General features: G+C 42.3%; 4 protein-coding genes and 1 pseudogene across 7 annotated transcripts; 2 read left to right on the top strand and 3 right to left on the bottom strand.

The window, feature by feature from the left end:
- Nucleotides 1-2,399: 2,399 nt before the first annotated feature.
- Nucleotides 2,400-3,362, bottom strand: LOC311142030 (GS homeobox 1-like; the record flags this gene model as incomplete). Its single annotated transcript, XM_084177576.1, has 2 exons — nt 2,852-3,362; nt 2,400-2,752 (listed from the first exon to the last, which is right to left on the bottom strand). The coding sequence occupies exons 1-2, from the start codon at nt 3,225-3,227 to the stop codon at nt 2,400-2,402; spliced, it is 729 nt and encodes a 242-aa protein (XP_084033702.1). The 5' UTR covers nt 3,228-3,362.
- A 16,961-nt stretch (nt 3,363-20,323) lies between these two features.
- LOC311142689 (translation initiation factor IF-3, mitochondrial-like) lies at nt 20,324-23,480 on the top strand. 3 transcript variants are annotated; one of them, XM_084178341.1, is made up of 4 exons: nt 20,324-20,471; nt 20,725-21,188; nt 21,490-21,641; nt 23,222-23,480. In XM_084178341.1, exons 2-4 carry the CDS (start codon nt 20,726-20,728, stop codon nt 23,453-23,455), a joined length of 849 nt encoding a protein of 282 aa, XP_084034467.1. In that variant the 5' UTR covers nt 20,324-20,471; nt 20,725; the 3' UTR covers nt 23,456-23,480. The 3 variants fall into 3 exon arrangements, with proteins under 3 accessions (XP_084034467.1, XP_084034469.1, XP_084034468.1); XM_084178343.1 differs by having other exon boundaries at nt 20,326-20,383; XM_084178342.1 differs by having other exon boundaries at nt 20,341-20,489.
- A 100-nt stretch (nt 23,481-23,580) lies between these two features.
- On the bottom strand, nt 23,581-33,977 carry LOC311143155 (annotated as a pseudogene). Its single transcript has 6 exons — nt 33,954-33,977; nt 29,550-29,649; nt 29,444-29,450; nt 27,481-27,601; nt 27,241-27,290; nt 23,581-23,855 (listed from the first exon to the last, which is right to left on the bottom strand). The product of its transcript is annotated as an uncharacterized misc_RNA (transcript).
- A 9,623-nt stretch (nt 33,978-43,600) lies between these two features.
- On the bottom strand, nt 43,601-47,602 carry LOC311142300 (actin-binding protein WASF3-like; the record flags this gene model as incomplete). Its single annotated transcript, XM_084177920.1, has 8 exons — nt 43,601-43,758; nt 43,891-44,192; nt 44,324-44,563; nt 44,684-44,859; nt 45,009-45,126; nt 45,212-45,365; nt 45,555-45,689; nt 47,470-47,602. The coding sequence occupies 8 exons, from the start codon at nt 47,600-47,602 to the stop codon at nt 43,601-43,603; spliced, it is 1,416 nt and encodes a 471-aa protein (XP_084034046.1).
- Nucleotides 47,603-52,298: 4,696 nt separating this feature from the next.
- LOC311142272 (V-type proton ATPase catalytic subunit A-like) lies at nt 52,299-61,160 on the top strand. Its single transcript, XM_084177894.1, has 15 exons — nt 52,299-52,383; nt 52,980-53,072; nt 55,597-55,725; nt 55,897-56,111; nt 56,229-56,366; nt 56,485-56,636; nt 56,774-56,936; nt 57,087-57,195; nt 58,699-58,821; nt 58,931-59,045; nt 59,252-59,315; nt 59,456-59,659; nt 59,779-59,873; nt 59,979-60,150; nt 60,315-61,160. The coding sequence occupies exons 2-15, from the start codon at nt 52,991-52,993 to the stop codon at nt 60,405-60,407; spliced, it is 1,854 nt and encodes a 617-aa protein (XP_084034020.1). The 5' UTR covers nt 52,299-52,383; nt 52,980-52,990; the 3' UTR covers nt 60,408-61,160.
- The last annotated feature ends 1,216 nt before the right edge of the window (nt 61,161-62,376 follow it).

The raw sequence follows: 62,376 nt of genomic DNA, 5'->3' as shown, positions 1-62,376 counted from the left end.
TCGGGTAGCCCTCTCAGCAGCCCCGTCAAGGTCACGTCAACAATTCGCTTTTCTTCTCTAAAAAAGACACTGTAGCCTTTTTTGCTTCAATGAATTGATCGGCTCAAAATTAAGAATAAATAAATAGAGCATTTGGAGCACCGGGTTTATAAGCTCGTCCAGGGCGCATACCCCCCGGCTATTGAATGGATAAAGGGCGCTTGGACGCAGTGAGCAAAATGGGGCTCTATGGTGCAATTAACAAAATTGCCTAATCTTAACAAATGCTAATATTGGAGTTTTGTTAAAATGTTTAAGTGAACAATTAAAATAAATTTTACAAGTGCAACTTCTCGCCCAAAGGCACAATAACGTGAATATGTTAGTGAATGTGCAGTCCTAGAAGTGTCTTTGTTGTCACCGAGGGCTGATGATACGTTTTCGGAGAAGTAAATAGCGTTTAAATCCTATTTCAATAAATGTAATGTAGTTTTGAGAAGCCAGTAATGAACAAGGAAAACAGCATGTGGCGCGAGTATGGAAGGCTTATTTACGGTCTTGGTCCCGTTGTCACCCCATAGTCTCAAAAACCACGCGCCTTTCAGAAATATTGTTATATGCAGTCACTTGATATGCATTCTCTCTATATTAAGTAATTTTTCCATCATGATTGCTTTTTGACAGATATTGTGTAATAGAATAGCCTATCCAAAAGAACTTCGATGATTTGGGTTGTCTGTCCCTAAATTTCCGGAATGACATGTAGCCTAACACATAGGCATAATTATACCCTAGTTGTCTTGAGAATTCGGTTATCAGAAATAAAAACAACCTTGGAGACCAACGACCTTACCAACATAATTACAGATCAACAGGAATGATATGGATAGCATATGAGCCTTTATCTTTGCATATTTATTTAAATGAAGCATACACAGTGATGAATGTATTCATTTGCTCACTTTCATTCACTCGTTAATACACCCCGTAGTGGTTGTTAACTCCCTCGCACGAGACGGATCAGGAAATTGGGATGAAGCGGATTTCTGATATGACAAGAGCGAGAGCCGATGTGTGGAGATCCGCTGGCCCCTGCATGTTAACTCGGGCATTGAGCGCTCTCCCCAGGGAAAGCATGAGAGGACCCACATGAACGTCTGTCTGTTAAGACTTCTTGACGTACCCATAGCACTTGTTTTGAGAGGGAAACCAGGAAATATTTTGGAACACTTTCACTCTTTACGCGCAGGCATCTGCACAATAGCTGGATTCAAACGGGCATCTAAAATGTAGAGCTGCACCATTTTAATTTGGCAAGGGGAAGCATGCATTACCAAGTGTATTTGTGCGTAATACTCAGTATTGCCTACGAAAATGGCTCTAAAAAGTACATAGACTTTTTCCCTGGACAGAAAAACGTCTTAGCAGTGAGCTCTTTCTCTTTTATCCACTCTTTAAAGTAAACAGACCATGCGCGTAAATGATGCACATGTGCTATCTGATATAAACCAACATCTCATTTGGATTAATAAATTCATGTATAGAATAATGTATAGACTTAATGAATATGGTATGTGAACATGCACACACAAATACATGTGAAATGGACAATGTTGCAACAAACAAAACACGCATTCTTAGGATGGCACAGTTTTACCAATAAACTGACCCAAATGCCATGCCATGCCAACTATACAGTAGTTGGTATTGTCGTTTTTTTTGTTTGTCCTTTTCATTATGTCTCAAGCTAATTTCCTGATAAAGTTTCCCCACCTTGTTGTAGACTACCGTTGATAATACGCATGAACTCAGTGCGCACCGCCTCTGTGTGTGCGCTCCCAGTGGTGCGCCAGTGTAACCCATTTGACACAGAGCCATGCGTATAACACTAAGAAATATTCTTTATTTAAGTATGTACATTTTTAAATAAATACATATTTTCAAATACACTGAAGATATAGTAACAATTTGATCTCAGTGACATTGTGAGGAAAAAAAATGTTCTGTCCCGCACACATTCCAGATCTCCGTCACATTTCCATCCAAATAGATGTGCTTAAGCCAGTGTTCACCATTATACAAAATACAGCTATTGTTTCCCAAAAATAATACTAACAAATGTTGCTATTCATTTGAGTAGGCCTATATCATAATACAAATATCCAACTGTCTGGTTGTAATAGCATCCATTTGGATTGGCAACAGCAAATAGACCGTTTTTAGAAGAAAAAAAATACATACAAAACGTACAACATGTATACAATTATACAACATTCCAGGGGAATTCCCTTTTAATATATTTTGTTCTCTTCCTATATACAGGTGACTGAACACGATAAGAACAGTCGACTTTTTGGTTGCATTCAGAATTCTACAGGTGCTATGAGGACCAATTGTCTCTGTTGAGGATCAGAGGAAGTTCAGGGGGAGACCGACAGCTCTCCATCATCCTCTTTCCCTGATGAGGAGGGAGACATGGGCATATCGTCTTCCTCCTCCGAGCACCGTGCAGATGACATGGACGAGCACTTGCAACTGTGGGAGCCGGTTCTGTGCGCGCCGCTCTTCCCCTCCTTCTTGTGTTTGACTCTGCGGTTCTGGAACCAGATCTTGACCTGCTTCTCTGACAGGTTTAGATACGTGGCGATCTCAATGCGCCGAAGTCTGGAGAGGTACATGTTGGAAGTGAACTCTCTCTCCAACTCCAAAAGTTGTGTGCTGGTGAAAGCTGTGCGCATGCGCTTGCTGCTCTGAAGTTGGCTGTTGTTGTTTTCTGTAAAAACACAAAATAATACACATTTAGGTAAGTTATCCAAACACCAGCTCATTCTGTGCAAAGGTATCAGTTGCGCATTCAATACGTTTTACTCACCAATGGAGATGCAGTGGAACTGACGTGGGTCTGGAACCGAATAGGTTGCTTGATATATCCCCGGACCGTGGTTGAGGTTGACACCAGTGGAGGACGTGTGTTGCCTCGATAGTGCGGAATGGCAGTACTGGGAGCCGAAGGTAGGGAAGGATGCCTTGAGGAGTGGCAAAGTCGGTGGAGACGGGTGTAGCTGGGATACGCATAGTGGACAGAAGCACAGCAAGCCAGCCTTCCGTGAGTGGCAAGAGCCCGCGGACAACCCATGGAGTGGGTGGGACGGGTGCATAGCATAAGGAAATAAAGGTGGATTGTTTTCACTCCCTTTATCATTTGCCTCCCTCAAAATCAAGGAATCCACAAGAAAGGACCTCGGCATCTTTGCAAACGTGCTGCTCAGTACTTCTTGGTAAACTTTTTCAGTCAGCGCCTCGTCTCGTTCTGAACTGCTTGCTTGGCGGATGGACAGCGGAGTGGTGCTGAAAGGACACGGTTGCTCTTTAAATAGTTGTAGTCCCGGTATGGGCCATGTGACGGTTACGGCGTGAGCATCTAAGAGCTCTCAATAGGGGTTTGTGCCTTTTCTCTTGGCATTCACACTGCACGCTTCCCCATTATTTCACTTGTTAACTAAATGAACTGCATAATGTAGTATATTCTTGTCAGCCCCACCCACGCCGCAAGAGGCGGCATAACTCCTTCTCCCTTTTAGCTTCGCTCTTATTTATTATATGATGTTTTAATATAGGCCTATATAATTTGAGAAATAAACGTTTTGGCAATATACTGGGTTAGTCCATTCTATAGTTTTTTCTGTTTTCCGAAAATCTACACATTTTTACCCTTTATTTTGACAGGGAGTCATGCTGAGACCAAGGTCTCTTTTTTAGAAGAGACCTGTATTTATGGAACATCAGAACTTATCCTACACTTTCCTCATAAATTAACAACTAAGAATGTTTAACTCGATCAATCCATGAGTGAAAGTTGGGGAGTGGAGTGGTATTTTCTCTGCAATGTTAACTTTGAATAGGCTATACATGTTTGTATTTCCTGGAATCCAAGAATATGCATATTTGCATGCCACATAAAAGATGCAGGAGACGCAATAGCCTATAGTCTCGTAATACGAGAAAAAAAGGTTGCATTTCAGTCTGATTTATGCTGGAGAGGACCTTCCTTAATTGGCATCGATAAGGCTTCAATGTTGAACTTGCAAGTATGTCGTAATGTTTGTCAACACATCATATATATAGGCCTATAGGACATATCATTTTTTAGTACATAGGCATAGTAAAAATAGCGTATATATTTATAATGATTGCTTCTAAAGTCAGGACTATAAAATTAGGACTAGCCTATATGCAAAAAACTAGAAGTGTTTAATTTAAAACGTGTGAATGTTATTGTTCATTTTGAGGCCAGGGTAAGTCACAACCTGAAGGCAATGCGGTTAAAAAACAGTGATTAATTCCTGTGCGCGGCCCCAGCCGAGTTCGGGAAAGAATATATAAAAATAACCAGGTTTTCACTCGTCGGCCCTTATTGAATGTCATTGTGGAGAGTTTTCAATGCAAGAGAAAGAGACTCGAATTAAAGTGTGTGACAGCGGCGGATAGACGCACACAAAGGCGACTCTGTCACAGAGAGGCTGAATGCGTGGCGCGTGAAAGCCCCCGCCTCGCTCTGATTGAATTAAGTAATAGGAAAACATTTTCTTTCACTTTAGGTCTTCTAAACAAGACCTTCAAAGGGATGGGAACCAATAATGTGTGAGTAAACAGTGGAATGTGGTTTCTATTCCTCCCAACCGAATTGTTTATTTTATTTTTGTTTTGAATGGTCCCTAAAAAGCTTCCCTATTTTATTGACATTAGCCTATCTACTTTTTTTTTCTCAGGAAACGGAGATAATGCAAATTAAAATATTATTCAAAAAATTCAAACGGAGAGCAAAATATGGATAATTGACCACTGGGCACAGACGTCAATTCTACATCTATTCCATGTTGGTTCAACGTAATTTCATCGAAATGACATGGAAACAACATCGATTCAACCAGTGTGTGCCCAGTGGGTGGTTATAATGATTGTAAATATATATATCATATAGCCACTTGATAAAATCATAATATGAACTAGGCCTATAAGCTTTTGTCACCAGTTTGGGCTATATGACTAGGGCTTCTTCCTTTTTCATATGTTAAATGTTATATTTTACATGCATACAGGCTGCTGTAGACAGTGTGCTTTCTGCGCTATATGGAAGTACGTCCAGAACTCTTTCATTGCCATTGCATGGAATTGCTTTCCCACGAATGACAATACCAACTTGTAGGCTAATGAAATATGATGCAATGGGCTGTGTATAAATGAAATCGTATTATTAGTCTGTTCATTTTGGAAATGGCAAAACAATCTATAACATGCTGTGTGCATGACCACATAGGAAACTGGACACTTCTTAGGACTACTGGCTGCGGCGTTACAGAGTAAAAATCGATGTTGGTGTCACTGGTGGTCCTTGACAAGCGTGACAATTACCTGTCTGCTCACCGCTCATGCTTTTCAGTTCAGAACCGAGCCGCTCGCAATGGCTCTTCAGTCTAGAACCGAGCCCGCCCATATAATGGGCCAAAAACCTATTTGTTTTATCTCCTGTAAAATGACCATGGACTCTGCTCCGCGAAAAATACCACTCGACTCGCATAAAGGGTATAATTTGGTCGCAACTTTGCCGCGCCATAATAGCAGGTCTTTAACGCACAAATTAGGAGCAATTAAACCCTTAAACAAGCTGTAGGTACAGAGTCATGCGGACAAGAGCCTGTTATCTGCGACAGAGTGGGATTAGGCCTTTCATTCTCTTGGACGCCGCATGCCAGGCGTCCTCCATTAACAAATGGGCCAATCTCGCTCCAGTCCCCTGACCCGCCACATCCCCTCTCAATTCCATGCTGTAGGCTATTCTAAACCTTAATTACAAAATGGTCTAATAATGTTGTGTTAATGCAACAAATAATTAATTGAATGCATTTCCTTATTTTTACAACAGAATTTTAAATAATTAGAGGCTCAGAGTTTGTTGGGGTATGATCTCACAAGGCAGTGGCACAATAGACTACAATTGGTCTGGAATTGGAGCTGTTTCAACATGCGGAGGAGGGTTCAATTTAATTATTTCGTCAATATTATAACAGTGACACATGCTTGGCTGGTTGGTGTTTAGAGTAGGCTATACTCCATTGCTTCAAGATATTATCAAAGAGAATCGTTTTCACAATTACGGTCATAGCTGTCACCCCGTGGGTAGGAATATAGGGGTGCTGGGGGTCGCTATTTAGGGAGGCTCATCCTCATTTGTAACCCCAACTGGAGACCGACAAATAGCTTTGACCTCCGAAAACATGGCCCTCTGGAGGCGCAGGCCAGAAGTGCAAGGGATCTCCTTCAGCATAATGACTTTGTCACTGAAACAAATCAAACAGCTATGCAAAACAGCATACTTATAGATGAACCCATCACTGTTATGAAGTCTTCATTTCATAAAGTAGGCTACAGCCTAACATTCATATATGACAAAGCAATTACACCTATTGTGAAGCTATAAACAAAAGTGAACTGCTACAATAAGAACAAGAACAAATACATTACTCACTCAAGTCCAACCACAAACACAATAACAATATGATAAACCTTTAATCTAACCCACTAATAAGTATCCAATAGTGTTATGACACAAACTATACAACCCCCCCCCCCCCCCACCCCACCCCCACTGAAATACAGCAAATCATTAATAAAATATTCCAATAAACAATAGTCATGATTCCAGTAAAATATATTTTATGCATGATGATGACGATGATATTGGGCAGCACCCGCTGTGTCACCATAAAAGGGTATTTTCATGGGTTTGTGTTTGAGTCTTAAGATCTTAAGATCTCCCATTTGATACAATAAAGAGGGCACTCTGTTCATGGGGATGTAGTCAATATCTCCTTTTCTTCTAGTATGAATTATTCATAGTTTTGAGACACTCCGCCCCCACACTTAATATGTACACACATTTTACACCCACACATCTCTAATAGGAGGGATGGTCTTAGCTGACAGTGTAACAGGATTTAGGGTCCCAGTGGGGTTTGGCCGAGCCGGACGGGCGCTGTGACTGTCGATGTGACACAGAGGGCCGTCTGCCCCCTCCTATTCTCCCCCTGAGGCGACTGCACAGACTGCAGGTCCTGCTTCACCACTATGGGTAGGCACACAAAGGCCTGATTATCATTCATATGCTCAGCAGAGCCACCAGTCCAACAGATGACACTGCTAACCCAACTACCAGCTGAGTAGTGCAATATGTGCAGCACACTATGGGGACTAATGAATCCTTAAGTGTGTGTGTGTGTGTGTGTGTGTGTGTGTGTGTGTGTGTGTGTGTGTGTGTGTGTGTGTGTGTGTGTGTGTGTGTGTGTGTGTGTGTGTGTGTGTGTTTGTATCCCGATTCATTTGGTAGCAATCAGCGTTATCAAGATGAACTTGAACATATGGACAAATTTGCTTGCATTTAGCGGATGCTCTCATCCAGAGCGATTTACAAGTTGTCTATCTAGGGGAAGTGTTGAGGGGGTGCAACTCTACTGTCCTAATGAGTCACCTGAATACTTCCAAAATCATGTGATATTATTATGACTAATCATTACAGTATTATACCAGTTCATAATGCCCGATGAATGAATGCATTAACAGCTATAAGTGCATTCATAAGCCAATATAAGAGAATAACAGTATTCAACAATAGTCAACAATGCTCAATTCAATCGCACCCGCCTTGCAGTATTTACGGAGTTGCTGTTTTTCTCATGGTCGAACAGTACAGAATGATTTCGGGTATTGTAGAAACCTTTTACTACCTGGAAGACTCCCCTCACAAGTAGATGTTTAAGTAGTATTTGGGGACAGTAGTTGAAAGACAAAGATACTGTGTAAACGTTGCTGTGGCTTGTTCGATTTAACTCAAGTGTTAATTCAGCGTCTCGCCCTTTCTGCTGAAGTGAGACCTTTTTTATACAGTCAGTGAGACTATATGTGCAGTCATGATGCTTTGCTACAACAACTAGGTCTACAATCTGTGTAGTCTACACTGAAAACTCATGTTCACCTAAGGCGTTTTGACAAAATGCCCATCAAACTATACTGAAGCATAGAGCTAATGGACGTTTGATAACGACACTCTGCATACATAATAATATGGGTTGATTTTAAATACCCTTTTGATGTGAATCCATTTGTTATGGTATAGATATGTTTAAAATGTCCCCTTTTGCTTTCATTCTCATATGAAAGCCTTGACATGCTGCTCAAAGGGGTTTGTTTCTCTATGGAGGTCATCGGGCCATTTGGATGGCTGACTCAGATTTGTCCAATTCAGTCGACTTTTTGGCTTTAAAAATAACAGGTCAAACCAATGAATTTAATGAACTCTCCCAGACACAATGCATGCGTCTTGCCATTTGAACTCCAATAAAGGGTGATTGGCTGGTCAGCAAGCTCTTTCAAGGGGTTTGTACACAAATGTGACAGAATGCTTAGAATGCGGCCACTTCAGCATCTCCATTGACAAGTTGTTCGAAGGGTTGGGGACGTCAGTGATAGTACCCTCAGCCAAGGTTTTCTCTCTCTGCTTCTGTCCTTCTTTCACACCCAAACGCTCCCTAACAACAATAAGTGAAAGAATGCAAACCACTTTCTCCACCACTTTCCTTCCCGCTCAGACAAAGTCATAAGAAACCCACAGACACTAGTGATGTGCACTGAGTTATGGCCCAAATGAGTGCTACCTGTCTCTTTCTACTCCTCCTTTCTTTTCATCATTTTACTTTTCTGTTCCTCCATCCTTCCCTCCTTTCATTTATCTTCTGTCTCTCTTTGAGCTGGCTGCAATGGCTCATGGAGATAAAAGCAGACATTTTAAAGCACTTTTCTAAAATTGCCATGCTATCCGAAATCAATTTCCAATTATACTAATATATATATTTGTATTTTTACCAAATATAGAGAATTGTCCTGTGATGAAAGGTGGAAGTTGAGGATACAGGTTGAAATTCACTAAATATTTTTGAAAAACGTGTTCTCAGTGAACAAACTAACTAGTTTCAGATTTACTGGAATGAGTAAACCAAAGGCTATTTGATAGAGTCCCACAGTACTTGTGTATTCACTTAATTGAATTAATTGGATCCCCCCTGGGAATGACAGCTGAGCCATGGGAGGGAGGGGGAGAAAAGAGGAGGGGGTGGGGGGCTGCCTACAAACAGTTTATGTCAACATTACTATCAACTATTGTGTTTGTAATTACTTGTTTATTTCCATTTCTGACTCCAACTACAGTATTTTAATTACAATAATGGGATGGTATAATTAAGCTCTCAGGATCGGGCTTTAGTAGGCATTGCTTATATCCTTTTCATTTCCGACCCTCTGTTTTCAGTATTTCCTTCCCATCAGTCTCCTTTTAAGTCACTATAATGTTCTATTTGTTTATTGTGGTGAAGAAAATGTAATATTAATGTAAGCATTGTTTTATATTCAGTCTTTTTGAAGCAGTGTTTTAGAATAGATGAGAAGCTATGTTTAGTGAATTCCGGCATTGTTACTTTGCAGTATAATTGGTAAAACAGTATTATATTAAAGGCAGTAGCCTATTTTTTGTATGCAATTTTATTTCTGAAGTGGTGCTATAGCAGAAAAGATAAGGTGTCGAAATGCTGTTGTGAAGGTTGAGTTGCTCAATTCAGTGTATACATTCTGATGGAAATGTAAAACTGTACCCAGTCCTGAAATGAGTGAGCCGTTGCCAATGCGAGAGTGACACTTTCAGGGTAATGAATGAGAAATTTGGGGAAATTTGCATGAGTAAGAATAGCCCCCTGAATCATTTTCATAACCCAATATCCCCTTTTCTTCCCAAATCTCTATGGCAGGCATTGTGTTTTAGAGCCAGCTTTTGTTGAAGATTTTGTTAGATTTTTTCTCTCTCATTCATTCCTGCATCTGACTTCTCCCCCCGTCCTAATGACCGGGGCGACCACTCCTCTCCCCCCACTCCTCTCTCTCCCTCTCTCTGCATTTGACAGTGCAGGGCTCTGTCCCAGCTTTTTGTCTCTGAGTTATGACGTAAGCGTTGAGAAAAAGCCAGTTCTGGGGTATAACATTTGTAATTTTTTTGTGGCTGCTGGGGACGGGTCACTGCCCATTTCAGAGGGTCCCCAGTTTTCTGCAGATGCGCTCTATTGAGGAGGCGACACGCGGCAGGACGCTGCTGGGTGGGGGTTACCACTCTCCATTACCATAGAAACCAATACACTGACTTTCAGCTGGCCCGGGCCAGGGGTCCACTGACACCGACCCTCGAACTGCTCTGAGTCCTGACAGAACCCAAATGGACCTCCGCAAACTTAATAATACCCATTTGTAGCCAGTTTGTCAAACATAACAAGAGCTGCCTGCATCGCTATGACAGCCTGTCTGCATAGATTACTTTTATAAATGAGACCTAGTCTTTGGGCTGCCACTCCCATGATGGACCACAGGCAAATAAGATGAATTGGAAAAGATCCAAACAGATCCACTCCAAAATGACACAGACCAGTACAGACCCAAACCCCACATCATGGAGCAGAACCCTCAGATATGGGACTTCTCAGCACTACATTCAGAACTATACATAGCCACGAGACAGGTCATCTGTACAGAAAATAACCAAACGTCACAACACAGAACTAAAAGTAATCGACAAAACAGTGCTAGACAACAAACAAAAGCTGAACAAGTCCTAATTCCTAAACACCAAATACAATGCTGAAAATATTTCAATTTTCAAACATTTCAAATGGGAAATAGTCAATCAGTAAGCATGCTGAGCTGTGTGTGAAGTGTGTATGCTTGTGAATACACAATATGTGCTTGTTTCAATGATAGGGTCTCAACATGTGTGTGTAACAGTGTGCATTTGTATACGTACATTAGCTGTATATGGCCATCAAGTGAGCAGGCCCGGAGGGTACAAGGTCAGAGTTCACACCCGCCGCCCTCACCCCTGGCAGGTGCAGCCCCTGGGGGCGTGAGGAGGAGGCCCCTCATCTCTCCCACCTCTTCACGCTGCTCAGACAGAGAAAGAGAGGGGTGTGAAAGGGTGCACTCCAGAAAGCCATCACCTGCTCCCTCCGCCCTCCAATCCCCACTAACCCCCCACCCCGAACCATCCTACCACCCCCTGCTCCTCACTGCCTACTCTTACTGACTGTGGTGGGGAGAAAGAGAGAGTGTGTATGAGAGAGAAAGAGACAGAGCGAGCGAGAGAGAGAGACAGAGACCGACGGACAGAGAGGGAGAAAGAAAGGGGGAGAGAGAGTCCTCCAAAATAATGAAACCAACACAGGAACAGACTGAGTAGCAGAGTCAACAAAATGCAAAACCTGAAGAAGACATGAGTGACACTGAAACCAACAACCTAAAGTCTAAACCATGAGCTATCTGTGCAGGTGGAGATGTGTGTGATTTTGTTTTTGGTACATTGTAGTGGGTATGAATGCTTTTGGCATCAGAAATGTACATTTGTCATGTCCATAGAGGGCAGTGAATTGGACTGGGAGCCCGAATTAAGACTGTGTGGACAGAGAGTCCATGGGTGAGGTTGTGTATTGATGGACGCCCCTCCCAGCCTCCCCCTCCATTGTGGCTTTGAGTGAGTGTATCCTCCTGCTCTGAGCGTTGGAATGCGTCTCCTCCACGCCCGTGATGGATGGGGCCTTGTTCTGCACTCTTTTGCCCCTCCCTCGGAATCCCTTTTTCTCTCTTTTAGGATTTGACTCTTTCATCACATCCTTTTATTCTACCCCAATAAAAGTCACTGATTCTTCATTGGCTGTTGTGTGGAGCTGAGAGGCTCTGAGACTTTTAATCTGGAGTGTGTCACACATCAGCACACAAAGTAACCCACATGCACAAATACACACACATGCATATAAACCGCAAGCACAGAAATGTATAGAAACACCACATTCACTCAAATAAACGAAGACAAAACACAACAAAAACACACAAAAAACACGAAATGTTTCGATAGCTTTACTCCATTACCAGCTCCATTGTGTGGTGTTGTGCTGTTTCCGTGGCAAGGGAGTGAGCCATAGGCCTATGAGTTACTAATGAGATATTATTTAAATCATTATTCTATGATACTGTATTTCCCACTGGTCTGCTGCGATGCTTGATGAAAAGTTAGAACAGGGCTGTTTAAAAACTATTATTAGATAGCATTACACAAGAAGTCACTATCAGGAGTACGGCTTCATCCCCGAGTCACCAATCAGCTCCTGAGTCACTGCGCCCTACCTCTATGGACCCTCTCATCTCACTTCAAAATGATATTATACACACTCTCAAAGGACTCAGACACACCCACACATATGGACATTTGCAGTGAGACACAGGCAAATACATGTAACCACACACCCACACACGCACACCTAGAAAATAGAAAATGCATATATCAATCAATGTAATGAAGCACAAAATTTAGCAAATGAATGACAATTTTTAATGATAAATAATTGTGTTATTTCTAATATGAACTTGGTATTAGGGTTTATCAATAGCAACAATGGAGAAAAGGCATCCCAAAGCTCATTGCTCATTGGGAACTTGAAGATGTGTGCTTTTGCCTCATATGACTGTTAGATACTGTTTATCACGGTGGAATGAGACCTATCATCAACTCTAAAACTATGACTCATTACTTCAAAAAGACACAAGACAGGGTCAAAAACACAATGTAATACAATGGAAGGTTGTTAATGTTTTCACGCTTAGATATTAGATATACTGTATATTATACTACCTTAAAGGTAGATTCAGTGATATGATGTTACTATAAGTAGCAGGGTGATTGTAGCAAATTTGGGAGGTAATCTGACTGGGACACGAACCTGCATCTTTATACAAGACTGCTGGTGCCTTAGTAGTCCCATCTCATTTCTGACACCAATGTAGGGAATTCAGGGGTTAGCCCGACGTGCACCTGAACTCACGACCCTGTGCCTGTCAGTCCAGAAGGACACTACACTATATATCAGTACAAATTTGTGCCACAATGAAAATGTGAACATGAAATTGAAAGTTGCTCTATCCATTTCGCTTTTTAAAATGTCAATGAGTATGCAAACTTAGTCAGAAGGACATTAATGGTGTCTTATCTTCCTGGCTTTCCATTCTTCAAGGTTTGTTCCCACTATGGTGCTTACATGGCTGCATGGTTGTAACTGATGATGGTAGATGGAAAATAAACGGATTTTGACAATAGACAACTTTTAAAGGTCAACTTCCCCTTAGAACCAACTTCTCTGGTTTTAAACGGCCTATGTCGCATCGATATGAGTCAAAAACATTAAATCTAGTGTCAAAATTGATTACAAAGTGTAAATAGAATACTTTTGGTCATAAAATCAGTCTAGTCCAAAACAGATTTGACAGAAAAATATCAGCCAGCTGCAGCTATCACCATCTTGAGATGGCGAGTCTGTCAGAAGGGGAGAAGTCCTCAACTTCAAAACTAAGTTCTCTCCATAGCAAAGCTAGCTAGCTTACCTAACTGTACTCACTACTGCCCTTGTTTGTTGTGATTGAATGGCAAACACCCACCTCAAACCACACCCCCAAGAAAAACTATTGTTTTCCTTAAGCTAGCATTTCTTAATGAGCCATAATGAAAAACAAGGCCAAATCAGGAAGGGCAGTCACCCTTTAAGGTCTGAAAACATCTAACAAACTTTTCTTTTTGTAATTTAAATGAATCTATAAAGTTTGCATGTAGCCAAGTGTGAGTATTCTAGTTTGCATATCTGTGTCTGAGTTCACTGTTCAGAAGTATTTACGTGTTTGTGTATACAAGTCTTCACTGTGTGTGTGTGTGTGTGTGTGTGTGTGTGTGTGTGTGTGTGTGTGTGTGTGTGTGTGTGTGTGTGTGTGTGTGGTAGGGGTCTGGGTGCGTGTTTTTAGTAAGTCCTTGTGTAACCACTTGAGGCAGAGAAAAATGGGCAGAGGCATTAAAAACATAAAAGGGAAAAAGGGTAGTAATGAATTTACAGGAAAATGAACATTAATGGCACTAGCATTACTCATGTTCCATATAACAAATTATTTGAAATTTGACAAGCACACCAAATTATCTCCTCATGTCTGCCGGGAGCGCAGTGAAGTCCTCTCTGCCTGCCATGGCAAGACAATTTCAGCTCATTTCACTATTTATAACAATAGAACCACCCATTAAGACAAATTAATGTCATTATCAAGTCTCTATGAAAATGACAACTACCAGCGTTTCGAGCAGCTTTAGAGGCTATTGACGATAATGAAATCTGCTGTACAGGTACTGAAAAGAAACACTCCAAGTAATTATTTTCTAGTAGGTTGTTTGTCTGCCGTCCGTTCGTTTGCTTTCAGCTCAATTATGTGACTCTGTGAGCGTGTGGAGGCGCGTAGTGCTCTGCGGCTCACAGAGCGAGGGGCCTAATTGGGCAATTACCGTCCCGTTTCAGGGCTTTTAGCTCCAGCAGAGTGGAGGGAGACCAGGCCGCTCACAGCCAGTAGCACCCTACACACACAAAATCACACATTTACACTACTGACACAAACACATGCACCATCCACACACAACATACATTATGGGCACTACAGTACCCACATGCAAGAACACATGGTATACACATAAAGACACATTGTACACTACGGAAAAATAAATAAAACTTGCTACACACTACTTTTGTATGCAAAGACTATATAATAAGATTGTGTATTCAGAGGTCATACATCCCTATAGAAATTATATATACACAATAAAATGTGCATGTGCACACACACACACATTAGCTAGTACATAGAAATATGTGTGTGTATATGAATATGTATGTGTGTGTCATTGGTGTGTCAGTCTATGTCAATATATGAGTGTGTGAGATTATAAACGAGTGAAAACACAGGTGGCACCCCCTCTATATCTCTCGCTCCCTCCCTCTCCTCCTCTAATTTTCGCATTATCCCTGTAGCGTTCTCCCCCTCACTCTAACATTCAGTCTGTCTCTCTCTGGATCATGTAGCTTGTGTTAATTAAACCCTCTTTCAGATCATTCCCTTGCTCAAGTGGCGTCAGTGCGGCACCCATTAGGCAGAAAGCTCTGTTATCTGCATTTCCAAATGTAGCTCAACATTTATTAAAGTGAAATTCATCCAGTAATTGCCCGCCTCGGCATGCCCCGTTCCTGACTCCCACCTCCCGGGCCACCTGCCCAAAGACACCACCAACTATTTCCCAGCATGCCACAGGGTAATTAGACCTTTCAGACCCCGTCCACTGAGAGCCTGGTAATTGCGTTAACAAAAAAAATTAACAGCGCATCATGAGGATCATTATGTAAAAATACCTGCTAATGAAGCATTAGCCTTGATTTTATTTGAATTAAAAACAGCTAGAAAGACAGAGAAGTGAGAGTGCGCAGAGACAATGTCAGGAGAATAACATTTTCTTAAAAAAGGGGGATTTAAACGGTCCAGGAGTTTTGCTGAGACAAATGTCATCCCCTTAAACTAGTGGTACCGATATAATAACAGCGAGGTACATAATTATTGGCAGGCACCTTTGATAAAGATGAGCAAAAAATACTATAAAATAAAGAGTACAAATACTGAGCTATATTGCATGCAAAAACATGAAATTATATATTTTTATACTAATACAATTGCTCAGAAAAATTGATTTTGTTTAAAAAGTAATAGAAAAAAATCTAAAAAAGATAGGGGTCAAAATTATTAACATCCCTATTTTCAATACTCCAGCACCATCCCCTTGTGAGGATAATGACACTGAGCCTTTTTCTAAAATGTTTTATGAGATTGGAGAACATGTTGGGATCTTAGACCATTCCTCCATACAGAATCTTTCCAGATGATTGATAACCTGTTGACCTTAATAAGGGCTCCAGGACCAGTGGAAGCAAAATAGCCCCATAACATCAAAGATCCACCACCATATTTTACTGTAGGTATGAGGTACTTTTCTGCATATGCATTTTCTTTCAACGCCAAACCCACCACTGGTGTGCATGGCCAAAGAGCTTTATTTTCATGTCATCTAACCATAGCACCAGTTCCAATCCAAGTGCCAATGTCGTTTATCAAACTCCAGGCGGTGCTATGGTCAGATTTATTTGAGCATACAATTTAGCTCAGTATTTGTATTATTTATTTTATACAGTCTTTTTTGCTCATCTTTATTAAGGGTGCCAATAATTATGGACCTGACTGTATTATAAAGGTGATAAACTGTTAATGCAAATCCAGATATCTTGATATATTTTGCCGTGGTGCTATTTTAAAATGACTATTTCAGTAACTTTAAATGCAAAAACACAATTAATAATTTTATTATTTAAAAAATGTGATTCTAAAATTGGTTCATTTTATGGTTCTTAAAATCACATCTGGACAATTGTTTTGCCAGTTCTCTACAAAATATTGAGGTGCTCAATTCATTTCCTATTTCAAGAGAGGGGTATATGATGATTTGTAACATTTTTCATGACCATTTGCCTCAACAAAAATTGTTTAAAGCTTATATATATTTGGTTAAGAAGTGACTGTCAGTTTAATTTGTAATAGATTGCTCAAGTAGATCACAATGCACAATCATCTGAATTTGTTGAGAAATGGTGTATATCTTCATACACATTAAATCAAGTAGTATATGAGGAAATTTTCTATGACAGGTTGTCAGAGTTTACTGTGTTGTATTAATTCATAGGACAGGTTAATGAATTAAAACATTTGTACCAAGTGTGAACATCATGAAAAGAATGCAAATAATTTCTGAACATAGGATATATCATAGTTGGAATTGAAGTTTATTGTGTAACTAAACTACCTGTATAAATACAAAGTAGATCCAGAATTTAGACAACATTTAGAACACACTTAAAGTATCCTATTACTGTAATTATTATATTTGAAGTAGCCTACAAGTGGGTTGTCTAATGAGGGTTATTGATAAGTGCAATGCAACAATGCATAATAACAATAATTGTTACAATGTACTTACAGGAGTAGCCTAATAACAACACTGTAAACTGTAACTGTTATTTGGAGTTTCCTTTCAGTGTTATGTACCTGCAGATACCATAGCTTATAGCAGAGCGGCACAGTTTGACAAGAGTGACTATGTGGCATAATATCAAACATTTTTAAAATCATGATATAATTTAGAATTATAATTTCACAGTAATAAGAATAGGCTACTATATGTTTTATAATGAAATGTATACTTTAACAAAAAATTAAGTCGTTGTTTCCTGTTTCAAGTGGCTTCAAACTTTCTCAACGTCAGATCACCAAACAATGAAATTATTGATAGATGCAAGAGAGAATTGTCTAATTCTAAGACTAATTGACGAATCAGTTGAATGGTGGATTAATATGGCGACAGAAAATGAATAAATCGATATTTTTTATTCACGTTTTCAATCAAGGACATAACAATTATTACCATTGTCTGTAAGCTATAGGCCTAAAAATGGTTTGGCAATGTATTAATTAATTGAGACATTAATTGCAAGAGAGAGAGAGAGAGAGGGGGAGGGAGGCGTTATGCTACGTTTCCGTTGATCATCAGCTCATTCGGGTGCTAGTCAGCACCACATAGCCCGCATCTGTGTATTTGCCGAAACGTAGTTGTTGTCATTGGGAAAACCAGCCCAACACATAGAAGTCCCACCAATGGAATGAAGACGAAAAGAAATATGTAAAATAAACATTGTGCTGAATTGTTACAGTCTCTTTTGAGAGGATACAGAAACGTTTTCGTGTGGTAACTGACCTTTTTGTTGGGGTGTCGCTTCAACGCGGGGTGCCAGCAAGAGGAAGCAGAATTTCTGCGCTAATTAAGAAATGAGGAAGCTCGATTTCTCCACCATGAATGCTCTTTCGAGAAATGCATTTTTCTTTCCAGTCAGTCGACCATATACAATCATCCACCTGCTACTTGCAAACGAGGCACCTTTTTTGTTCAGATTCCCATTTAAAGAATGTTATTTAAATAGGCTTCCATTTAACATTGGCAGTTAGTAGGCCTACCATCATGTTGCTCTACATTTTAACCATTGCCCGGCTTGTTGAATGGTTGAGTTTAATCATTATGTAGTTTAGCTGTCCGGACACCACAGCACTGCAAACAGCCTATACAATTGGCTTCCTATTATGTTCCTCATCATAAAACGCTTATAGGCTACTAATACGTTCCACACTGTAACCAGACATAGGCTGCATTAACACAGGCAATTCTTGGTCTTTTGACCAATCAGATTAAAGCAACATTCTTAGCCTTAAGATGCTTTTGGGAAACCGGGCCCTGATCTTTTGCCAGTCATTGGTCAAAAGATCAGAATTGGGATGCCTGTGTAAACGCAGCCTTTGAAGCCTATAAAAATCCATGGTTTGGTTTGTAGAAACTGAAAGGATATAACATTTGAGATTAATTGAGGCCTCAAATTGTCATTGTAAAACAGATAATTAAAAGCTGAGAATCCTCACTACATCCTGTTAAAGTTGAGTTTTTCTCCAGATACAGATACATGCCTTCAAGACTAAAACCCCTCACTATACAAAAAGTGCAATGCAGCTTATTTTCAACACCCCTTGCCCTAGCCAGGGGTATTCAACTCTTACCCTAAGAGGTCCAGAGCCTGCTGGTTTTATGTTCTACCTGACAATTAATAGCACCCCATGTCTAAATCAGTCCTTGATTAGAGGGGAACAATGAAAAAAATAGTGGAACTGGCTTCGAGGTCCAGAGTTGACACATACACACACACACACACACACACACACACACATCCCACTGGGCACACAAGGAAATTACAATGAACCAACGTGGAATAGACTTTGAATTGACATCAGTGCCCAGTGGGATAGGCCTAACACACCATACAGCATTGAGTGACAGAGACAGTTTGCTCTGTCAGAGGTCTCTTTTTTAACTCTCTTTAAACCCCAAAGCTCTGCCTCTATTCTCCTCCCTCACGACCCACCAGCGAGGACTCGCTTTCTTATCCTCAAACCAGGCAATAACATAGTAACCGCCTCCCCTGCAACCTCTGACCTATACTTTTTTGCATTTACTGTAGCTAAGACATCGAGAAAGCCTGAGTGAAGGGGGTGCACCTGTGGCTGGGCAGGTGACAGTGTGCCTTTGAGAGACTAGTCTCCAATACGTTGCTCCACTCCCTGACATTGAGGTTAAAGCCATTGAAGAAAGTGAAGATTAGACTCTCTCTGTACCAGGCAGCGTTAAACAAATTAATCTATTGCTGCTCATCTGACTGTAAAATCTCTCGATTTACTATTTCTATAGACCAAGGCCTGGGCAGGGGATAACCCCACACCGCAGAGCCCACTGAACATCTCTAAAACGTTGTTGACAATTAGTCAATCACTGCAGACTTGTCAGAAATTATAATTCAGATCATTAGGCCTACCTAGTGGGATTTTAATGAAGATAATATAATTGAGCATATAGGCCTACAATGTTTGCCAACATCCAAAGTAACAACAAAAAACATTCCCGCCTCCTCCTTTCAAAGGGATCTCCTCTGAGAGCTATAGAAAATCACTTTTGTCTATCAATCAGCTTTTTCCCCTCACTAAGCTCTCTCAAATTACACTAAACACATAAAGGGACTCTTTAAATAAAGGCCCCACTGCCTTTGAACATATACCAAGTTCCTATAACATTTTTTAAAATCAAGAACACATGGAGAAAATGCAGGATATAGCCTAATATAGATTGAACATAGAGTACTGATAACATGAACAAATACATCGAATTAGCTTAATATATAAGCTAAAATGCAGTGCCCATGAAAGAAAGTTCAAAACAATGACCGGCAGAGTAGAGTATTGACGGGTCAAACTGTGTCAACCCGAGTTACGTTCAGATGAGCGCGCAGAAGCTGACCCGTACGCGCAATACGCTTGCACTGGTCTGTTTAAAATACCCCGCTTTTATTTCAGGTCCTTTATATCATTATTTCCGATTGTCTGCCAAATTTATTGAAATTATTTTAAATGTATGCCATGTCTATGAGATTTGTTCTTTCGTTTGAAAGACCAATTGCCTCATGACCTATTCAAAATCTAGCTTAGATTTGGAATCACAAGGTTTGCTTAGAACATAATTTGATAACATTTAGTCTAGCCCATGATCAGGCTATTATAATCAGCAGCAGCCTAGTTTAGTATTAGTAGCCAACACATTATTAATTATAGCCTAAGTTATGTAATAAGAAAGTGACTAGTTCGAACAACATCTAAAACTACAAATCAGATAATTATTCTGCGACTGTGTCATCATGCTGCGCCAAGAACTGTTAAGGAGACAGGACCCCATTTTCATGTTGTATGGAAATAAACGCCTCCCGTTGTAAGGCAATACGTATGTATTGAATTCACGTACAATATAAAGCTAAGTTTACATTTGTTCCTGTGTTCGACCTGCAAGCTGGCCGTCGCGTGCCTGAGCTGTATGTATTCCTAGCCCTGTACGGCACGTTCTGTACAAGCTGCTACTTCTCCCTGTCAAATATTGTTAGCTTAGCTAACGTTATAGCTAGCCAGGCTTCCATGTTTATCAACAGTGTGTTTTTGATGGTCTTTCACTTGCATTTTCTGACTTGTAAACGTAATTGCTAGACAAAAGTTACATTATTTTGGCAATAATAATGCCTAACTTCATGTTTGTATACTTCTCTCTTGCTCTCTGTGTGTTCTGCCCAGAATGTCTACTGCTTGTCTGAGGTGGGCTCTGAGCCATGCAGCTAGAAGTGTCTGTGGTGGCACTCTCAGCTCCTGGAGAACAGCCTCTGGGGCTGGGCTCCTATCATATAATGGGAGATGTGTGAGTGCATCATTGTCTTGGGGATGGTCTCCACTGTCCACCACAGTGGATGAAACTGAAGAGGGGCAGGTGCCTAAGAAGAAGAAGCAGGATCCCCGAGCCCGTGCCACCATTGGCAGTATTGGCCGGAAGATCCACCAGCGCCACCTGCAGGTGATCAGTGAGACTGGAGAGAACATGGGCACCATGCATCGAGCTGATGTCCTCAGACTGATGGATGAGAATGGGCTTAAACTGGTCCCTCTCAACGAAAACAAAGATCCACCCGTCTACCGTCTAATGACTGGCAAACAGATCCACGAGGAGCAGCTTAAATTGCGTGAGAAACAGAAAGCCAAGACAGGTGTGTAATATTTATCACATACACAACTACTGCCTTACATCACACAAATGCACATCTCTGCATTGCATACAGTGGTTATATCTGAATTCTGTAAAAGGCCTCCTCTCCTGTCTGATCTCTGAAAGCCAAACCATACCGTCATTCTTTCTAGGGAGTTTTTCCTAGCCACCGTGCTTCTACACCTGCATTACTAGCTGTTTGGGGTTTTAGGCTGGGTTTCTGTACAGCACTTCGAGATATTAGCTGATGTACGAAGGGCTATATAAAATAAAATTGATTGATTGATTGATTCTCTCCACAGGCCCTGTGCAGGTAAAGGAGCTTACCTTTTCCTCTGACATTGGTAACCATGATCTTCTAACCAAGCTGAGGCAGGTCCAGAGCTGGCTGGACAAGAAGCACCATGTCAGAATCACTCTGAGAACAGGGCGTGTGGAACATACACAGCCACTGGTGAGAAATATCTATATAGGATTGCTTTATTTTTACATGTCTGATGCACATCACCTAAAAACACGTCCCATATACAGGTTCTATTCACCCTTCTGTAGTTTCAAAGATGCTTTAGAGATGCTTTTATTAGGTATGTATAATGACTACTACCATCTTCATGTATTTCATCTCCCTAACAATCTCATGGAACTAGACAGAACATATACTGTATATCCATTAGAATTTCAACCAGTAAACCTCCCATTTTGAACCTAAATGTGTCAACCTGAACACACCAGATACCTCTTCGCTATTCTGTAGTTGAAACCAGCAAAATAGTAAGACAGTTGGTTTTGAATTAAGAACTCTATTTTTTAAATGCAAAAATATACATTAAATTCGGTATATGTACACATATACTTTCCTTTGGCAGAGCAAAGAGATTCATTAGCAACAAACATAAACCAGGCTCAAACATGTATTACTTATACAGTGCCCTCCATAAGTATTGGGACAGAGACATATTTTTTGTTGTTTTGGCTCTGTACTCCAGCACTTTTGATTTGAAATGATACAATGACTATGAGGTTAAAGTGCTGTCAGCTTCAATTTGAGGGTATTTTCATCCATATTGGAAATTACAGCACTTTTTGTACATAGTCCCCCCATTTTAGGGGACCAAAAGTATTGGGACAAATTCACTTATGTGTATTAAAGTATGCAAAAGATTAGTATTTGGTCCCATATTCCTAGCACGCAATGACTACATCAAGCTTGTGACTCTACAAACGTGTTGGATGCCTTACGGCTAGTCCTGAATGAAAAGGGAATAATGATGAGTGAGAAAGTTGCAGATGCACAAATATCATACCCCCAAGACATGCTAACCTCTCACCTTTACTATAACTGGGGAGGTTAGCATTTTTGTGGGGGTATGATATTTGTGGGTCTGTAACTTTCTCACTCATCATTATTCACGATTCATTCAGGACTGTCCATAATCATGGTAGCATCCACATTAATGTAGAAATGTTTAGAAACATTATATTCTGACTCCAAAATGCTAAAATATATGATTTACCATTCATTTATATTGGGCACAAAATAATCTGAAACACAACTGAAACAAACCGCAAATGCATCCAACAAGTTTGTAGAGTCACAAGCTTGATGTAATCATTGCGTGCTAGTAATATGGGACCATATACTAAACCTTTGATTACTTTAATACACATATAAGTGAATTTGTCCCAATACTTTTGGTCCCCTAAAATGGGGGGACTATGTACAAAAAGTGCTGTAATTTATAAACGGTTCACCCAATATGGATGAAAATACCCTCAAGTTAAAGCTGACAATCTGCACTTTAACCTCATAGTCATTGTATAATCCAAAGTGCTTGAGTACAGAGCCAAAACAATAAAAAATGTGTCACTGTCCCAATAATTACGAAGGGCACTGTAAATATTTATCTTCTTATTGTGTATGGAAAAAGGAGTGTGCCCTTTTGTCTGTACAAGGACTCCATGTTAACTTTCCTGAGATGTGAAAGTATGGACAGATCAAATGTTAATGTTGTGCTTTTATGGTTCTGACAACAGGACACAACCCTGGAGCAGATGGTGCAACAGATAGAGGTGCTGGTGGGATTTGATTCCAAACCCAAAGTAATCCGAGACGGTAGAGCTGCCATGTGCATCCTGCGTCCACCCTCGGTGAAGGAACTCAAAGAAAGGAACAAAGGTGCAGCAGTGCCGGCCATTGATACCAACTCACAGCCCACCACATCACCTACTGCTCCCCCCACAGACCTCACACCAGACTCACAGCACTGAACTTAATAAATAGAATCAAACTTAACAGTTGTGTGTGTAAACTTATGAGCACAAAAACGAATGGAAAACAAAGGCCATGCCATATCCAGTTTTTTTTTTTATGAGGAGGGTGGTTGTCTGGAGTAAATTTACTCCAATTGGCACTGTAAAAGTAATACTGCAATATGGCAAAATCAGGTTAGGTGGTCATTGTTTGATTTCTTAACCAGAGTTGCAAAAGACTGTCCTGCAGAAGGGATACCAGTTCAATAGGCTCTGATCCAACATTGTTTGTTTGCTCTGACTGACCACTTACAATGGATTCTGATTGCAAAGCTACATGGGGCTTTGGACGACGGCTCTTCTTGAGCTTGTAACCACTCAGTCTGGAAACGAGGGATCGCTTGGGTCGAGGTTTCTTCTGTAGATATGAAAAATGGGTGGTCAGCTAATACAGGGCTGGAACACTCACAGATACATATAAACAAACAGCAATATATGCTTTAAACATTAACATAGGATGTGAGGAACAGCACAAAATGTAAGGTTTAAGAACTGGCTATTCAAAGTGTATGGTCAAATAAATGAACATATTCTAGCATACATGGAATGCCTATGTACAGTTGAAGTCGGAAGTTTACATACAGTGTGGAAAAAAAGTATTTAGTCAGCCACCAATTGTGCAAGTTCTCCCACTTAAAAAGATGAGAGAGGCCTGTAATTTTCATCATAGGTACACGTCAACTATGACAGACAAATTGAGAGAAAAAAATCCAGAAAATCACATTGTAGGATTTTTTATGAATTTATTTGCAAATTATGGTGGAAAATAAGTATTTGGTCACCTACAAACAAGCAAGATTTATGGCTCTCACAGACTTGTAACTTCTTCTTTAAGAGGCTCCTCTGTCCTCCACTCGTTACCTGTATTAATGGCACCTGTTTGAACTTGTTATCAGTATAAAAGACACCTGTCCACAACCTCAAACAGTCACACTCCAAACTCCACTATGGCGAAGACCAAAGAGCTGTCAAAGGACACCAGAAACAAAATTGTAGACCTGCACCAGGCTGGGAAGACTGAATCTGCAATAGGTAAGCAGCTTGGTTTGAAGAAATCAACTGTGGGAGCAATTATTAGGAAATGGAAGACATACAAGACCACTGATAATCTCCCTCGATCTGGGGCTCCATGCAAGATCTCACCCCGTGGGGTCAAAATGATCACAAGAACGGTGAGCAAAAATCCCAGAACCACACAGGGGGACCTAGTGAATGACCTGCAGAGAGCTGGGACCAAAGTAACAAAGCCTACCATCAGTAACACACTACGCCGCCAGGGACTCAAATCCTGCAGTGCCAGACGTGTCCCCCTGCTTAAGCCAGTACATGTCCAGGCCCGTCTGAAGTTTGCTAGAGTGCATTTGGATGATCCAGAAGAGGATTGGGAGAATGTCATATGGTCAGATGAAACCAAAATATAACTTTTTGGTAAAAACTCAACTCGTCGTGTTTGGAGGACAAAGAATGCTGAGTTGCATCCAAAGAACACCATACCTACTGTGAAGCACGGGGGTGGAAACATCATGCTTTGGGGCTGTTTTTCTGCAAAGGGACCAGGACGACTGATCCGTGTAAAGGAAAGAATGAATGGGGCCATGTATCGTGAGATTTTGAGTGAAAACCTCCTTCCATCAGCAAGGGCATTGAAGATTAAACGTGGCTGGGTCTTTCAGCATGACAATGATCCCAAACACACCGCCCGGGCAACGAAGGAGTGGCTTCGTAAGAAGCATTTCAAGGTCCTGGAGTGGCCTAGCCAGTCTCCAGATCTCAACCCCATAGAAAATCTTTGGAGGGAGTTGAAAGTCCGTGTTGCCCAGCGACAGCCCCAAAACATCACTGCTCTAGAGGAGATCTGCATGGAGGAATGGGCCAAAATACCAGCAACATTGTGTGAAAACCTTGTGAAGACTTCATTGCCAACAAATGGTATATAACAAAGTATTGAGAAACTTTTGTTATTGACCAAATACTTATTTTCCACCATAATTTGGAAATAAATTCATTAACAATCCTACAATGTGATTTTCTGGAATTTTTTTTTCTTCTCATTTTGTCTGTCATAGTTGACGTGTACCAATTATGAAAATTACAGGCCTCTCTCATCTTTTTAAGTGGGAGAACTTGCACAATTGGTGGCTGACTAAATACTTTTTTCCCCCACTGTACACCTTAGCCAAATACATTTAAACTCAGTTTTTCACAATTCCTGACATTTAATCCTAGTAAAAATTCCCTGTCTTAGGTCAGTTAGGATCACCACTTTATTTTAAGAATGAGAAATGTCAGAATAATAGTAGAGAGAATGATTTATTTCAGCTTTTATTTCTTTCATCACATTCCCAGTGGGTCAGAAGTTTACATACACTCAATTAGTATTTGGTAGCATTGCCTTTAAATTGTTTAACTTGTATCAAACATTTCGGGTTGCCTTTCACAAGCTTCCCACAATAAATTGGGTGAATTTTGGCCCTTTCATCCTGACAGAGCTGGTGTAACTGAGTCAGGTTTATAGGCCTCCTTGCTCGCACACGCTTTTTCAGTTCTGCCACAAATGTTCTATAGGATTGAGGTCAGGGCTTTGTGATGGCCACTCCAATACCTTGACTTTGTTGTCCTTAAGCCATTTTGCCACAACTTTGGAAGTATGCTTGGGGTCATTGTCCATTTGGAAGACCCATTTGCGACTAAGCTTTAACTTCCTGACTGATGTCTTGAGATGTTGCTTCAATATATCCACATAATTTTCCTTCCTCATGATGCCATCTATTTCGTGAAGTGCACCAGTCCCTTTTGCAGCAAAGCACCCCCACAGCATGATGCTGCCACCCCCGTGCTTCACGGTTGGGATGGTGTTCTTCGGCTTGCAAGCCCCCCTTTTTCCTCCAAACATAACGATGGTCATTGTGGCCAAACAGTTCTATTTTTGTTTCATCAGACCAGAGGACATTTCTCCAAAAAGTACCATCTTTGTACCCATGTGCAGTTGCAAACTGTAGTCTGGCTTTTTTATGGCGGTTTTGGAGCAGTGGATTCTTCCTTGCTGAGCGGCCTTTCAGGTTAAGTCGATATAGGACTAGTTTTACTGTGGATATAGATAATTTTGTTGTTCTGGGATTGATTTGCACTTTTCGCACCAAAGTATGTTAATCTCTAGGAGACAGAAAGTGTCTCCTTCCTGAGCGGTATGACGGCTGCGTGGTCCCATGGTGTTTATACTTGCGTACTATTGTTTGTACAGATGAGCGTGGTACCTTCAGGCGTTTGGAAATTGCTCCCAAGGATTAACAGACTTGTGGAGGTCTACAACTTTCTTTCTGAGGTCTTGGCTGATTTCTTTTGATTTTCCCATGATGTCAAGCAAAGAGGCACTGAGTTTGAAGGTAGGCCTTGAAATACATCCACAGGTACACCTCCAATTGACTCAAATGATGTCAATTAGCCTATCAGAAGCTTCTAAAGCCATGACATCATTTTCTGGAATTTTCCAAGCGGTTTCAAGGCACAGTCAACTTAGTGTATGTAAACTTCTGACTCACTGGAATTGTGATACAGTGAATTATAAGTGAAATAATCTGTCTGTAAACAATTGTTGGAAAAATTACTTGTGTCATGCACAAAGTAGATGTCCTAACCGACTTGCCAAAACTATAGTTTGTTAACAAGACATTTGTGGAGTGGTTGAAAAATGAGTCTCCAACCTAAGTGTATGTAAACTTCTGACTTCAACTGTATATTCTTACCTGTTTCTTCCGTTCTGGATCATGGTGACACTGTGGCATTGTAAGCTTTGCTGTGAACTACAACGTTTTCTATTAAAGGGAACATAGGTCCATATATCCATGTTATCACTACTGTAATTAAAATGTGTGGGAACCACTCTCTCATTCAAATGCACCTCCAGAGATACAGGAGCTGATTTTGATGAAATAGAGAGGGGAATCTGGTAGCAACACAACAGGACTATGGTCAGGTATCCATACCTTCATGGCAAAGGTCTTTCCACAGCCTTCAAGGGGGCAGGTGTAAGGGCACTGCTCTTCATGGAAAGAGCTGATGTGGCTCTGCAGGTTGAAAGGCGCACCCCTGTTTCCATTGATCATCCTTGAAATGTTTCTACAACTTGGAGTCCACCTGTGGTAAATTCAATTGATTGGACATGTTCGGGAAGGCACACACCTGTCTATAAAAGGTCCCACAGTTGACAGTGCATGTCAAAACAAAAACCAAGCCATGAGGTCAAAGGAATTGTCCGTAGAGCTCAGAGACAGGATTGTGTCGAGGCACAGATCTGGGGAAGGGTACCAAAGAATGTCTGCAGCATTGAAGGTCCCCAAGAACACAGTGGCCTCCATCTTTCTTAAATGGAAGAAGTTTGGAACCACCAAGACTCTTCCTAGAGCTAGCTGCCCAGCCAAACTGAGCAGTCGGGGGAGAAGGGCCTTGGTCAGGGAGGCGACCAAGAACCCGATGGTCACTCTGACAGAGCTCTAGAGTTCCTCTGTGGAGATGGGAGGACCTTCCAGAAGGACAACCATCTCTGCAGCACACCACCATTCAGGCCTTTATGGTAGAGTGGCCAGATGGAAGCCACTCCTCAGTAAAAGGCCCATGACAGCCCGCTTGGAGTTTGCCAAAAGGCACCTAATGACTCTCAGACCATGAGAAACAAGATTCTCTGGTTTGATGAAACCAAGATTGAACTCTTTGGCCTGAATGCCAAGCATCACGTCTTGAGGAAACCTGGCACCATCCCTACGGTGAAGCATGGTGGTGGCAGCATCATGCTGTGGGGATATTTTTCAGCAGCAGGGACTGGGAGACTAGTCAGGATCAAGGCAAAGATGAACAGCGAGATCCTTGATTAAAAACCTACTCCAGAGCGCTCAGGACCTCAGACTGGGGCGAAGGTTGACCTTCCAACAGGACAATGACCCTAAGTACACAGCCAAGACAACGCAGGAGTGGCTTCGGGACAAGTATCTGAATGTCCTTGAGTGGCCCAGCCAGAGTCCGGACTTAAACCCAATCGAACATGTCTCGAGAGACCTGAAAATAGCTGTGCAGCAACACTCCCCATCCAACCTGACAGAGCTTGAGTGGATCTGCAGAGAAGAATGGGAGAAACTCCCCAAATACAGGTGTTTCAAGCTTGTAGCGTCATACCCAAGAAGACTCGAGGCTGTAATCGCTGCCAAAGGTGTTTCAACAAAGTACTGAGTAAAGAGTCTGAATACTTATGTAAATGTGATATTTCCGTTCTTCACCTGTGTGAGGTAAAACAACATTTTAGCAGTTCATCTCCTACAGGGCTCAGTGTCACTACCAGACAAGCCAGCTGCAGGATCAGGAGATAAACCTTACCTCTGTGCACTTTCTCATGAATCCGTAGTTTATTGGGGAAGTGAATTGTTTCTCGCAGCACTCAAAGGTACATTTATAAAGCCAGTGAGCGAGAAAGACAAAAAGGCAGATATTAGTATCAAAATCTTGCACTGATCCCTATGAAGGGTTCTTCTCTAGACCACAAAGCTAGGAGTACCAGGCATGTTCTGTACTGGGTTATAATATGCATCGATATTCAGTTCACAGGGCTCAAATCTGTCATCCAGGACATCCCTTTTCAACCAACAACATGGGATAATACCATTAGTAAACCAATCTCCTTAATTTACTAACTGAAAAGAAGGTAGTTTGGTGTGTTGCTGACACTCATGTGACTTGAGCTGAACGCCTTTCCACATCCCTCAAAGCAAATGACACATCCGTAAGCAAATTACTGCTTTTCATAATACCTGTGCTGTGTTCAACCAGAAAACTGACAAAGGCCTACTGAAAATATAGTAATAAGATAAACTCATACGGTTTCTCCTCATGGTTGAGTTTACGATTAAGATGTTTCTTCAAATTGTAATTTGTGGTGAAGGCCTCTGTGCATCCATCTACTGTACATCTGTCAACAAACAGAACCACACAATTGTAGCCAGAACTCCTCGTACTCAATTTGTCTGAAATGTCTGCACTCGCGGGCTAAAAAACACAAATACTCAGCTGTAGGGTCTCTCACCACTGTGGCTCAGCTGGTGCCAAGCTAGGTGGTACTTGGTGCAGAATGACTTGTCATAGCCGTCATGTTCACACACAAATGGTTTCTGCAAACAGAATACAGCAGAAATTGAAGCACAAATGGTAGAGGAAAGAATTGTTGGTGTGGTGGCATTAAATGCACAATGCCAATGTGGGATATTTCCCCCATTCAATAGTCATTCCAATTAATACCAATTGCATTGATTCTTGAAGAACAATAACATAGCTAGCTAGCTATGACTTTTACCTACAACAAGCTTAGTAGGATGAGAAAAAAATGTCTTCCTCTGGTATTTATGTTCTGTGTATACACAAAAATGCACGCCTCCAACTCAATCATCAAGTTTGCAGACAACACAACAGTAGTAGGCTTGATTACCACCAATGACGAGACTACTACAGGGAGGAGGTGAGGGCTCTGGGAGTGTGGTGCCAGGAAAATAACCTCTCACTCAACATCAACAAAACAAAGGAGATGATCGTGGACTTCAGGAAACAGCAGAGGGTGCACCCCCCTATCCACATCGACGGGACCGCAGTGGAGAAGGTGGAAAGCTTCAAGTTCCTTGGCGTACACATCACCGACAAACTGAAATGGTCCACCCACGCAGACAGTGTGGCGAAGAAGGCGCAACAGAGCCTCTTCAACCTCAGGAGGCTGAAGAAATTTGTCTTGGCACCTAAAACCCTCACAAACTTTTACAGATGCACAATTGAGAGCCTCCTGTCGGGTTGTATCACTGCCTGGTACGGCAACTGCACCGCCCACAACCGCAGGGCTCTCCAGAGGGTGGTGCGGTCTGCCGAACGCATTACTGGGGGCAAACTACCCGCCCTCCAAGACACATACAACACCTGATGTCACAGGTAGGCCAAAAATATCATAAAGGACATCAACCACCCGAGCCACTGCCTGTTCACCCCGCTATCATCAAGAAGGCGAGTTCAGTGCAGGTGCATCAAAGCTGGGACCGAGAGAATGAAAAAAAGGTTATATCTCAAAGCCATCAGACTGTTAAATACTCATCACTAGCACATAAGAGGCTGCTGCTGCCTATTGAAATCACTGGCCACTTTAAGAAATGGAACACTAGTCACTTTAATAATGTTTACATATCTTGCACTACTCATCTCATATGTACAGTGAGGGGAAGAAAGTATTTGATCCCCTGCTGATTTTGTACGTTTGCCCACTGACAAAGAAATGATCAGTCTATAATTTTAATGGTAGGTTTATTTGAACAGTGAGAGACAGAATAACAACCAAAAAATCCAGAAAAACGCATGTCAAAAATGTTATCAATTGATTTGCATTTTAATGAGGGAAATAAGTATTTGACCCCCTCTCAATCAGAAAGATTTCTGGCTCCCAGGTGTCTTTTATACAGGTAACGAGCTGAGATTAGGAGCACACTCTTAAAGGGAGTGCTTCTAATCTCAGCTTGTTACTACCTGTATAAAAGACGCCTGTCCACAGAAGCAATCAATCAATCAGATTCCAAACTCTCCACCATGGCCAAGACCAAAGAGCTCTCCAAGGATGTCAGGGACAAGATTGTAGACCTATACAAGGCTGGAATGGGCTACAAAACCATCGCCAAGCAGCTTGGTGAGAAGGTGACAACAGTTGGTGCGATTATTCGCAAATGGAAGAAACACAAAATAACTGTCAATCTCCCTCGGCCTGGGGCTCCATGCAAGATCTCACCTCGTGGAGTTGCAATGATCATGAGAACGGTGAGGAATCAGCCCAGAACTACACGGGAGGATCTTGTCAATGATTTCAATGCAGCTGGGACCATAGTCATCAAGAAAACAATTGGTAACACACTACGGCGTGAAAGACTGTAATCCTGCAGCGCCCGCAAGGTCCCCCTGCTCAAGAAAGCACATATACAGGGCCGTCTGAAGTTTGCCAATGAACATCTGAATGATTCAGAGGAGAACTGGGTGAAAGTGTTGTGGTCAGATGAGACCAAAATCGAGCTCTTTGGCATCAACTCAACTCGCCGTGTTTGGAGGAGGAGGAATGCTGCCTATGATCCCAAGAACACCATCCCCACCGTCAAACATGGAGGTGGAAACATTATTCTTTGGGGGTGTTTTTGTGCTAAGGGGACAGGACAACTTCACCGCATCAAAGGGACGATGGACGGGGCCATGTACCGTCAAATCTTGGGTGAGAACCTCCTTCCCTCAGCCAGGGCATTGAAAATGGGTCGTGGATGGGTATTCCAGCAAAACAATGACCCAAAACACACGGCCAAGGCAACAAAGGAGTGGCTCAAGAAGAAGCACATTAAGGTCCTGGAGTGGCTTAGCCAGTCTCCAGACCTTAATCCCATAGAAAATCTGTGGAGGGAGCTGAAGTTTCGAGATGCCAAATGTCAACCTCGAAACCTTAATGACTTGGAGAAGATCTGCAAAGAGGAGTGGGACAAAATCCCTCCTGAGATGTGTGCAAACCTGGTGGCCAACTACAAGAAACGGGTTGTACTAAGTCATGTTTTGCAGAGGGGTCAAATACTTATTTCCCTCATTAAAATGCAAATCAATTTATAACATTTTTGACATGCGTTTTTCTGGATTTTTTTGTTGTTATTCTGTCTCTCACTGTTCAAATAAACCTACCATTAAAATTATAGACTGATCATTTCTTTGTCAGTGGGCAAACGTACAAAATCTGCAGGGGATCAAATACTTTTTTCCCTCACTGTAAGATAATTGGTTTCCAAACCACTACAATGTAAACTTTAAATGATTTGGCCATGTTTCAAATGTTTGCAGACGGATGGAGTATGATGAAGATCGGAGTGAAGAAGGTCAGTGTTGTAATTGTGGTGGGGATCATGACACAGAGTCCCTGGAGTGCCCTGTAAGGGCCCTGCTGGGGGAAAAAACAGCATACACTGACAGTACAAAACATTAAGAACACCTTCCCAATACTGAGTTTCACCCCCCTTCCCATTCACCCGCTGAATGGCACACATACACAATCCATGTCCTTTAGGTCCTCCCGAGTGGCACAGCAGTCTAAGGCACTGCATTGCAGTGCTTGAGGCGTCACTACAGACCCAGGTTCGATCCCAGGCTTTGTCACAACCGGCCGTGACTGGGAGTCCCATAGGGCAGCGCACAATTGGCCCAGCGTCGTCCGGGTGCCGGGGGGCTTTACTTGGCTCATCGCGCTCTAGAGACTCCTTGTGGTGGGCCGGGCGCCTGCAGGCTGACTTCGGTCGTTAGTTGAACAGTGTTTCCTCCGACACATTGGTGCAGCTGGCTTCCGGGTTAAGCGGGTGGGTGTTAAGGAGCGCGGTTTGGCGGGTCATGTTTCGGAGGACGCATGACTCGACCTTCGCCTCTCCTGAGCCCGTTGGGGAGTTGTAGCGATGAGACAAGTTCGTAATTGAAATTGAGAGAAAAAGGGGGTAACAAATAAATAAAAATAATAATCCTTCTTTAACCTGCCCCCTCTCCTTCATCTACACTGATTGAAGTGGATTTAACTAGTGACATCAATAAGGGATAATAGCTTTCACATGGTCAGTCTATTTCATGGAAAGAGCAGGTGTTCATAATGTTTTGTATACTCAGTGTAGACCAGCATACATTTTAAGCTGGTTCATGCTGGTCAGTGCTGGTCGGATGCTGGTTAAGCTGATCTGACCAGCATGGTCTAGCTGGTTATGCTGGCAGACCAGCATTGTCTTGCTGGTCAAGCTGGTCTGACCAGCATGGTCTTGCAGGTTATGTTAGCAGACCAGCTGTTGTGTTTTTGCTGGTGACTAGCCTTCGCTGTAAGTTACAAGCTACTCATTTGCAGTAAAAATACAGGTGTTATTGTTGTCAAATGACTTGTTTACCTTAAATTTCACTGCACTTTGAAATGTAGGTGGAGGCAATGTGCTGGCAGGGGCTCAATAGCATATTTGGGGGTATGGTCTAAAATAGGGATGTGACATGGACAATATTTCTTCATGTTTAAACGTCAATTTTTTAAATCGGTTTTCAGTTAAAACTTCACAATGCAGCTGCGCTGCTGCCAGCAACGGTTTGGGTTTCACGGTGCGTTCCTTTCAGATGGTTAGCATTGCACCTGCACTACCATTACTGTACCTCAATGTCACCTCGCAATGTTTGCATTTCCTTCTCATTTAACTTCTCAAAGTATTGCCATACAGGACTTCGCTGCTGTCACTGGCCTTTCTCTGCCATTTTTCCAACTGTTAACGAGGATGACGTAGTGGTGGAGAGTCTACAACAAAATAATTGATCCCTCGACTCCTTGCACATCGATTCCCATTTCTGAGTGTCAAGACTCATAAGATTCAGTCTTTTTGGAACGGAGGAGACTGATTAGTAGCCGTACTTCCGAGAACACAAACACTTGCATCTTTCATAGCGAGCTAGCGAGGGACAGAGAGAGAGGGGATGGGCACATTATAGGCAGGTCGGAACCGTGCACTAGGCCTATCTATAAATTGTAACACTACGTCGAAATTGACACTATGTTTCTGTGTTTTGTCTAAATTTAAAGTCTACTGACCCAGTAAAAACAGCCTGTGTAGCCTACGCCAGTGCACTCGTTTTGCCAGACGGAGTGCCCTGTTTTTGACCCCGGCATTCTCGGCGCCTGTGGCTACATGAAGTGACTTGCTAAAAAAGCAGAACGCATTCTTGAGACAAACATATATTGTTGCTCAAAAATGTCATATTGTTGCTGATCATTCATAATGCAGTCTAGACCAATGATGTAAACACATTTTATGCTTTTGTGTGATTCATTTATTAGTAGCCTACTCACACAGACATCTCCCTTCTTCTCTGTATATGTAGGGTTTTCAGTGGTTACATTCGCCAACGTTTGGCTCCGTGTGAACTACAATTCCAACGCTGTGTTTTACGTTAAAAACGTTAATAATCCTCGCTTTTGAAATGGCTTTCGAAACATATGCTGATATGCCCCTCATCTTTCATGTCAGCAAGAAAGAATCTTTCAAATAAAAAAGATACACTTACTGTAGCAGTTTTGTACAAATCCATACAGTGTGTGTGCATCCAGTTGACGAACTACACTTCCTCCCCAGTTACCCTTACACACAGGTGTTCGGCACCAGTGGTGTAAAAAGTACTCAATACTCATACTTGAGTAAAAGTAAAGATACCTTAATAGAAAATGACTCAAGTAAAAGTGAAAGTCACCCAGTAAAATACTACTTGAGTGTAGTCCCCTGTAGCTCAGTTGGTAGGGCATGGCGCTTGCAATGCCAGGGTTGTGGGTTCGTTTCCCACGGGGGGCCAGTATGAAAATGTATGCACTCACTAACTGTAAGTCGCTCTGGATAAGAGCGTCTGCTAAATGACCAAAAAAAAAAAAAAAATGTCTAAAAGTATTTGGTTTTAAATATACTTAAGTATCAAAAGTAAATGTAGTTGCTAAAATATACCTAAGTATCAAAAGTAAAAGTACGAATAATTTCAAATTCCTTACATTAAGCAAACCAGACGGCACCATTTTCTTGTTTTTTGGGTAAAATGTACTGATAGCCAGGGGCACGCTCCAACACAGACATAATTTACAAATGAAGCATGTGTTTAGTGAGTCCGCCAGATCAGAGGCAGTAGGGATGACCAGGGATGTTCTCTTGATAAGTGTGCGAATTTGACCATTTTCTGTCCTGCTAAGCATTCAAAATGTAACGAGTACTTTTGGGTGTCAGGGAAAATGTATGGAGTAAAAAGTACTTACTTTTCTTTAGGAATGTAGTGAAGTAAAAGTTGTCAAAAATATAAATAGTAAAGTACAGATACCCATAAAAACTACTTAAGTAGTACTTTCAAGTATTTTTACTTAAGTACTTTACACCACTGTTCAGCACACACTAGATAGCTATACTGAACAAAAATATAAAGGCAACATGTAAAGTTTCATGAGCTGAAATAAAAGATCCCACAAAAAGCTTATTTTTCTCAAATGTTTTGCACAAATTTGTTTACATCCCTGTATAGTGAGCATTTCTCTTTTGCCAAGATAATCCATCCACCTGACAGGTGTGGCATATCAAGAAGCTGAATAAACAGCATGATCATTACACAGGTGCACCTTGTGCTGGGGAAAACAAAAGGCCACTTTAAAATGTGCAGTTCTGTCACAAAACACAATGCCACAGATGTCTCAGGTTTTGAGGGAGAGTGCAATTGGCATGCTGACTGCAGGAATGTCCACCAGAGCTGTTGCCAGAGAATGTAATGTTCATTTCTCTACCATAAGCCGCCTCCGTCATTTTAGAGAATTTGGCAGTACGTCCAACCGGCCTCACAACCGCAGACTACGTGTAACCACGCCAGCCCAGGACCTCCACCTCCGGCTTCTTCACCTGCGGGATCGTCTGAGACCAGCCACCCGGACAGCTGATGAAAGTGAGGAGTATTTCTTTCTGTAATAAAGCCCTTTTGTGGCTGGGCCTGGCTCCCCAGTGTGTGGGCCTATGCCCTCCCAGACCCACCCATGGCTGTGCCCCTGCCCAGTTATGTGAAATCCATAGATTAGGGCCTACTGGATTTATTTCAATTGACTGATTTCCTTATATGAACTGTAACTCAGTAAAATCGTTGAATATGTTGCGTTTGTATTTTTGTTCAGTATAATTAGCACAGGTAGCTGCCTATGTCTTCCGTCTGTCTTCCGTAAACAAGCGCTGTAACATGGCGATATGGCCGTATGGGAACCCTATAAAGGTGTGTAGTAATTTAACCTTTTGGTTTTTTTTAAATTAGTTCTGGCTGATATGAAAGATATGTTCCTTATGCTTCCAAAACAGTACCGCAAGCGATGCGTGTTAACTTTCAGACCGAGCATCGGGGCTCTTGACAAAAGTCTCCCGGTAAAGAAGATACTATCGTCAATAGGCTCTAAAGTAGTTAGCATCTATGGATGGGATAACAGACATCATGGACATCATTGCCTGTCATTGAAAACAAATCATCTTTGTAGCTCTTTCCTATATTTCCTATAATAGGTTAATATTTTTGTCACACACAAACACAAAAATCAAGGTGATATGTGCCGCTGTTTGCTGATATAAGGCTATGGAATCAGGCCTACTCAAGACTGCCATCAAGTGGCTAAATTGGGCAAGTTATAATGGCAAGGACACAATCTCAAGGCAAAACCAGAACTGCAGGCCTATGTATTTTTCAATCTCTATCAAACTTGTTCATTCTATTGAAAGTGTGTGGGTATATCGGATTGATGATCTCCATATTATAACTCAGTTGTGTAACAGAATAACACCCGTGAATTTTGATAAATCATGTTCATAAAAAAATTCATACAAAATACAGAATGATTTAGTAGTTTTGCAAAGCAGCCACTAGTCAGTCTCCCATATGCAAATTAGCATTACTGTATCAACAGGCAAGAAGTCATACCATGGTTCTTGCTTTGCCAAATTCCATGGCTATGAAAGCTCATTTACCTCTGTGAAATGAGTAACAGAACGCTTTTTGAGTCATCTTTTTTTTCATTATGCCTGGATCCCATTACACCAATATACCAATATACAGTACAAACCATTATGAACACCTACTCTTTCCATGACATAGAATGACCAGGTGAATCCAGGTGAAAACTATGATCCCTTATTGATGTCACTTGTTAAATCCACTGCAATCAGTGTAGATAAAGGGGAGGAGACAGGTTAAAGAAGGATTTTTAAGCTTTGAGACAATTGATACATGGATTGTGTATGTATGCCATTCAGAGGGTGAATGGGCAAGACAAAATATTTAAGTGCCTTTGAAAGGGGTATAGTACTAGGTGGCAGGTGCACTGGTTTGTGTAAAGAACTGCAACGATGCTGGGTCTTTCACGCTCAACAGTTTTTCCCGTGTGTATCAAGAATGGTCCACCACCCAAAGGACTTCCAGCCAACTTGACACAACTGTGGGAAGCATTGGAATCAACATGGGCCAGCATCCCTGTGGAACGCTTTCGACACCTTGTAGAGTCCATGCCCCGACGAATGGAGGCTGTTCTGAGGGAAAAAAGGGGGAGTGGGGGACAACTCAGTATTAGGAAGGTGTTCTTAATGTTTTGTACACTCAGTGTATACTATGTTAATATAGCTATTTGTCTTCTCCAACCCCCACACGTACGCACACGATGAGATTCCTTGAAGCACACGGTCACAGGCTTTTAGACACTCATTAGCCCATATTAATACAATAAGTGTCAGCTCCCATTACACAGTGTTGTGTTGGATTTTGGGATTGGGGCACCCCCTAACTCTATACACTGCTTCTCACAGACTGAATATACAGATTGTTTTCTCTCACTGTTGCCTTTGTCTCATGTACACACACTGACATTTTCATTCACACACATACACACACACTCTTCTCTCTCTCTCTTTTGCTCTCTCTCTCCATCCTTAACTCCACAAACAAGAATCACAGACTGCATACGTTCACAAACTGCATTTGAACATAACCCCCCAAGGTCCCATCATGGCATAGAAATGCAGATGATCTTCATCAGGACAGGCAGCTCTGTCCCCATTGCGTTGTCTCGTATATAGACAGCACACGTTGAGTTGTTACAAAATCTTAATTAAGGCTCTTAATCCTCTGTGCCATCGCCTGGCCAATGCTGTGCCATCACGTGAAATACTGCAAAACACAGCATGAGGGGGTGGGTGTCGAACAGGGCTGTCCTCTTCTGAATTGGCATTCAGTTGGGTAGGGGTGGAGGGTGTCTTTTGTCCAGTCTAGTCTTCAAAAACACAAATAGAATGTCACAGGCTAGGTCCAGTAACAATGTGTTACTGTTACAGAACTGTCATATTCTAGATTAATCCAAAACATTTACTGTTGGCCTAGTTTAGTGCCAGGACAACATTTTATAATGAAGGGATGAAAATGTGGAACGGTGTTCTGCAACACTCACGACCTGTGCCACATTCCGTAAAATATCTGATGGTACAACCCTGAATATCTCCTTACTTGTGTCAGGCTTCTTGACAGCTTGCCACACACATATGTGTGTATGTTGTAGGCGAGACAAGGGTCTTGACTGAAAATGCCCACCCAGCGACATCCTCTGTCAATTGCTCAACCTTTTTTAGTTATCAAAGTTAGTCACTGTCCATGAAGCATTATCTTTGGCTGGTACAGACAAGCATACACCTTTGGTTTTAAATGCATTCATATAGAGATGGGTTGTGATATACTTTTGTAGGACTGCATAAGTGGGCTTTACAAATTGGGCAGACATCTTAGAGATATCAGCATACATTTGATTTCAGGTGTGATATGGGCCTAGGGGACTACCTTGTGGTACTCCACAATCAACTGCTACTGCTATGGGTTCTGAGTATTGACCACTGACACAACTGACTTCTGTCCACCAGTGAGGTAACTTTCAAACCAGGATATGGGGCTAAATACTGAAACCGTAGCTTTCAACACCAAAGGCGATTTTCTTTAAACGGAAAGGTGTTTGATGCTTTGAGTATTTGCTTTTGTCCTTGGGGAGGCATTTATTAATCAGATAAGCTTTTTATTCAGTGGAGTGGTAAAGGCCATGTGGTTTGGGAGACCTCGTGCCCCACCTCTCTTTAAGGAACAGATGCTGTGATGGAAATCTTGTGACAGACAAGTCGAAAATGAGCGTGACACGTGTTAAACAGGCGCATCAACATAATGCTGAGGTTTGACAAGATGATGGGCAGAAGCAATCATTATTACTTTCACTTAAGCCTGTGATTAATATTCAGTACTGCCCTTTTTGAAAGACATCTATAAATGTCAGGATGCAAATGGTTTGAACAGATTGTCAGTGGTCGATGAGATGTTTGAATAAGTCCAATGGTATAATAATCTGCATTTCCATTGTCAAGTATTTATAAGCTGTTACTGAGATTTGATAATTGCTATAATAAGATTGATAGATATCTGAGAAGAAAGATCACTTAGTGTACTATTTCCTAGTAGACTAAGCATGGACCAAATCACATTTCCCACATAATGTATGTTATCACAAGATCAGATAACGCTGGGTAAGGATTACATGATACATGTAATACCATCTATATGTGGCCCTGTATCAGATTAAATGGATACCAAAATTAATTAAATGGATACCAAAATTAATTAAATCATTCTTGAATCCTACACACTTTCAGAAAGTTTTCTTTCAGTCACTGGTACTTCTCACTTTCATCCACCCCAGCCCATCCCGTCTTACAAAGGTGCCAAAGATGGCGAGTAAGGCCTGGGGAGGGACATTCCAGGGAGGTGCTCCCCTTACCCACCCTCCAGAACCGTGCGGACCACAGGGGCTGGGTTAATCACATTAGAGGCCCAGGGGAGAGATGGGAAGTAGACAGTACCGTGACAGCCGGGGGAGCACTGGCACGACTAATCCCGTTAGACGAGGGAAAAAGGGGGACGCCATCGCTCCTACTAGGCTGAGAAAAAAATAATTTTCCCAGGAATGAGTTCACCTGTATGGTAACACAGAAATGTTGGCCTTTTGATGCCTATTAGAAAGAGACAATTACACTTGGCACATACAAATGTTTTTTTTTCCATCCTGGGCATCACTTATTGACGATGCATGAAAAAAGAAATCTGCGACAGACAGTGGCATTGCATGGGATCCTCTTTCATGCCATAGTAAAGCAGCCCTTTTAAACCCAGCGTAACCAGCCTCTCTAACAGTGAGAAGATGGGGAGGGGTGCTGTTAGAAGGATAGAGCTTACTTTATCTGCTATTGTAAACGCACCCGAGTTCAACCTTAATGTAAACCTTTGCAGGCGGGATAAGAATGGGATGCTCTCTATAAAAATATAGCCTGCTGGGTAATCCGGCAGATGGCCACAGCAGCAGACACTACTAGAGCGGCTGGCCACTGCAGGGGTAACAGGGAACGTCCGATCACCAGCCACTCTCCGGCCTGGGAGATTTGGAATCAAGATTCCTCACTCCCGTTAGTAACACTGGGAAACTGAGCCGTCAGTTTGCATCCATGAAGTTTCTACTTAATCTCTCTCTCCTTTTTGTATCTTTCTCTTTGTTGGGGGGATTAAACAGAGTGGTAAAACAGTGATTTGATGATCTTTCCATGGCTGTGTGCACCCCTTAAACCATGAGACAAACAAGCTCAAGCATTCTGGGAGTCACCCTCTCTGAAGACAGAGCTCGGGGAACTGTGTGAGGCTTTTGATACAGCTGAAGTTCTGGGGGATTTTATTCCATCTATGGTCTGGTTTGCTCTGAACTGGTCTGGGAAAATATAAACTTGGTAAATAATTAATTATGCACCAGGTTTATAAGGCTCTTAGCTTTTGTGTAAAAGTATGTTTAATAACAGGTGTGAATGTTTTTTGTCGTCATACAATTTTTACAAAATTCAGTTATTCAAAATCAGAATTTACAAATTATTAAATTGTTTCTGACATTCTTACTGAATTTCAATCCATTCACACAGTTCTCGGTTTTGTGGGTTACAATAGCACACATATGGGACTATTATGCAAACATATCTAATATCTACATTTGCACTTGTTAACTATTGTTTTTCACTGCAAACAAACATTTATTTCCACTATTCCATTTGTATGACTGATTCCTCGTATGGAATTCATGCACAGGTGTCACAGCAGTACATTTAGTCATATAGGAGCCTGAACATACATTTGTGGTCAAAAGTTTTGAGAATGACACAAGTATTGGTCTTCACAAAGTTCGCTGCTTCAGTGTAATGAGATATTTTTGTCAGATGTTACTATGGTATACTGAAGTATAATTACAAGCATTCCATAAGAATTACATTAAGTTTATGCAAAGAGTCAATTTTTGCAGTGTTGAAGACCTCTGCAATCCGCCCTGGCATGCTGTCAATTAACTTCTGGGCCACATCCTGACTGATGGCAGCCCATTCTTGCATAATCAATGCTTGGAGTTTGTCAGAATTTGTGGGGTTTTGTTTGTCCACCCGCCTCTTGAGGATCGACCACAAGTTCTCAATGGGATTAAGGTCTGGGGAGTTTCCTGGCCATGGACCCAAAATGTCGATGTTTTGTTCCCCGAGCCACTTAGTTATCACTTTTGCCTTATGGCAAGGTGCTCCATCATGCTGGAAAAGGCAATGTTCGTCACCAAACTGTTCTTGGATGGTTGGGAGAAGTTGCTCTCGGAGGATGTGTTGGTACCATTCTTTATTCATGGATGTGTTCTTAGGCAAAATTGTGAGTGAGCCCACTCCCTTGGCTGAGAAGCAACCCCACACATGAATGGTCTCAGGATGCTCTACTGTTGGCATGACACAGGACTGATGGTAGCGCTCACCTTGTCTTCTCCGGACAAGGTGTTTTCCGGATGCCCCAAACAATCGGAAAGGGGATTCATCAGAGAAAATGACTTTACCCCAGTCCTCAGCAGTCCAATCCCTGTACCTTTTGCAGAATATCCGTCTGTCCATTATGTTTTTCCTGGAGAGAAGTGGCTTCTTTGCTGCCCTTCTTGACACCAGGCCATCCTCCAAAAGTCTTCGCCTCACTGTGCGTGCAGATGCACTCACACCTGCCTGCTGCCATTCCTGAGCAAACTCTGAACTGGTTGTGCCCCGATCCCGCAGCTGAATCATCTTTAGGAGACGGTCCTGGCGTTTGCTGGACTTTCTTGGGTGCCCTGACGCCTTCTTCACAACAATTGAACCTCTCTCCTTGAAGTTCTTGATGATCCGATAAATGGTTGATTTAGGTGCAATCTTACTAGCAGCAATATCCTTGCCTGTGAAGCCCTTTTTGTGCAAAGCAATGATGACGGCACGTGTTTCCTTGCAGGTAACCATGGTTAACAGAGGAAAAACAATGAATTCAAGCACCACCCTCCTTTTAAAGCTTCCAATCTGTTATTCTAACTCAATCAGAATGACAGAGTGATCTCCAGCCTTGTCCTCGTCAACACTCTCACCTGTGTTAACGAGAGAATCACTGACATGATGTCAGCTGGTCCTTTTGTGTGGCAGGGCTGAAATTTTCATGGCAAAGAGGGACTTTGCAAATAATTGTAATTCATCTGATCACTCTTCATGACATTCTGGAGTATATGCAAATTGCCATCATCAAAACTGAGGCAGCAGACTTTGTGAAAATGTGTATTTGTGTCATTCTCAAAACTTTTGACCACGACTGTACAGTATATTAGAGACCTCATGCAGTATGAAGTCCTTGACTTGTCTGAGGTCTATTTAAGGTAATCTACTCACATTGTCACTCTTCATTCAACATTTCAGCATGATACAAACGTTTGCGGTTTGTTGATAGCTAGAAATCTAGAATTCATCTTTTTTATTGTCGAAGCTAAAAAATCTATCAAATAGTGAGCATTAAACGTGAGCACAGTGCCACTCAGTGGTCAGCTTGCTGATCTGCATGTCATATCAAATGTATTTCTAGAATACATGTGAAGAGACATGTTTACATTGACAAGCAATTCATCATTATTGTCACTGGTTGCACTCCAACCCATCTTAAACACAGTCGGGCTGGAACGTACCCGCTATGTCTGTTCAGAGCCAGTCTACTATGCTACAGAGAGAACCTCAAGCCTTTCTAATGGTTTCTAAATCCAGATCAAATCATAAATGGTGATTAGTGACATTGAGAGTACAGTGTTGGTGTCTGGTAAAGAGAGATCAGACAGCTCTGTAGAGAAAAAGGGAAATTCACCACTTGGTTATTTGGTCCGCATACCTTTGAGTGATTTCAGCTGAATCTCAGTTCATCAGGACACATATTTTCCTTAATTTTAAGTCCAGTCCACTCACCTACAGGACACAATGTCTTACACTAAAATGCAAGTGGGTTCTCAGCCTATGCCCACTTACTGCATACTGAAAATGTGACTCCCATAATTAATCTGTACTGCACCATCACCATTGTGGGATAGTTGGGCTGGAGGAGAGATGTGTCCATGGTGTGAGGTCACTGTAAAGGATGGGGTCAGGGTCAGTCTGGCCAGTCATTATCTTCCAGTTCGGAGTCTTCCTCTGAGTCGCTGTACTCCACTGCGATGCGTCGGGACAGGATGGTGGCCACGTCGTTCCCCACAGGCTCCCGCTTGGCCTGCTGCTCCTGCTGCTCCTGCCCCTTCTTCAGCTGGATGCCTGAGGAACACAAACACACACAGATACATTCACACACAGTCTAAACATGTGCAAATACTTATTTGTATATAAAAAAAGAAACCTCTGCCATTTCCAGAAGAATGGTAAACATCTAAGTACAGCAAAACTCACCCATGCGAATAGCTGACAGAAGGTCACTTCGAGGCTGGGTGTCCTGTCTCTTCCCATCACTGAGTCCTGCCAGTTGGGGGGGAGCAGGTGGTACTGGTGGTGGAGGGGGAACTGGGGGAGGTGGAATCATATGAGGTCCTCGGGGAGGTAGAGGTGGGAGACCATAGCTTGTGGCCCCTGGCCTAGGTCCAGTAAGGGGGGTGGGGGATACCATGGGAGACCCAAAGGCTGTCTGTGCGGATGGGATAAGAGGGGCTGGGGGAGGGGGTAGTGGTCCGGAACTGGCATAGTACTCCATTATACTGAGAGAGAGAGAAAGACAGAAAGAAGGTTTTCAGTGTCTGAACTTGAATTTGAGCTAACAACATATTGGTATTAACAAATCAGAGAGTTAATCATCTACATTCCAGATTTCTTGTACTGAGAGTTGTACCTGTAGTCTGTAGGTGGAAGCGTCATAGTGCCATTTATTCTCTCAGTGGAGCGATGCAGAGGTGGGGAGTGGTGTGTGCGGTTGAGAGTCCCTTCTCTGTAACTGACTCCGATGCTGTGGTACTCATGCTCTACAGACTCATGAATGTCCGCAGGCGGGTAGGGGTGAGCCAGCGCATGGTTGGATGCAGCATGGGGAAGGCCTGGAGCAGTTGGGTAGTCTGGCAGGTCATGACCATATCTAAACAACCAAAAAGTCATTATGATTAACTCTTTACACTAACAAAACATGTTAATATGCCATCTGCAAAACAAATGGTGAAGGAAGATAATTCAGACGACAATGGTCCTAATCACTGACCTGCTCTCTGGGGAGAGGGAGCCATCAGACGACGCCCCCCGGTGGAGAGGGTGAGGGTGGCGGTGGTCTGGGCGGAGCTCTTTGTCGAACGCAATCATGTTCCACTCCTGATGGCGGTTTCGGGCTTTACGAACCTTCTTCACCTCATGCTGAAGTGTTTCGTCAACACATCGCTTCTGATCCAGAGAGAGAGAGAGGTCATTTTGCAGATAGGTGTGGAGGTATACAGGATATTGTATACACAAGTTGCTCCAAAGAAATGAGCTGTTATTAAGAAGCAAAATACATGAGGCTTTTTGAAAGTGTGACATTAAGAGTCTCTCACACGTTGTCTTCTTCTCTCCTTCCTCTTGTCCTCTGTGTCCTGCAGCATCTTCTCCTTCCACAGGTCAAAGAAGTAGGACGGGTCCGTGTAGAACTTCATCCCATCGGTGTGGTCATCTCTGTGTCAAAAGAGAGACTAGTTAGCTATATGTCACAACTGCAGGTTAAAGCTCGTCTGGTGGTTGTTGTATCTGTACAGTGTACCTGTAAGCAGAGAGGATGCTGAGAGGAGGAGGCTTGTCGCTGGTGTTGTACATCTCGCCCAGAGGGTTGGATGTGCTGCTCTTGGACACCACCTGCTGGTCCTGGACTGTAGCGCTCTTAAACACCTTCCACATGTTGATGTCCTGCAGAGAGACTGGAAAGCAATACAGTGAATGTGAGATTGATAGGAAGATGAACAATAAGAAGATACTGAGATAGAATATAATAAGTAGATTATGGACCATGCAGAACCAAAGACGAGCAGGAGAACTAATGACTGAGTTTTTCTCTTTCAACATTAGAGAGAATTTTCTTTTTTTCTTATTCCCTGACCCCAACTGACCCTCCTCCACAGTGGAATCCAGCTGGGTGACCTTGACAGCCAAGCGGTCGATGCGGTCTTGGAGACCGTTGGCACGCACATAAAAAGTGTTAGCCTCACTAAAAAGCTTTCCAAAGACGTCCTCCGCGTGTTTACCTGAATTATGAGGAAAGAGAGGAGCCATTAAAGGACAAGTTCACCTTTTTTTTTTCCAAATCTCTATTTTTGATGTAAATGAAGTGTCCAAACACTATTTTTATGATTTCACTTGGTTATGAGAAATATCTATGTATTTTTAGTATAATTATTTATTTACATTTGGTCATGTGGCAGAGAGCAAAAATGGCTGTTTTATAGCTAATCTCATGCTATTTTACACATTTTGCCATGAGGCTGAGAGAAAATGGTGCAGTTTTAAAGCTAATTTACTGTAGTAATAATAATAAAAAAGTAATGTCTCATGACGTGTTCATATGCTATCTGGTGGGTCCGGCCTCCGGGTTTTTAGGTTGGGCAATGGTGTAAAGTACTTAAGTAAAAATACTTTAAATGACTGCTTAAGTAGTTTTTTGGGGTATCTGTACTTTACTATTTATATTTTTTACAACTTTTACTTTACTACATTCCTATAGAAAATAATGTACTCATTACTCCATACATTTTCCCTGACACCCAAAAGTACTCGTTACATTTTGAATGCTTAGCAGGACAGGGAAATTGTCAAATTCAAGCACTTATCAATAGAACGCCCCTGGTCATCCCCCTTACTGCTTATGATCTGGCGGACTCACTAAACACAAATGCTTTGTTTGTAAATGATGTCTGAGTGTTGGAGTGTGCCCCTGGCTATCCATAAATAAAATAAAAAACAAGAAAATTGGGCCGTCTGGTTTGCTAAATATGAGGAATTTGAAATTATTTCTTCTTTTTCTTTTGATACTTAAGTATATTTTAGCAATTACATTTACTTTTGATACTTAAGTATATTTAAAACCAAATACTTTTTACTCAAGTAGTATTTTACTGGGTGACTTTTAACATTTTCTATTAAAAGGTATCTTTACTTTTACTCAAGTATGACAATTGGTTACTTTTTCCACCACTGCGTGTGGGGTAAGTCTGGACACTTTGATAAGATTTAATTTACATCAAAAATAGAGATTTTGTTAAAACAAAAGAGAACATGTCATTTAATACAGACATTCACCTGTGTCCAACTGGTCAGACAAGGTCATTGGAGAAGTACACGTCATAGTACACAGAAAAGAGCAACGAGATTTGTTGAGGTCAAGTTGAACAGACAGGAGCAACTTAGTGATGGAGATTTGCACTTGTCTGATGGGCCAGGAAACCAACCAAATGATTGAGATTTTCACATGTCAAACAACACTGAGACAAGAGCAAGTGATTGTGAAATCTGTTTCCATACTCTATCTCTTTCTCTACCTCCCTCCCTCCTTTATCTGTATCTGTGACACTAAGCTCTACATTAAGCTCTAATCTCCAGTGACTTCATAAAACCCCACCCCACACAAACAAACACACACAAACAGTTTGCAGACACACACACTGTAATGTGGGTATATATAGGCCAGATGTCTGGTAAATTCTCCTCCTCTAATTCTCTCTCTCCCTCCCCACACTCGAACACATGCGCATGCACACAAACACATACACACACACAGACATACACACACACACACCACATCTGTCAATATCAGATGCATTTTACCAAATAGAATTGAATCAATAAAAACACTTAAATGCACTGAGTTAATTTATCTGCATACGCTGATCAGTTTTCCAGTGTAACACTGATGGATGAGGCTGTATAAGCCACCATTCTAGAGCATGCATGCATAAGGCTGGTTAAGTGATAGGTGACTGCTTAATATATATGATGAGGGGTTGTGACTGTGTGGAAGGTATGTCTTACTTAGACTGCTGAGCTGGCGTATGATGGCAGAGAGGGTGTTGTTGGTGACACACTCCAGCTCACTGCCAATCCCCTCGGGCAGCGCCCCGCGGCAGAGGTGCCGGGGCTCTATGTTCCTCTTGACCAGGGGCATGACCTCCCCTCACACCACGCCACACACCACCTGCTGGGACACACAGCCTCTGACAATAACCTCCACGTTCCGCACAGCCAGACACAAACAATCAATTCAGACCAGATTAAATCATGAGGCAGAGACAATCGACCCAAACCTCTCCGGATTGCATTACTAACCAAATCCCACTCGTCTTATGTAATGCCATCAGGGCACATACGGGTTACATCAGGCAACAAACGACTCTTTACTTCACCCCACAGCCTTTCATTACATTCATGGAAAATTCTTTAGAGAGGCAATTCATTGTATTACTCAACACCCCTTCTATCAAGACTTATTTCCGGACCAATAACTGCATGAAAAAAAGAACTTACAGATGGCATTCCATCACAAGAGAGTCCCCCTGAGTGACTATATGCTCAAACTATGCTTATTGTAAACAACCAGGTATCAAAACCCATTTCTGGGCATTTTAAGATTGCGTTGTTCATCTGAGCTAAAGCCTACGTGTTATCTCGGGGAGACGCAGGTTTTAGCATTCAGTCAAGGCAAGCAGACTCATGCAACTGATGAATAATTATGCTATTATAAATTATAATTTGGCTTATCTAAGGGAAGGATATATGAGTTAAGTCTTATTTGAAGTAAGGACTACGCTAAATTTGAAAGTTAGGGGCCTTTCTGCAAATATTATGAGTGGTGGCACATGCCATACAAGACTGGGATGAAGTTTAGCAATGTTAAAATCACCATACAATAGAACAAACAGAATAATTTTGATTATCATGGCAAGCTTGATCACACATTTATTAACAAACCATAAAGGCAAAGCATCCTACAGCCTTGTGCAATAGATTTAACACGCAATTGCAAGCAAGCATAGCAAGGTTGTCCCAACCAAAAGCTATGTGGTGATTAGGAGAGACAATAAGTGCTACAGTCTCAACTGTGCGAACAGTGAATGCACTATTGATATGCATACTTTGTTTCAAAACACTTTAGAGCGATGCCGTATCTTGATACAAAGTAATAATTAAGTGCCTGCAACTCCAGATGAACCGGTTTATTATCGAAGAGCTGTGGTCTGTGACCCGTGACCGAGGGTTTTTAAATAGCATAATCCTAATTGTAGTATATATAATAGACTTAAACAGACATAAAAAGGGAGGGAAGATATAGGGATATGATTAACAACATGATAAAGACGGAACGCTCACCAAAAGTGTCCTTTTAGGAGTATTCAGCTGCCGTCCACCGGTGGAGTTGCCATCCTGTCCCCTCATCTCACCAGAGCGGGATTCTTTCTGTGAGGAGCAATCTCCTGCACAAATCAGCGTCCAGGCTCGGAGATTTAATTAGAAGATTTAGTTGTGTCGTCCAATCAGGTTCGTAAAAAACATCCATCATGACAACCATGGGCAGTTTGACAGCACGACGAGTGAGTTATCTGGATGATGACGAGCATCCCCATTTTACAACACAAGCCTACATTATTTCATAAATTGCATTATTAGGCCTATGTGTTTAGCCCAGTTATTCTGAAATGTATTATAAACGCTGAATAATGTGTCTGAATATATTACCACTTTCGGGCGGTCAATTAATAGTTTCAGAAGATAATGGATGCAGCCAGGGGGTGACCGCACATGACCCCCAGCCAACGGCGGGCATCGCACCCCCACGACCGTCACACGCCATTGTCAGACGACCTATTTTCTCACTTGTTGGACTATGAATTCGTTTTTTGGTACATTCAAGCGTTTTTTGTCTGGCAGCTCTCCAAACAGTTAATTTCAAATTGTCACGATTTGTGATTTAGTTGTAATAATTATTATTGATGGAATTTTACAGTTGGATAACAATTTGTGAAATTGTTATAAGATTGATTTTGCAATGTTTCAGACTGCATGATCAGCGTTCTAGTTTTGGAAACTCCTCTTAAACTCTTATTCTTCTACCAAATTGATATAACCAGTGCAATTCCATATTGCACTCAGGTGAGTAATTGCCTAAGGGTGCCTTTCTCCATTTGGTTTCTCTCCTTCTCTTCAGTCCAGCTGGATACTGTCTCTCAGAAGAACCATGGGACCATAAGAGTGTGGATTCCAGCCAGGTACCACCTTGTGGTATGTTTGGGCATAAGCACCACCATTTCAGATTAGCCCATCCTGACAGATGGCACATGAACCATGGAAGTGGGTTGGAGGTCTGGGGTCTTAAAGGCACAGTGATTCTTGCTGCTGTGGCTTTAATGGAGGTCTGTAGATCACTGCATGAAAGACATAATCGGTGTGCTAATGCATGTTCTAATGGCAGGGAGGGGCCTCAATATGAACTCAATGGCATAATGGGTTTGCTTTTTGAAGGCAGAGTAACATATTGGGGGCTTCTGTGATTCAAACAGAGCCCTAATCTTTGGGCAGCTCAACCTTATTAACCCTAATACAGTATTTACCCTCAATGACAATGCCACTGTTGACCTCAATGTTTTCACACATCACTATCACTGCACCCATTTACACCCCCAGCCACTAATACCTCTATTATCCATGACACTGAGCCCCCAGACACTATCACATTTATCCTCCATGTATCACTTTATTTTCCCACTAGGATGATTATAGCTAGACCTGCCATACCACCACATTGCCCCACAATTATCATAGGGTTCCCTTCTGGTAGCCAAGTTTGATTCATTACCAATTCCATGTAGTTTCATATGGGCAGATGGGGGATGGGGCTACTATTTTTGTCTGACTTGTAGCTTGTTTCCTGCTGCGTTTTCTATATGTTTTGTGTATGTAATGTGTGAGCTGTGCAAAGATTCTCCTCTTGTAGGACAATAAACGTGATTCTGATTACCTTGGCCTATAACGGTATCCCTAATAATATAGCCTAGCCTACTGCTTAAGATAAATGCTTCAGATGGACACATGGAATTATGGAATTAAGTCTCAAAATGGGAGGTACAAACTTAAATTGTAAAAGCCGCTTTTTGGTAAATGACGTCAAACTAGACGCGCAAACATTCATCACTATGGACAGCACCGCGATCAGCGCGAACTAAAACAAGGGACTGGTCACCGATTCAGCCCCACTGCTATTGAACAGCGCCACACCAGGCAGCTCATAATGAAACGTTTCAACGCACCTGTTGTGGGGCTGTGGCTGCAGAAAGGCCTGCTGATTAACTTTCCAACCACCAGAGTAAATTATATTAATGTATAGAGATCACAGTGAAGAATGTTTTAGATAAAGAGTGGTAAATGAGGGAGTCATGATATCATGTGATGGGGTTATGTACATAGTTTAGCAGTTGCATCAGAAATACTTAACCGTAATATAACTTTATCATGGACAAAACATCCGAAATAAGCCAGCAATTTATTGTGGACATTTTTTAAATTAGCACATATACAGAATGTTTACAAAGAAATACCTCCTGTAGCTCAGTTGGTAAAGCATGGCGCTTGCAACGCCAGGATTGTGGGTTCGATTCCCACGGGGGGCCAGAATGAAAAATGTATGCACTCACTAACTGTAAGTCGCTCTGGATAAGAGCGTCTGCTAAATTACTAAAATGTAAATGTAAAATACCATACATTATAAGTCATAATAAAAAATGAAAGCTTGAATTATTGGTCACTGACCAATTGCAATTATTCTCCTCAATATTTGTATTAAAATGAACAGGCTGCCTCAGATTTACATTCCATTTCCTGGGCTTATTAATATTTTCATATTTGAATACCCAAATATCACTGGAGTCTGTAAATCGTGGCGCTCCGGACAGTGGAAACCCTCTCGCCAGGTAGATTGCGCGTCCTTCCAACCATGGCAATATTCACCATTTGTCCTCATGCCCACTTGGAGAATCAGACTGATGAAAGTCCCAACAGCAAAACGCACGGTGCTCATTCCAACTGGAGATAGGAATCCCGTGTCCTTATGTTGTTATTACAAAATAAATTCTAAAATATGATAAATGACTATGACTATGTGGCTCAATCGATCACCCTCTCTGCGATAGGTTCACAAGGCTATTTAAAATTATCAACATTTATGAGCGTAGTGCTTGCAACTAGACATATCCAGAATAGGCTAATTTTAAAAATCATACTGGGAAGCTATAGGTATGTAAAATAGGCTTACCTTTGGATTCACGCCGTGTGATGCATCATAACATGAGTGCGATCTGCTCTGTGGATCTGTTCTCTCCATAATTGATGTCATGGGACACAGTAATGTTAGACAATTAATGGAAAGCCTTATAGATGCTAGCGTACTACACGGGCACACATGACTATAGATGGGCTATTTGATCAGAAAGATGCATATCATAACTATGCCAATTGAATCTTACATTTTTTGCTGGGCACTTTATTAGGCTAATAGGTCTCTGAAGTTTATTTTTCCAATGTTGGCCTATCACAGTAATAATAGGCTTAGTGATTGGTTATAATTCGACTATGCTGCTATGCAAAGCAATAGTTTGACTCTGACTGAGTGTCCAAGTAAAGGTTGTCATTGAGGAAAGGAGACGAGGAAATAATCTCAAGGATATTGGAACGTAACCACCGCCGCATTCGAGCTAAACGAGTCAAACGAGGAATGAAACAGTGTCGCTGTTACGCCATTTTGGCTCCCAGAGCCCGTCTTTCCTAATGTAAAACAGGGCTTTGAGCCAAAATGGTAATTGTTTCCCGAGCTCGTCTCGCGTCTGTCAGCTGATCACGGCTCATCCCTTTCGGAAATACATTTCTTAAGGGCCCTGGAACATTGAGTAGTAAGAGAAGGTAATCAAACCGAATCATATTATTCGAATTTAGTTTGCTAACTTGAATGTCAATTCATTGCAACTGGCTAGTAAATGACGATAAACCACGCAGATTAGCTAATTTTAGCGTTACCTTTCCGTTCTGTCAGTGTCACCTGACTGACTCTACGATTAGGTTAGCAAGCTATCTAGCTAGCTAGTAGCTATATGGTTTGTTTGTTTGTGATAAACAACTAAAACTAAGACTGTCTTTCATAATTTTTTGGCATTGTAATATGGTATGTAGAGGCTAGTTAGTTAGCTAGCAAGCTTCCTGAAGCCTAGCTGGTTGTTTGTCTCCTGCTTTTGCGAAGCAGATGTTAGAAAAGCTCTCGGTCCAGGTATTGGCACCAGAGCAAGCTAGTTTACCTAGCTACGTACATGTCTCTGTACCAATGAATGAAATGTGTGTTTTGATTCTGTGTGGTCATGGTGAATTATTTTAATTCCATTAAGTAATTTAATTGATTGAAACAGTACAGTAACTATAGCTAAGTGTCATGCCTTTCATGCCCCATCATTATAGTGAAGTGTCACATGATTGATCTCTGGTTTTCCTCTCTGTACACTTTGCAGACACACTCAGGATGGACACTTCCAAGCTTCCTAAAATCCGTGATGAGGAGCGGGAAAGCGAGTTTGGATATGTGCATGGAGTTTCTGGTCCAGGTTTGTCTAAACATTAGACTTTTACTATGGTTACTCCATGGATATCAGTCTGAAATAAGTGGCTGTAAAAAAGACGGGGATAGTCTCTACAAGCCAGAATGTTGAATACAATGATATTTAAACTTACTTTACCAGTTGTCCATGCTGTTGGTCCTTTTGGTGATAGGAAGTGGAAATGGGTAAACAAAACTTTCCCGTGGTTACCCTGACTTTTTGCGGCGCCGGTAGGTTCTGTTGCTTGTATTTTCCATCTCTTGGCGCATTTCACGTGATGCACAATATGTAAACAATAACCGAATGTAACTGAACGTTGTCGACCAAAACGCGTTCCCTCACATTCAGATGGAAGTGCTTGTGAAATTTGCCAGCTGATTGCGTGGGACAACGTTTGGTCTATGCTTTGGTTAAACTCGGCCATTGTTTATATATTGTGCAAGTCTCATGCGAATTGCGTTGGCATTGAAAATACAAACCGACATACACACCAGTGTACTGAAAGTCGGGTTAATAACACTACTCTGTGGATATTTTGTCTCAGATTACCTCCTACATATAGTTCCTGTACCCAAGAAAGCAAAGGTAACTGAACTAAATTACAATCGCCCCGTAGCACTCACCTCTGTCATCATGAAGTGCTTTGAGAGACTATCAAGAATCATATCACCTCTACCTTACCTGTCACCCTAGACCCACTTCAATTTGCTTACTGCCCCAATAGATCCACAGACGATGCAATCGCCATCACACTGCCCTATCCCATCTGGACAAGAGGAATACCTATGTAAGAATGCTGTTCATTGACTATAGCTCAGCATTCAACACCATAGTACCCTCGAAGCTCATCATTAAGCTTGAGGCCCTGGGTCTGATCCCCGCCCTGTGCAACTGGGTCCTGGACTTCCTGACGGGCTGCCCCCAGGTGGTGAAGATAGGAAACAACACCTCCACTTTGCTGATCCTCAACACTGGGGCCCCGCAAGGGTGCATGCTCAGCCCCCTCCTGTACTCCCTGTTCACCCATGACTGCGTGGCCAAGCACGCCTCCAACTCAATCATCAAGTTTGCAGACGACACAACAGTAGTAGGCTTGATAACCAACAATGACGAGACAGCCTACAGGGAGGAGGTGAGGGCTCTGGGAGTGTGGTGCCAGGAAAATAACCTCTCACTCAATGTCAACAAAACAAAGGAGATGATCGTGGACTTCAGGAAACAGCAGGGGGTGCACCCCCCTATCCACATCGACGGGACCGCAGTGGAGAAGGTGGAAAGCTTCAAGTTCTTTGGCGTACACATCACTGACAAACTGAAATGGTCCACCCACACAGACAGTGTGGTGAAGAAGGCACAACAGAGCCTCTTCAATCTCAGGAGGCTGAAGAAATTTGGCTTGGCCCCTAAGACCCTCACAAACCTTTACAGATGCACAATTGAGAGCATCCTGTCGGGCTGTATCACCACCTGGTACGGCAACTGCACCGTCCACAACCGCAGGGCTCTCCAGAGGGTTGTGCGGTCTGCCCAACGCATTACCGGGGGCAAATGACCCGCCCTCCAGGACACCTACAGCACCCGATGTCACAGGAAGGCCAAAAAGATCATCAAGGACATCAACCACCCGAGCCACTGCTTGTTCACCCCACTATCATCCAGAAGGTGAGGTCAGTACAGGTGTGCCAAAGCTGGGACCGAGAGACTGAAAAACAGCTTCTATCTCAAGGCCATCAGACTGTTAAATAGCCATCACTAGCACATTAGAGGCTGCTGCCTATAGACATAGACTAGAAAGCACTGGCCACTTTAAGAAATGGAACACTAGTCACTTTAATAATGTTTACATATCTTGCATTACTCATCTCATATGTATATACTGTATTCTATACTATTCTACTGTATCTTAGTCCATGCCGCTCTGTCATTGCTCGTCCATATATGTATATATTCTTAATTCCATTCCTTACTTAGATTTGTGTGTATTGGGTATATGTTCTGAAATTGTTAGATATTACATGTTAGATATTACTGCACTGTCGGAGCTAGAAGCACAAGCATGTCACTACACCCGCAATAACATCTTCTAAACACGTGAATGTGACAAATAAAATTTGATTTGACACAAAGACAAAATCAGCGGACAACAGGTAAAGTAGGTTCAAATGAAGTTTATTCAACAGTCTTACTTGTGATGGGACTGTTCACAAAAAGTGAGCCTACATGTTAGAGAGGAGTCTTCCACTCTGGGATTCATAGAGGCTAGGTCCAGGTCAGTGTCTGAAGTTCCAATCAATCATCCCAGGCTCTGGCCTGGGAGTGGTAACTCCCATGCCAATGCCAAACCTAAGCTTTAGTTCAGTGGTCTAACAAAGTTTTCAGCATATTATTTTTCACCTGGTCAATTAGGCCTGCTCTGTTCCAATATGGCAAACATATCTGTTTAGACTTGATCGTGTAGCCAGACTCAGTGCTACTTGCAAATAACATGTTTTCTGTCATCTGTTCTTTGTCTAACCTGTTTAACCAACAGTGGTGACGGCCACCGCCATGGCAGGAGCGGCCATGTACGAGCTGGTGCGTGTGGGCCACAGTGAGCTGGTGGGAGAGATCATCAGGCTGGAGGGAGACATGGCAACTATTCAGGTCTACGAGGAGACCTGTATCCTTTTCAGTCATACCTGCTTTACTGCTAGACATAGTTACACCCACCTTCACTTAATGTTGATGGTTCAGTTACTCTTGTGTACTTCCATTCTGATGTCTTCTAGCCTTTCCTCTTATCGGGCATATACTAGGCTATATGGTTAGGTTTCCTGAATGTATGCCACAGCTGGTGTGTCTGTCGGAGACCCTGTCCTTCGGACAGGAAAGCCCCTGTCTGTAGAGTTGGGGCCGGGAATCATGGGCTCCATCTTTGATGGTATCCAGCGTCCCCTCAAAGACATCAATGACCTCACTCAAAGCATTTATATCCCTAGAGGAGTAAACATTGGAGCCCTCAACCGTGACCTCAAGTGGGAGTTTACACCTGGCCAGAGTCTTAGAGTAAGAAAAAAAAATGTATTTTCATTGTGTAAGGTGTGTTTGAATGTGTGTCCCCACTGAAATATGATCCATCTCCTAAATTTACATATTATGTACTCTACCTCCCCTTGTCCTCAGACCGGGAGTCACATAACAGGTGGGGATATCTATGGCACAGTGTTTGAGAACTCCCTGATCAAGCACAAGTTGATGCTCCCACCCCGGAGCAGAGGCACTGTCACCTACGTGGCCCCACCTGGAAACTATGATGTCAATGTGAGTCACCCTCCACCTACTAACGTCTTTGCAGCTGAATAAAGCTACTTGGATGTGAATGGCATAATCCCATTCTCTTGTCTCTGTTGTTTGGTTAATTGTGTGTGTGTATCGGCAGGATGTGGTGCTGGAACTTGAGTTTGAGGGTGTGAAGGAGAAATTTACCATGATCCAGGTCTGGCCAGTGCGACAGATTCGCCCGGTCACAGAGAAGCTGCCTGCCAATCACCCCCTGCTTACTGGCCAGAGAGTGCTGGATGCCCTCTTCCCGTGAGTTATACCTATTTCAACTATTTTTTTCCTTTTTTCTACTCACCTCATGCCACTTTATAGCCTTTCCTCCTGACACTTCCTTGGACTGAACCCTCTAACAAGCCATCTGCTTCTGGCTCTGTTTTTTCTCACAGGTGTGTCCAGGGAGGCACCACTGCTATCCCAGGAGCCTTTGGTTGTGGCAAGACTGTGATCTCACAGTCCCTGTCCAAGTATTCCAACAGTGATGTCATCATCTATGTGGGCTGTGGAGAGCGTGGAAATGAGATGTCTGAAGTTTTGAGAGATTTCCCTGAGGTTAGTGACCGTACGCGTGTCAAGTTCTAATAATTGACAACATGTTCATGAGATTACAGGGAATTACACTACTAGGGTGTCTGGCATAGCCGATCACCAGTTTGTGATGTGTTCTCAGTCTGACCAATGGTATTCCTCCCTGCTCCATAGCTTACAATGGAAGTGGATGGAAAGGTTGAAAGTATCATGAAGAGAACAGCGCTAGTGGCCAACACTTCCAACATGCCTGTCGCTGCTAGAGAGGCCTCCATTTACACAGGTACCAGCCAATCACATTACAGATGGCAACACTGAACAAAAATATAACCGCAACATGCAACAATTTCACAGATTTTACTAAATTACATGACTGGGAATACAGATATGCATCTGTTGGTCACAGATTGCTAAAAGTAGGGGTGTGGATCAGAAAACCAGTCAGTATCTGGTGTGACCACCATTTGCCTCATGCAGCGCGACATGTCCTTCGCATAGAGTTGATCAGGCTGTTGATTGTGGCCTGTGGAATGGCTGTGCAAAGTTGCTGGATATTGGCATGAACTGGAACACGCTGTCTTACACGTTGATCCAGAGCATCCCAAACGTGCTCAATGGGTGACATGTCTGAGTATGCAGGCCATGGAAGAACTTGGACATTTTCAGCTTCCAGGAATTGTGTAAAGATCCTTGCGACAGGGGCTGAGGTGAAACATGAGGTGATGGCGGTGGATGGATGGCACGACAATGGGCCTAAGGATCTCATCACGGTATCTCTGTGCATTGAAATTGCCATCGATAAAATGCAATTGTGTTCATTGTCCGTAGCTTATGCCTGCCCATACCATAACCCCACCACGGGGCACTCTGTTCACAACGTTGACATCAGCAAACCGCTCGCCCACACAACGCCATCTGCCTGGTACAGTTGAAAGGTGAGCATTTGCCCACTGAAGTCGCTTACGACGCCGAACTGCAGTCAGGTCAAGACCTTTGTGAGGACGACGAGCACGCAGATGAGCTTCCCTGAGACAGTTTATGACAGTTTATGCAGAACTTCTTCGGTTGTGCAAACCCACAGTTTTATCAGCTGTCCAGGTGGCTGGTCTAAGACGACCCGCAGGTGAAAAAGCCGGATGTGGAGGTCCTGGACTGGCGTGGTTACACGTGGTCTGTGTTTGTGAGGCCAGTTGGACGTACTGCCAAATTCTCTAAAATGACGTTGGAGGTGGCTTATGGTAGAGAAATTAACATTCAGTTCTCTGGCAACAGCTCTGGTGGACATTCTTGCAGTCAGCATGCCGATTGCACGCTCCCTCAACTTGAGACATCTGTGGCATTGTGTTTGGTGACAAAACTGCACATTTTAGAGTGGCCTTTTATTGTCCCCAGCACGAGGTGCACATGTGTAATGATCATGCTGTTTAATTAGCTTCTTGATACACCACACATGTCAGGTGGATGGATTATATTGCCAAAGGAGAATTGCTCACTAACAGGAATGTAAACAAATTTGTGCACAAAATTTGAGAGAAATAAGCTTTATGTGTGTATGGAACATTTCTGGGATCTTTTATTTCAGCTCATGAAACATGGGACCAACACTTTACATGTTGCGTTTATATTTTGGTTCAGTATAGCTGGAGTTTACAGTTGTAAATAATGTTTGATGAAGGGTTGGGAATCCTTTGTTCTGGACTGTTGGGGGATGAGTCACCGCTCACTCATAACCTTGTATTGACTCTGATTCTGTGCTTTTGATTCTGACTTGTGTGTGCCACTGCAGGAATCACTCTGTCTGAGTACTTCAGAGACATGGGCTACAACGTCAGTATGATGGCCGACTCCACCTCCCGATGGGCAGAGGCTCTCCGGGAGATCTCAGGACGATTAGCTGAGATGCCTGCTGGTGAGTACACTGAGCCAAAAGCAATGGAAGATGGTTATCTGTAAACCTATCACCGCAACATGTCTGTCATTTTGAACCAGTCAGAGCTCTGTGTGCTGTTTGTCCACAGACAGCGGGTACCCTGCCTACCTGGGAGCCAGACTAGCCTCCTTCTATGAGCGTGCTGGCAGGGTGAAGTGCCTGGGCAACCCAGAGAGAGAGGGCAGCGTCAGCATTGTTGGAGCGTGAGTACTACATCATTCTACCAGCAGGGGGAACCTCTATCACCCTCCTTCCTCCTGGCGCTAAGGGTCAGACGGGTTCTGTCCTGTACCAGTCCTGCAACACCAGATACCTCGACTATGTAGTCTAATCCTCATAATGTACAGTATGATACAGTGATGGCAGACTGTGGTGTCTGAATAACTTGGCCTTGTGTTATTTCCCCTAGTGTGTCCCCCCCTGGTGGAGACTTCTCTGATCCTGTTACTTCAGCTACACTGGGTATTGTACAGGTAATGCCTCAATGGTATATATTAAAACTTTAGTGACAATTATGTTCAGACAATTTAAACCTTTACTCTTCCTACTCCTCATTCCTGTTTTTATCCTCTCTCGCTCTCTCTCTCGCTCTCTCTCTCTCTCCATCTCTCAGGTGTTCTGGGGTCTGGATAAGAAGCTGGCCCAGAGAAAGCATTTCCCCTCAGTGAACTGGCTGATCAGCTACAGCAAGTACACGCGGGCGCTGGACGAGTACTACGACAAGCACTTCCCTGAGTTTGTGCCGCTTCGCACCAAAACCAAGGAGATCCTGCAGGAGGAGGAGGATCTGGCTGAGATAGTACAGCTTGTGGGAAAGGTGAGGCTGAGGCCATGTGAGGAAGGGTTATGGGTTGATACACTGCCTAGGTTGATGGTGAGCATGTGTATGCACGCACTATGCACTCATTTCTGTGCCCCCTGCCATCTTAATAACAGGCATCTCTCGCTGAGACCGACAAGATCACATTGGAGGTTGCTAAACTACTCAAGGACGACTTCCTGCAGCAGAATGGCTATACTCCATACGACAGGTAAATACACGCACATCTGTGTGTCATAGACGTACTAAATTGACTTAATCATCGATTATTATGCACATATTTATGAATTGATTGACTTTATGCCCCTTCCCGAAGGTTCTGCCCATTCTACAAAACAGTGGGCATCCTCTCCAATACAATTGCGTTCTACGACTTGGCGCGACATGCAGTGGAGACCACGGCTCAGAGTGACAACAAGATCACCTGGTCCATGATCCGGGAGCACATGGGAGAGATCCTCTACAGGCTCAGCTCCATGAAGTTCAAGGTACATGCTTGTTCAGCCCCTTGCTTTATCCATGGTCCACTGCATGAAAATCAACTTCCCCAGTCCCTCTACCACCTCTGGTCTTCTTTATACATCCAATGTTGGACTTTGTCTTTGAGTTTCATTGTGCTTCGCTGTGTCTCTGTATACCTCTGTTGTTTCAGGACCCAGTGAAGGAGGGCGAGGTCAAAATCAAAGCAGACTACGCCCAGCTACTGGAGGACATGCAGAACGCCTTCCGTACCCTGGAGGACTGAGCTCTCACCTCCCCCTCCACTCTGAGCCCCCCAGTCCCAGTGCTGTGCCGTGCAGTATCTCAGTGGCCCGTTTGTGAAACCTTGCTGCAGTGACAGTCACCTCAGTCATTCCTAAGTGTTCATTCCTCCACATTCCAATACTATGTTCAAGCCCTTCATTACAACCATGCTCTTTTTATTTCACAATATTGTCTTGTACAAGGCAATACTGGAATAATTTTTCTCAACTTAAATTCATTGCTACCAAATCTCACCATTAGTCTATTACCATTAGAAATACCATTATCCCTGACCCCATCGCATGGATGTGCTCCTCCTCACCCTTCAGCCCCCTTGTCATCCATGAGAACATGACTACAGCCCTTATTGCAGGCCAATAATCAGTGGGCCCTGATCAGGTGCTACACTTGCACTTAGCTACTAGCTGCAACACAGGGCCCCTCCAGCGGAGTGTCACTTTCATCTCCCAGGTGGGACCACCACCAATTGATTGTTAACAAAAATGGGAATGTACACATGAGTAAAGGGACAGAGGCACCTTGTTTATTTCAGGAGGTTGAGGCCCTCTTCCTCTCCCCACCTCACAGATGTGATTTTTGCGGTGTATTGATGTTGTTGACGTTAATGTTGTTTTTGTGTGGATGTGTGAGACTGAGACGGTGTGTGTGTTAGAATCGGTTGTCTCCACAAAGGTATATTTATGTCACATGTATTGTAAGGAGTCTCTAAAGAAAATAAATTAATGGGAAACAATTTGCCTGGTGTTTTATGCTGGATGGAGTTAGAGCTAGTCAAATAATTTTACATTTTTACATTTTAGTCATTTAGCAGACGCTCTTATCCAGAGCGACTTACAGTTAGTGAGTGCATACATTTTTTTTCATACTGGCCCTCCGTGGGAAACGAACCCACAACCCTGGCGTTGCAAGCGCCGTGCTCTACCAACTGAGCTACAGGGGACTAAATGTATTGACTTAAATGTATTGATGACATGCTTCTAAGATATAGTTACAGCTAGCAACCTTAATGCCACCAAGGACAATCATTTCCCAAACCATATTTTGTCTTTCTCATATACGTTATTAATGTTTTTACTCTTTCAGAAACTTCTTCTTTCATGAATCAAAAATTGAAAAAGTTATGGGCATAGACTTGGCACCTGAATATGGCACAGCTAAATGAAGCCCCTTATTCATACTATTACACTGTTTCTACTGCAACTATTTGAACCACTAGAGGCCATTCAGTCATCATAGCAGCTGTTTCCTTAAAGAAACTAAAACATTTCCTATATTGAAAGAATGCATTGTTTCTTTACAGCAAAGCCAAAATATGTAAATAATTGAATATAGTTGGAAAACAAAAATAAGTATTTTCTAAATTGTATTAAAATCAGCTTATATAAATCCTAAACAACTTGCAATGTAATCCTATAAGGCATCACTGTTTCCCACGGTTTAAAATGTTGTTTTGAAAAGGAACACGTAGGACAACATCATAAATAATTGTCCTGATACCTCAGACGATGAGGTTGACTTTTGATTGGAAGGAATATGCCCAGAAGCAGTCAGGGAGAAACCGTAGCAAGTTTGTCAATCTATCTTGTACCACTGAGAAGGTTAATTATTTTGATTCTTGAACAAACCAGGAAATAGAGGGGAACTGTTTCACCAAACTCAAGACAATGGGGCCTATTAGTTACGTTGTGGTTGATGCTCCACCCACTGACTTGGTTTTAGATGTTGATCCAATTAAGTGATAATGCCAGAGAAGCCGGTGTTTGGAGGATATATTGGCACGGGTGTTGTTAGGGCCGGCAAACCGTGCCAATATATCCTCCAAACACCAACTTCGAGGGCATTATCACTTTTATACAACGGGTTACCAGTATATTCAAATAATGATTGACATATTTTCAATAAAAACGTTATTTTGATGGATTTATTCATACTATTTCATCCTTCCACAA

The sequence above is a fragment of the Coregonus lavaretus genome, assembly GCF_964263955.1.
Source record: "Coregonus lavaretus genome assembly, chromosome: 15".
Lineage (NCBI taxonomy): Eukaryota > Metazoa > Chordata > Actinopteri > Salmoniformes > Salmonidae > Coregonus > Coregonus lavaretus.
The sequence above is the reverse complement of the archived record's forward strand: the minus strand, read 5'-3'. Positions and strand labels throughout refer to the sequence as shown.

Coding starts and splice junctions, on each gene's coding strand:
- LOC311142689 (XM_084178341.1), top strand. CDS start 20,726: ATGTCTACTGCTTGTCTGAGGTGGGCTCTGAGCCATGCAGCTAGAAGT. Junction 21,189..21,489: donor GAAACAGAAAGCCAAGACAG/GTGTGTAATATT, acceptor TTCTCTCCACAG/GCCCTGTGCAGGTAAAGGAG. Junction 21,642..23,221: donor TGGAACATACACAGCCACTG/GTGAGAAATATC, acceptor TTCTGACAACAG/GACACAACCCTGGAGCAGAT.
- LOC311142272 (XM_084177894.1), top strand. CDS start 52,991: ATGGACACTTCCAAGCTTCCTAAAATCCGTGATGAGGAGCGGGAAAGC. Junction 56,637..56,773: donor GTGCTGGATGCCCTCTTCCC/GTGAGTTATACC, acceptor TTTTTCTCACAG/GTGTGTCCAGGGAGGCACCA. Junction 57,196..58,698: donor AGAGGCCTCCATTTACACAG/GTACCAGCCAAT, acceptor GTGCCACTGCAG/GAATCACTCTGTCTGAGTAC.